This window comes from Megascapheus bottae, chromosome 14 (assembly GCF_031878675.1).
Source record: "Megascapheus bottae isolate mThoBot1 chromosome 14, mThoBot2.hap1, whole genome shotgun sequence".
Taxonomy (NCBI): Eukaryota; Metazoa; Chordata; class Mammalia; order Rodentia; family Geomyidae; genus Megascapheus; species Megascapheus bottae.
In genome coordinates, this window is record NC_143522.1 from 45,020,352 (window position 1) to 45,081,437 (window position 61,086).

Below are 61,086 nucleotides of genomic sequence, written 5' to 3' on the forward strand. Positions count from 1 at the left end.
GGCTCAAGGGAGGATGGTAGCCTTGAGCTGAAGAGTTTAGGGACAGCACCAAGGCCGAGTTCAAGCCCCATGACCCACACACACACAAAAAGTTCTGGGGGGGGGAGGGAAGGCAATTTGACTTGGGGCTTATATTCTTAACCTAAGAAATCTTGCTAGTAAGGGAGGAAAAAAAAACAGTTCTTGTCTTACAGAGATAACATATTTTGGACACTGATTTTATATTTTTCTCCTGAAATGACTTGGTTTTTCTTGTTTAATTTCAGAAAGCATACAAAAGGGATTGAGGAAGAAGTCTCTGAGTACAGAACTTTCTATTAAAAAACTTTATTAGGGTAAAAACAGTACGAGATGGATTTTTTTCATTGAGGGGCTAGTTGTTTTCTTTTTTATGTTCGTTCGTGTGTTGTAGAGCTCTGAGCCCTCCTACGGGCCCTGCGGAAGTCAGGATGAAAAGGCACAAGAGGAGTTGCTGAACGTTAAGATACGTGCTTATTCAAACTAAAGGAAATGAGACAAGCTTTGCTGAGGCCACATTTGTTCAGGGGGCAGAGAGAGAACCAGGTCCCATGCTGAACACACAGAAGAAGGGAGGCTGCTTCTGGGGGGGACAGTAAGGGTCATGGGAGGGAGAGTGACAGGGTAAGCAAAGATGAACAAGTACATGCAAAACCCCCATCAAGGTGGCCATATTTGCCTTCCATTTGCCCTATTTCTTTATAGAAATATTTTTAACCATCCTCTGTCTAAATTTGTATTATTTTGCAATGCTGGAAACTGAATCCAGGGCTTCCTAGACAAGTACTCCCAATCTGGCTGAATAAAGATCAGGTGAAAAAAATAAAAGGGAAATGAAAAATAGACAAATTGATATTTATTGTGGAATTAAGAGTAGACTTATTACAGGCATTTGCTTGCTGATTCATTCATTCAGAAAAAATAATCGTTTAAACACACACACACACACACACACACACACACACACACACACACACAATAGCTGGGCACCAGTGGATTATGCCTGTAATCCTAGCTACTGAGAAGGCTGGTATCTGAGGATCAGGTTCAAGCCCAGCCTGAGCAGAAAAGTCCTCATGAACCTTTCATCTCCAATTAACCACTCAAAAACCAGAAGTGGCACTGTGGCTCAAGTAGTAAAGTGTTAGCCTTGAGCACAAAGTGGTTCAGGGACAGCACCCAGGTCCCGAGTTCAAGCCCCACAATCAACAAAATTAATTAATTAAACAGACAAAATTTCTATCTAAGCCAAGCACTGATGGCTCACACCTGCAATCCTAGCTACTCAGGAGGCTGAGATTTAAGGAATACAGTTTAAAGCCAACTCAGGCAGGAAAGTCCACGGGACACTTATCTCCAACTAAGCACCAAAAAAGTCAGCAGTGGGGCTGTGACTTAAGTAATAGAGCACTACCCTTGAGGAAAAAAACCCTCAGGGATAGCACCCAGACCCTGAGTTCAAGCCTCAAGACTGTCACACACACAAAAATTCTGCCTCATACAGCACCATGCTAGGGCTCTTCATATATACCAAGATAGTCTGGTTTGAATTTCCTAAAATCCTTTTTTTAACCAGAATCTATTGTTGTACAAGTATTAAGTGGCAGACTCTTGGTGCCAAAGTTAAAGAATGATCCAGCTAAGTTTGAACAAGCCAGTTAATACTGGGTCATTCAAATAAACCTGGGAGTACTTTCTAAATAAAGCATGCCATTACTCAATCTGGAATATGGCCAGGCATCATGATTTAACATTCTCTGAAAGAATTGGTGTTTTCTAATCATCCATCTGGCAGCTTCTGCATGAATATGATTTTTGATTAAGGCACTAGGTTCAAAGCTACTTCTAGACTAAGCAGCAGACAGATGCTATAAATTCAAAATGAGGTCCACCAAGTGTTTGCGCTGGAAGCTGAAAGGTGCATGGGGATGTGGCCATAGCCTTTGTCATCAAGTTTCAGGCTAAATGGATTTAAAAGACAGAATTATAGCAAGGATTTGGCTACCTTTGGAAAGAGTATTCAACAGCACCTTCCAGACTGAAAGCCACTCAGTCATGGATTGTCATTCAGGCATTTGGCAGGCTGGTTGATACTAGCAGCCAAGTACATAATTGCCAGGAACTGGCTACCTCCACAGGGACACCAGTTACTTCTGAATGCTGAAAAATGTTTGTAATATACTGAAATACAAATAAGCCTGACTGATCTAATCAGATCTGACTCCCAAACTGGAGATCTTAACATGGGAGGAAGATGTTTGCTGAAATATTCCTTTTCTCTCTGCCATCTCCTAATCTGAATGGCCTCATCCATTTGTGTTTTTTATGTTAGGTCATTCATAGGGATGCTTTTGAACATCCACGTTCCCAACTCTGAATTCATTTCAATCTGGAAATGATGAAATCATGCGCTTTTTTTGTCTTCTTTTTTGGAATGTGTTTAAAGTGAACTAAGTGTTTCTGAAAGAGATTTGAGTATCAGATTCTTTTCCCTTCTTGGTAGATTCCACTACCTCTTTCCCCAAAGCTAGTGAAAGGAGATGGAGTACAATGTCAGTCACATTCCTCTATGAAAAATGGTCTGATCTCAGTGGAGCATAGAGAAATGTCTGTTCTGCCATAAGAGCTGGCCAATCTTCCTACTAAAATAAAATGGGAAAATTTCCTGATCTCAGAAATCTATACACATAATTCAAGTAATAATTCCATTTTGTGTACTATAGACAGGATGACTATAATTCACATCAAACCACACACACATACACACATATACATACATACACACACACACACACACACACACACACACACACACACCAATACTGAAGATTGAACTCATGTCTGGGCACTTGGTTTTTTTGCTCAAGGTGGATGCTCTAACACTGGAGCCATAGCTCCACCTCTGGCTTTTTGGTGGCTAATTGAAGATAAGAGTCTTCTTGAATGCACTCATTATCTGACTTGTGTAACTATAACCCCCCTGCCCATCACCTTTACAATATTTTTGTTGTTGGTGGTGGTCATGGAGCTTGAACTCAGGGCTTGGGTGCTGTCCCTGAGCTTTTCTGCTCAAGACTAGTGCTCTACCACTTTGAGCTACAGCTCCATCAGGTTTTAGTGGTTGACTAGAGATAAGAGTCTCTTTTTATTTCATAAATTAGTATGTTTCTATGAGATACAAACCCTTAGCCTAATTTTGATTAAGTTCTAAATACTAAGTCCCAGTGATTGTAAATAGAGATTCCCTTCTTGAACACTTGTTTGTTAAACTTGTCATTTAAAATATGATGTAAAAATCAAAGTTAATAAATTCTTTAATAAAAGAAGAGTCTCTTGGATCTTTCTGCTTGGGCTAGCTTTGAACTGTGACCCTCAGATCTCAGCCTCCTGGATAGCTAAGATTACAGGCAGGCTTCTGTGAGATTCTATTTTTAAGATTATTGCTCATGAATATCAAAAGCCCATGAATGTCCAAAGCCCATGAATGTCCAAAAATTTTTAAGGGCCGGGAGTTTGGCCTAGTGGTTAAAGTGCTTGCCTAGCATGCATGAAGACCCGGGTTCGATTCCTCGGTACCACATACACAGAAAAAAAAAGCCGGAAGTGGTGCTGAGGCTCAAGTGGTAGAACTCTAGCCTTGAGAAAGTCCAAGGACAGTGCTCAGGCCCTGAGCTCAAGCCCAGGACTGGCAAAAAAAAAAAAATTTAAAAAGAGTCTCACAGACCTCAGCCTCCTGAGTAGCCATCAGTGCCTGGTTGCCTCTTTCTTCTTTCTTTTTTTCTTGAGGGATTTTATAAGTGAGATAATCTCCTCTTTCATATCTTTTTATTTTATTTTATTTTTTATTGTCGGGGTAATGTATAGAGGGGTTACAGTTACATTCACCAGATAATAGGTGCATTACTTCTCACACACTGATACCTCTTCTCATGGTTTTGTCCCCAATTCCCTCCCCTCTTGTTTCCCCCCCCTTCCCTTGCCTATTTCAAATAAACAAATAAACATATATACAATATACCAGGTAACAAAGTCAAATATAGTAACAATATGAGATTAACTATAAGGGCAAAAAAAGAGAAATATTATAGTACATTAAGAACAACAATCACTCAAAATAAAGTTCTTGTTTCCAAAGGATCCTAGAGATCCTTTCATTTAGTCTCATCCTATATGACCTCATGTACTTAGGTTTTGAGCTATTGTAATCCTCTGCTAGGAGAATCCTAGATGTGTACTAATTATCACAAATGAGGGAAACCATTGAGCCTATGTTCCTTTGAGTCTAGCTTACTTCACTTAATATGATTTTTCCAAGTCTTCCCATTTCCTTACAAATGAGGTGACCTCTTTATTCTTTGTACATCTATCTTCCTACTTTATCCTGTTTCACAAATTAATTCTTTGCTTAATTTCTACTTGTAAGATTTCCTTCCCCCACCTTGGGAAACTCCTTCTCATTGTGGGTTTAAGTTCCTATGACTTGACTTGCATGGAAATTGTGAAGATGAGTTTTGAGTTTTCCCCTCTTCTCCTTTTCAGGAGATTCTCCTCATCCCTTTCCTTGTTCCAGTAACAAATCCCCGTCTTATTCCCAAGTCCTCATCTTTTCTGCTAAGTCCCCATCTTCTCCCTGGAGTACCGACAAGCAATTGTACCAAGAAATTCCCACAGTGTAGACGGAAAGGATCACAGGACAGGCACTCGGGGCTGCAGACTACATGAGGACAGCTACAGTGGATACCAGGAGCCATTTGCCCTGGAACCAGAGCCAAGCCCAGGTGCAGGGAGACCAGGCACTGAGCACATGGGAGAGATCGATCACCAGAGCCCCTTGCAGAACCAGGGTACAAGTGACTTAAGAACGTTGCGCTCCTCTGGAGCACAGAGGAAGCTACGTGGGCAAAACTAGGCAGACGTGAGTGATAGGTGAGCCCAGAACCTCAATTATATCTGCTTACACTGGAGCCTTCCCATTGCCTCTGCAGAAAGGAAGAAAGTATCAGACCAGAGCAGAAGCAAGCCTGCAGGTGGAGCTCAGGAGCTGCCAGTCAAAGGGCCGAATGCTGGGCACAGCTCACAGCTAGGACCAGCCCCAAGGCTAGCATTGTGCTCTGCACAGTGTATTTCTGGACTATTTTAATAGGGTTCTTGATTCTGTTTCCAGAACATCTTCCTAAACATGGCTTAAAAGACAGTAACCATCCATAATTCATCACCCAAATGCTTTTAAGACCAAAAAGAATTACTGAGGGGAAAAAAGGATTAAGAGCAGAAATCTCTTAATAATTAAGTACGTCATTATGTGGACATACTGTCCCCCTTAGCTAGAAACCAAGTACTGAAAACTACTTGGGCATGCTCAGGCACAGCAGGTGGAAGGTAAAGTACTCTCCCTAGGGCCAGACAGGGACTCCTGGCAAGTAGCTCATCCTAAGGGAAGAGAAAAGCCTCAAAGCACACAAATGGAGTTATATGGCAATACAAGGTCAGAAGGTCGTGAAGATTCTTGGTGCAACCCTCTGCCGGCTGCACCCAACATCCTTTGTTCCACATTTTGTGGATCTTGAAAAACAGTGAAAGTAAAAAGATGTAATTCCAGATGAACCTTGAAGGTGCAATAGTTAATATATATATATATATATATATATATCAGTGATATCTGAAATGACGGAGAAGGTGGGTGAAACCTCAGCGAGAAGCTGTAATATAGAATCAGCATAGCTGCAGGTTCAGGCAGTGATGAAGTGACAAAGACATCCCATCAAAAGAGAGCAAGTGAGCTGGGACAGAGCTTACTCTTGGATATCAGTGATCCACTGTCCTTGAAGATTCTTTAAACTAGAGAGAGAGAGAGAGGAATTGTACTTTTGTGACAACCAGAATAGAGGGGAGAAGCAGATAAATGTTTTATAAAAGATTATTGTAAGTCAGATGCTGGTGGCTCATGCTTGTAAATCCTAGCTACTCAGGAGGCTCAGATCTGAAGATCATGGGTCAAAGCCAGCTAGGGCACAAAAACCCACGAGATTCTTATCGCCAATTAACCACCAGAAAAGTGAAGTGGTGCTGTGGCTCACAGTGATAGAGTGCTAGCCTTGAGCTGAAGAGCTCGGGGACAGCACCCAGGCCCACAACTGACACACACACAAAAGATGACCGTACAAGCTCAGTAGAATGCAACTGTCCAGGTTAAAAAAAATTAAGGTAGATATTAAATTCTTCTCCCAAAGCTAGTGGCACGATGTAAGTCATATTTCCTCAGAAACCTTGAGTGATCCTCACTGAAGTCATATTCTAATCTTGAAACTTTAATTTCAGACCACTTAGTTCATATCAGTAGTTGATGTTTCACAAAGTAAGGACACATCCCTAAAATATGCACCACAATGATACTACACTTATACAATAATTCAGAAAAAAAATGTTTATACCTGGTAATTAGCATTTAGAAACATGTTTCTAAAAAGGCATACACGTTATGAATTTTGCTACCTTTTTAATAATAGCAGCTATTGATTCTTTCTGATGTTCAACTGGGTAGTGTTAGTCTTTCCATAATTTTAAATTAATTGCTACTTTAGAATACATGACTCATTTGCCCAGCAGTTAAAATGAAGACACAGGCACAATCAGGTTTGGGCAAACACAGTGCCAATTAGAGTTTAAATTGGTGTGATCTCTTTGGAAAAGTGTGTGTCCAAAGCCAGGTATAGTCATGCATTCCTGTAATTCCAGCACTTGCAAAGCTGAAGCAGGGGAATCATCTCTTTGAAGGCATCCTGAGCTATCAAGTGATTTCCAGGCCAGCCTGGGCCACAGGGTGACAAAACCTCAAAGAATGAAAGGTGTCAACAGTGACTGTAAGACACGAATATACACTTTCACTTCTGTCACACGTCTGACAGTGTTGTATATGTCACATCAGCAAAGGACATGGACAAGAATAGTTACAGCAGTGTAACTCATAATAACCCAAACTGGAAATTACCCATGGGTGGCTTGAGTAGAAAAATTACACTCTGCGTATACAATGGAAAACCTCCATGAGAGCAACAAGCATAACCATACACAATGGGCATGAATCTCAGAGACATAAGTTGAGAAGCCAGAGACACAAAAGATTCCATTTCTATAAAATTCACAAACAAACTTAACCCACAGCATGGGAAGGACAAATTGAAGGGTGAGCAAATGGCAGTTATAAGCAATGTACATAACATAAAAATTGAGCTACATAACTTGAAGGAATAGGAGAGAAGAACATGGGGAGAATGATGGAAGGGGTGGCACTACTGGTCACATAACCTCATTTCTGGAATTGAAACCCCTTTGAACAACTACCTAGTTTTAAAAAAAAATCAACAAAAACCAGGCAAGGTGGCTCATGCCTGTAATCCTAGCTACTCAGGAGGCTGAGATCTGAGAATTGTAGTTCAAAGCCAGCCCAGGCACTAAAGACCATGAGACTCTTATCTCCAATTATCCACTAGAAAACCAGAAGTAGTGCTGAGGCTCAAGGGGTAGGGTGGTAGCCTTGAGCTGAAGAGCTCAGAGACAGCACTCAGGCCCAGAATTCAAGTCCTACAACCAACACACACACACACACACACACACACACACGTATCAACAAAAATGGATATTGTTTGGGCAGGACTAGGAAACAGAGACACAAAAGGGACTTGGGGGGGGTACAGATGTTTATTTCTTTATTGGAGTCTAGGTGGAACAAGTATTTGTCCTTTCTGTTTCATCTTACTAATCAAATTCGTCTGGAAGATAGCCTGTATTAGAGGAGAGTTTTCCACCCCACATCTTGGGGGGAATGTCCATCTCATTGTAGAAGATCATGTGGGCTCTGTGACATTTTCATAGAAAATGCAATGTTTAATCATAAAATTCAATATCATTTGAATTCCTTTTTTTTTTTTTTTGCCAGTCCTGGGCTTGAGCTCAGGGCCTGAGCACTGTCCTTGGACTTTCTCAAGGCTAGAGCTCTACCACTTGAGCCTCAGCACCACTTCCAGCTTTTTTTTTTGTATGTATGTGGTACCAAGGAATCGAACCCAGGTCTTTTCGCATGCTAGGCAAGCACTTTAACCACTAGGCCAAACTCCCGGCCCCCATTTGAATTTCTTAAGTAATATTTAAAATATATTTTACAAGGGCTTGGAATGTGTCTTAGTGGTATAGAGTGCTAGTCTGGCATGCATGAAGCCCTGAGTTTGATTTCTCAGTATCACATACACAGAAAAAGCTGGAAGTGGTACTGTGGCTCAAGAGGTAGAGTGTTATGCTAGCTAGCCTTGAGCAAAAGAAGCCTAAGAACAGTGCCCAGGCTCTGAGTTCAAGCCCCAGGACTGGAGAAAAAAAATGACCAGAACAGTAGATGTCTGCTTTACCATTCTTATTGTATGGATGATCATCACAAGAGAATTTTTCAGTCCTGGTGTGGCAAGAGTGAGGAAGTCACTCCCTCCATAGTGCAGTGACTGGTCCAGGTGCATGTACCCAGCTAGTTGTCAAACATACATGTAAGTACAACTGCTGAGAATAGTCCTGTCTCATTTCTCTTGGAGCATTTCTCAAAATACTCATGGGCTAGGAACATGTGGTAACACTTTTCCCTGTGGTAGTTGAAAAAAAACTCTGCCACATTGTTTTGATCACACATTTTTCTGTTAACAGCTGCGAGTCACATGCTGAAAAAATTAACTAGACCACAGGTGTGAAGGCACCTGCTCCTCCTCTCAGGGGAGATTCTTGAAGTTGGAGAGAAACCAGGTGGCTACGAAGCCATCTAATCAGATGGCACGGCAAGAGACCTCATCATTTTATATGGTTCCCTCTGTATGGAAGGGATGATGCCAAGAGAAGAATGTCTCAGTCTCTAAGTCCAGGGTTAATATTTTTCAAGCAATAGACTTAAAATCGTGTTATCACAATAGGATAGATTTTTCTCAGGCCAAGAGTGGACAATTTTTTGTCAGTCATGGGATTTGAACTCTGGGCCTGAGTGCTGTCCCTGAGCTCTTCGGCTCAAGGCTACTGCCCTACTCCTTGAGCCACAGCGCCACTTCTGGCTTTCTGGTAGTTAATTGGAGATAAGAGTTTCACGGGCTGGCTTTGAACCACCATCCACAGATCTCAGCCTCCTGAGTAGCTAGGATGGCAGGAGTGAGCCCCTGCACCTGGCAACAAATTCTTCTCGATAAAGGGTTACTAACAAGTTATGTTTGGCTTTGTAGGCTTTGTTGCTCAGGTCTTTTGCTGCTGTAACTAATACCTGAGATGACTAACTTAAAAGGAGGAAAGGTTCTTTGGGTTCATTGTTTTGGAGGTTTCACTCCATTATCACTCGTCCTGTTCTCTGGAGCCTTGGTGATGGAGTAAAGCATAGAAATGTGTAGCAAAGGGCCAGGAGTTTGGCCCAGTGGTGGAGTGCTTGCCTAGCATGCACAAAAGACCCGGGTTCGATTCCTTGGCACCACATACATAGAAAAAGGCCAGAAGTGGTGCTGAGATTCAAGTGGTAGAGCTCTAGCCTTGAGAAAGTTCAAGGACAGTGCTCAGGCCCTGAGTTCAAGTCCAGGACTGGCAAAAAAAAAGTGTGTAGCAGAGGGAACGGTTCACCTTGTGGTCAGGAAGAAGTTGGAAAGAAGGGGAGTCAGGGGCTCAAAATCCAGCTCAAGGGTACAACTCCAATAATCTAACGTCCACTGCCTGGATCCCTGTAGTACCAGTAGGGCCATATGGTGGGCATAGAACCTCTAGCACATGGATCTTGAATGCTCCACAAAGATCCATGTGTGTAGGGTATTCAAGAGCCAAACTATAGTACAAGCCATACAGGCTTGGAACTATCAGCTCTAAAAATGGCCACAGGAAAACCTAAATGAATTATAGCATGGTGTTCCAATGAAGTCCTACAAAAGCAAGCCTGTGGGATCTGACCTCTAGGCCATAGTTTGTCAATTCCTGGGAAGGAGAGGGAAAAGAGAACCTTGGCAAAGCCTTGTCTGTGGGGAGATGAAATGGAAACTGAAATCATATCACTAGTTCACCCTTGCCCTCCCCGCCTTCCTGGAATGGGACCTAAAGCTTGACTTCTCTCTGCAGACTCCGCAGGAATTAAGTCAGACACCTTCTCAGGCTAGAGGTGGCAGAATTCGCACCCTAAGGACCTGGACTTTGCTTGTCCCTAGGAGGTGGTGAGAAGCAGGGTGTTCTGAGGAAGTGGGTAGGGTATCTGATGCTGGGAAAAAAAGGGAGAGAGGGATAGAGCACTGGTGGCTGTAATATCCCAGCCATTTTGGAGGTCCTGGAACACCCCCAGCTATAGAATCACCAGCACACAGTGAGCCAAGTAGGAGTCATTTTAATAGCAACACAGCAGGTACTCTGTACCTTTCGTGGGGAGAGCTCCACAAGCACTACACAAGGTGTATGATACCACCTTACGATGCCCACAGTCAGTAAGCACAAAGATGAATCCACAGGCAGGTGGTCATAGCCACACATATGTGGAAGAGCAAGTTAAGCATTTTTATAAAAACAAAAAGGCAGCTAAACTTGCCAGGTTTTTACAGTGGCTCTCACCTCTTATCCAGGAAGCTGAGATCTGACCATCCAGTTAGAAACCAGTCCAGGCAGGAAAGGCCATGAAACTCTTTTCTCCAATGAAACACCCAAAAACTGGAGGTGGGCTGTGGCATGAAGTGGTAGAATGCTAGCCTAGAACAAAAGAGCTGATGGATAGTGGCCAGGCCCTGAGTTCAAGCCCTATCACCAACAAAAACAAACAAAAAGGTGATCTGCAGGACAACTCTGGGAAAACTGAAGGGAGAGTTCTAGAGAACTGTACATTTGCTTACCTGTATCTTCTTCTGAACCCTTTAGAAAGAGGTTTTCATCTTGTTATTGTTGCCTCTTATAGGGTTTTCTTTTTGTTTTTAGTCCAGCCTAGGTATTGACAAATTGTGGTTCTGAAACTTCCCACAAAGCCCTGCTTCATTTCCTGCCCTCTCAGCCTCACTTTAATTAGCTCCTCCACAGCAGCTGTTTCTTAAACATCTATCATATTCCTCCCGCGTGGCCTTGGCACGGCCTTACTCTTTTTTATATTATTTTTATTGTAATTAATAGAGGGTTACATTATATTCGCCAGATAGAAGTGCACTGTCTTACTCTTAAAATGGAAAACCTCTTTCCATAAATATTTCAGGTGTTTCGATCTCTGTTTCACTAGGTGCTTTACAGATAACATCTTAAAAAATGTCTTCTCTCACTTCCAACTGGAATCACCGATTCTTTTCCTTGTTTCAGTTTTCCTTCATTATACACAAGGGCATATCGGCCCCATCAGGGCAGGGAATTTATCTGTGTGGCTCACTCCAGCAGCTTCAGCACGTGAATAACAGCTAGTTTACAGATAGTGTTCTATCAATATTTACAGACCAAGTGGATGAATCAAAGTCCAACATATGTGATGGTTAATTTTATGTGTCAACTTGGCCATAACATGGAACCTAAATATTTGTTCCAGCCCTCTCCTAGATATTACTGTGAAGGTGTTTCGAATGAGATTTACATAGAAATCAGTGGATTTTGAGTTAAGCAATTTACCTTCTGCAGTGTGGGCGAGCCTTATCCTAGCAGTTGGAGGCATGAATAGAAGAAAGGATTTACTTCCCTTAAGCACAAGGAAATACTGCAGCAAACAGTGTTTGGATTTGCATGGTTGCATCAAACTCATTTGGGTCTTCACCCTACTATCCCACCCCACAGGTTTTAGACTGTCTTCTCTCCATAGTAATATGAGCCAGTGTCTTAAAATGAATGTGCACGGGGCTGGGAAAGTGGCTTGGTGGTAGAGTGTTTGCCTAGCATGCATGAAGCCCTGGGCTCGATTCCTCAGTACCACATACACAGAAAAAGCCAGATGTGGTGATGTGGCTCAAGTGGTAGAGTGCTAGCCTTGAGCAGAAGAAGCTCAGGGACATGCCCAGGCTGAGTTCAAGTACCAGGACCACCAAAAGAGAAAAGGAATGTTTGCAAGGCTGGTCCTTGGATGGTATCTGGGAACTTGGACTTTGGAAGTGTTCCTTCCATTCTTTTTTCTTCTTCTTTCAGTGCCAGTCCTGGGCTTGAACTCAGGGCTTAAGTGCTGTCCATGAGGCCTGAACTCAGGGCTTGGATATTATCCCCAAGCCACACCTCCACTTTTGGCTTTTTTGGTAGTTCATGGATGATGAATCTGACAAAGTTTTTTGCTGGCACAAGCTTTGAACCATGATCCTCAGATCCCAGTCTGATGAGTGGCTAGGATTACAAGTGTCAGTCACCAGCCCTGCAAAGTTCCTTCCATTCTTTAAGGCCCAAAGAAGTGTTTATTATACCTAATTTTTTTGTGTGAACAATATGTACGTGGTAAAAATATCTGCTTTCATTGTGCAAGGAAGCCTGGAATGAGGCAGTAGAATGGATTAATAAGTTGCATAGTTCAATGGATTAGTTAGGACCTAGGACTTCTAGAGAACATCTTGCAGTGGAAGGAATTTCAGGCTTGGCCAAGGAAAATCCACTTCAGAAAAATCAAGGTTGTTTTTTTTTAAAAAAAAAAAAAAAATCCCAGCCACAGAAAAATGTCCAACCTCCATCCTTCTTAGTCTTGAGAACTAATTTCAGATCTGCAGTTCCACAATGACTCTTCTGATTGGTCATTTGTCTTATACCTCATTTGCATATCAAAGCATAGAGCAATCAGAGCACAGCCCGAGGAATAAACTCCTAGACTATCACTTGAAGACACAGCAGTAGCAACCTTCCACTACTACACTCCTCTGCTGAATAAGGTTCACATTTGCTAGGTACTGGTGTCCCACCTCTGTAATCCTAGCTACTCAGGAGGCTGAGATCTGAGGATGATGGTTCAAAACCAACAGACTCCAATCTCCAATCAGCCACCAGAAAACCAGAAGTGATGCTATGGCTCCAAGTGGTAAAGAGCTACCTTTAAGCAAAAAAAGAACTCAAAGATAGTGCCCAGGCCCTGAGATCAAGCCCCAAATGCAACAAAATGCTCACCCTTTGTCATCCATGGACTTCATTTGAACCCAAAAAGGTGATGGTGGCAGCAACAAACCCAAGAACAGCACTCTTAGGGGGTATCTGCTGCTGAGCTGTTGTAACACTAATATATGTTGCCTGTTTAAGGCTACAACCCTAGCAGGTAGCAGCAGAATCACTTGAATAGACTGCCCCGTTTGAACAGGAAAAGAAAACCATCAACACACATCCCCTGGAATTGTGCTTCTGATACCTGGGCTCTATGAAGGTGTTGGCTTTGCCCGGGAAGGATATTGATTTCTGGCTAGAATTGTGCTAACCTGTATAGAGGCCTTGGGCCAGGATGATAAAGTTCACACAAAAATTTAAGGAGGAAATCATCTGGCTTTCTAAGACAGACTTCCATGGTTAATGGGATTTGTTTTAAGTGGGTAAGCCAAAGAACTATAATGGGAATAACTGCAATTACATTCTCCCCTACTACATGAGGTCCTGCTGATAAGTTTTCTGTACATCTTTGGAACCCACTATCCCAGCGCATTGTTGGAAGTGGTAGGTGTGTCCTATACAACTCTCCTGGAAGAAGATTCTGGGATGCTTGAGCCTGGCTCCTTAAGGACTATCCCATGTACCTTTCTCTTGGCTGGCTTTGCTTTACCTTTCCTCTATAATAAATGATAGCTGTAAAGACAACTATATGTTATTCCTTTGAGTCCTCGCCAACAAAATCACTGAGCCTTCCTTCCAACATTCCATGACCTAAAGCAAGTCAAAGTGGCTGAATCGAAGTTGTTTTCCTAGTCTTCTGTTACTTTACCAACTTTTCTGAACCAAGCCGTCTTTTCCAGTTACCCCTGGTTTGAGGTGGTTCCATCCCGAACTGCAGCCTCATCTATTTTCCATCCAGGGGTACTAAATTTCCCTTCACAATTAAATGCAAACCTTTGTGTACTTTATCATCTTATATGCAAACACCCACCCACTTCCTGGTCTTGACAGCTCTCAGTGGCCTTGGAGCAAAGCAAAGTACAACAGATGTTTCCAGCACTCTTTTCCTTCAACCTCCCTACCCAGTCTTCTTTAATCTCTGAGAGTTGTCAGAGAAAAACTATAGAGATCTCAAACACTAATAGCTACCCTTTGATTTACAACTTCATCAAGGTCAGCCTGATTTACTTTCAATATATGCAAATGCATATATCAGTTGAAGGTCTGAGTGGAAAAGGCTGACTTCCCCTGAGGAATGGGACTTCTTGGTCAGATGGATGTCAGGGTTCATTGTAATGGGGTTCTTCCTGATCTTACAACATATTGCCTTTGACTCAAAGAAAGACCATTCTGTCCTGAGTCTCTCTCACTCAACCCACTGGCATTTCCCATCAGATTCTGGACCCTCCAAAACAAGTCTCTTCCTGTATGTATCTACACACATCCATTTGTTCTGTTTCTATGGAGAACCCTGACAAATGCAGTTTCTGTAAGTATTCGGTTGTTGTGGGGTTCCCCCGCCCAATTATCCTTTAGTTATACAAAGAGGTTTCAGTTTCACATGTTAATTATGAATACAATGCATCTTGGTCAATGCTACCCCTTCCATGTCTCTCCCTAGTCTCTCCCAACCCTACCTAACCCTTCAATTCACCTAGTTCCATTTTCATAAAGTCCACTAAACATGACTACACTTGCCCACCCTTCTCTCTATAAGGAATTCTTTCCGGTAGCTCTCTATCTATTGGCTTTCAGGTGCGAGCCACAGAACTGAAACTTCTGCAGGAATTTCTCAGATCTTCAGGAAACATTACTCCAACTGACTGTCTTTTCCACAGCCTGCTAAGTAAGGGCTGGAGAATGGAGGAGAGAATAATCATTGATTTCAGAAAAAGATTACAGTTGATCGTGTGGAAACAGTGGCACTGTGGACCCATCTAGTATTGTTTTGCATCCTTTTCACACATTGCTTACAACATATTTGGTGAACAGGAATCATGTGCCTTCTAGAATAGTAAAGAACATAAAATATTAAGCATATGAAATATGTTTATACTCTGGATTTTTGTCTTTTTTTTAGTATATATAACTAGATAATATTTGTAACTATAAAATCTACTCCACAACCACTATACCTTAAAAGAACTTTTGATGGAACAAAAATCTTATCTTGGCACCATTCAAATATCCTCTCCTGGCAAAAAAAAAAAACTGGCAAAAAAAAAATTGCCAAAGCCTAAATCTGGTGGGGTTGGTGAAAGAAAGCTTTGTCCCGCCCTCTTAGCCCTCCTCCTGGTTCCCAACTGGCCGAAGGAGAGTGCACTCTAACCAATCAACGTTCCACAAGGGCTACCTCCCGCGCGTCTTTCAAAGGCTTCCTAGGAACCAATAAGCGGATGGAGATTGAACTCGAGCACCCAGAGGCGGGGTAAGAAGCAGAGAGACAGTCTGATTGGTTGCTGGAAGACGCTTCGCCCCACCCCCAATTAGGATGCACCAATGAATTGAGAGAAGGGGCGAGCTCAGCGCGGGGCTGCAGCCGCTAGCTACCGCGGTGGAGACGGCAGCCGTAGTGTGGACACAGCTACTGGAGGCAACGCCGCTGGAGTGTTCCGCAAGCCAGCGATGAAGCCGGTGAGTCCGACGGGCGGGCGGAGTTTGTAGGAGCAATGCTGCATGAACGAGAGCGGACCCAACAGCCTGCTCTTAGAATGGGCGGGCCGCCGGTGCCCTGTCGCCGCCGGAGTCGCCGCAGCAACCGCCCGAGGGATGGCAGAGGCGGTGCTTGGCTGCGGAGTGACCTCCGGGAAGGAGCGGCACCCCTCGGGGAGGGGAGAGGACAAGTGGGGCGCCTCCTGCGGGCTGTCACCTGTTTACTGTGGGACGGATCCCAAGCCAAAGCCGACAGACCTCCGTTTTACCTGGGAAACTGAGGCACGGGGAGACGTTAACGTGATACCCCGCGCAGGGCGACACCCGTCGAGAAGGATCCATTCAGCACTAATGCTGTATTGGCTGTGGGCCACATCACTGCTGTCAAAGCCACCCAGCGCCAAGACCCTGCCCTAAGCTTCCCCGTCCCTGGAACTTGGGGAAAGCAGGAGCGACCTGCTTATTCAGATTTCTACACACCTGGCTGGGGGTGGGGGTGAGGTTGGCAAGAGAAATTTTAAATCTTATTTCATAGAAATTGCTAGAAAACAAAATTAGGGAGGGGGACAGAGCGTTGGCCAGAAGCTGAAATCCATTCTAACCCCCTGCCTCCAAGGTTGGCTCTCCTTCTTGAGGATTCTCTTGATTGAAATCCATGGCTTAAACTGGCTTCTGCCAGATAACCCACAGTACCCCCATAGAACACAGCTTCCCAGCTAGGCAGGGCATTTGGTGGCTACACTCGCTAATCCCTGTTTCAAGTGGAAAGAAGTCAGCTGTCTTTCACTTCTGGCCTCCTTCTCCACTTGTCATGGCCCTGAGGGGAAGAATGAGTTATCTGATCTCCAAGTGTGGGAGAAACTGAACTTAGCTCCGTCTTATCTTTCCTTAAGAGAAGTACCAGAAAGTGCTCTTCTGATCTAGTCTCTATGACTCGAGAGCCCCGCGTTGTTGTTCACTATCTGTAACTGGGCAGATCATTCTGTCTGATTTCATAGCACAGGCAAGCTCTGTGAACTATAATCTTGAGCTATAGTTGAAACTTTGAGCTGCATTTGAAACTCAATAAAACCAACTTTTACATATATTCCAAAGTCTAATTTCTGTTTCTAACAACAGAGAATATGTTTATTTTTTAATCCATTAAAATTCCAACAGGGAGCTAAGTGTTGCTGGCTTATACCTGTCATTCTGCTTACTCAGGAGGCTGTGATCTGAGGATCGAGAGTCAAAGCCATTCCAGGCAGAAATGTCTGTGATACTCCACTTGGAGTATCAAAAAGTTGGAAATGGTAGAACACCAGCCTTGAGCAAAGAAGCAAAGGGAGAGCATCTAAACCCTGAGCTCAAGCCCAAGTACTGGCACACAAAACAATATTAATTTACCCCAACAAGGAGTATGGAAATCTTCCATAGAATTGCCACCTCCAGAATTCAGTTCTGCTTTAAACAGCCTACAAAAGCCATCTCCATTTTTTTCTGTTTTTCTAGTTCAGGAATTCATATCACCAAGCTGCTATGCTCCATGGGGGTTGTCTTTTGAGAGACAGAATGAGTAAAACTACACTTCCTGATGTCCAAGACATCACAGTTCCTGAATTCATAAGCCTTTTTGTCCGAATTTGCTTAATGGTCTTCCCCTTTGCCTAGAGATACCCTGCTCTTCTTTCTAACCAGTTTAACCATCCCTGTGAAACCTGCAGCACCCTAAGTGGTCATTCCTTTCCTTCTGGGCTCCACAACACATGGTTTCTGTTTCAGTTTAGTACTTAAACCTTTCGCCCATCTATGCACGTCTTCTCCCTCCAAACTGCCCTGGAGGCAGGTTGTGTATTCTTATGGATGGTTGCAGTTCCAGGGTTTGGCAAATGAAAGTGTTCAAGAAAAGTTTGTGAATGAATCAATGAATTTTTTCCCTTCATACCTGAGGAAAACTGAGATCCAGGATTAACTGAAGTATTCCAGAGTCAGGACTAGGAGCCACATTTCTTGGTTCCCAGACCAACTCTCTTTCCATTATGCAGAGCTATGATTATTAATAGGCTAGTAAATACGGTGTCACTTATTGACATTATTGATCTAGTACTCAAGACCGATGCCAAATAAATTGGAAATATGAAATAAATGGGTCATTAAGCAAAGACTGCCTATGCTAAAATAGTATAAGCATTATTTACAGTTATTTAACATAACTTCTTCTTTTGAAGCCTATTTCAATACAAGCAAGTGAATTTGACTCCTCAGATGAAGAGCCTGGTGAAGATGAACAGACTCCAATTCAGATTTCTTGGTATGTTAGCACTTTTTTTTTTCCCCAGTCCTGGGGCTTGAACTCAGGGCCTAAGCACTGTCCTGGAGCTTTCTCAAGGATAGTGTTCTACCACTTGAGCAACAGCACCACTTCCGGCTTTTTCTGTATATGTAGTACCAAGGAATTGAACCCAGGGCTTTAGGCATGCTAAGCAAGCACTCTACCACCAAGCCACATTCCCAGCCCTGTAAGCCCTTTTGATCAACAAAAAGCTAAAATATTTGGTGTCACATAATAATTGTGCACTGTAGTGAACATAGTTAAAAATATTAAGTGCTACTCCTCTGATAATACAATTTTAATCTTTAAAGGATTTCCTCAGATTTATTTACTATATATGATATAGAATAAACCCTTTTTAAAATTCTCCTTTGGACATTGAGAAAAACTTTAGTAAAAGCAAGTAATGTGTAGACGGTAGGACTTTGAAATGATCTCCTACCAAAATGTACATATCCTTTTAAGACAAAAAAAATAGCATATCATTTATCCTTAAGTTAAATCCTAGCTAATACTTGGAATTATATGTCATAGAAATGCATCTTTTGGCAGACTGTTTAAGATAAAAAAAATCTACATTGATACAATAATCAAAATGCATCTACAGAAGATCAGCTGCCAAGTCAGAGCAATTGGCTTATGGTTTTACCAGATGCTCTACAACTAGCATTCAAATAATCTTTCCTCAGGAAAGCACTATCCCCTACTGAAAGAGAAAAGGAGTACTATGTATTGGTCTCTGATGTTCCTTTATCTTGTTATTGAATATAATTACCATTCTTTTTCCCCTTGAAGCCACCATTATTTCTTTTGCCCAGTTATGGGGCTTGAACTCAGGGCCTAGTCCCTGAGCTCTTTTCAGTCAATGCTAGCACTCTGCCACTTTGAACCACAGGTTCACTTCCAATTTTCTGGGCATGTGTTAGAGATAAGAATTTCACAGACTTTCCTGCTCTGGCTTTGAACCTTAATCCTCCCATCTCAACTTTCTGAATAGATAGGATTACAGGCCTCTGCCATCAGCTTGAAGCTACCTTTTAAGCTCAGAAACACAACTAATTTTTGCCAGATGGTAGTTGTATGATGTCTCTTGTTTCTTCTAATTCATCTCTTGGCTTGCCAACAAGGTGAACCTCTGTCCCTCAAATCTGCATGCTGGGATTGTGACTTGGAATTATTTCATTTGACCAAAATCAATTATAAGAAGAAATTAATAAACTAGGAGCCAGTGGCTCATACCTATAATCCTAGCGACTCAGGAGACTGAGATCGGAGGATCACAATTCAAAGCCAGCCCAGTCTGTAAGACTTTTATCTCCAATTAACCACCAGAAAACCGGAATTGGTGCTGTGGTTCAAGGGCCTAGAGTGGTAGCCTTGAGCTGAAGTGCTCAGAGGACAGCGCCCAAACCCAGAGTTAAGTCCCATGACCGACAAAAAAAAAAGAAAGAAATGGATAGCCTATGTTTTTTTATTATATAAAATTATATCTGCTAAGGTACTGATACAAAAAAATCTTACAATAGTAATATAAAAATACACTAAAAAATCCAAAACGTCTTAGAGCATTTTGGATTTTGGATACTCGGATTAAGGAGGTTCAAGTGGTAAATTCTATGCAAATATTCCAAAATCTAAAACTTCTGAAATCTGAGAGTAAATCTGATCCTGGAGCTTTTCAGGAAAGAGTCACTCAGCTGCCTGCAATACACAATAGCTCAGTATACAAAATACTGCAAGGTAAGAGGTATACTGGATATACTACTGGAAGTCTAGACATTTCTATCCTTAAGGTGAATTTAAATTAATCTGCCATTTTAATCGAGTAAGTAAGTTCCTGTTTGAAAACCTCTAATTGTTCTAGTCCACTTTTGTGACACACCTTTTGATAGTGAACTCTGTTTTTGTTTTGTGGCTTCTCTAAAACATGTATTTAAAACCTACCTATCCAAAAATAAATAAATAAAACATGCCTATCCAGTGGAAAGTCCTCATATGGATTAAGTTGAATTTCCATTTATGACTTTTAAAAAACTAAACTAAACATCATAAACTTTTCTTTTCAGGCTACCTCTATCACAAATAAATTGTTCTCAGTTTCTCGGTTTATGTGCTCTTCCAGGTAAGTAACACTACAACTGGCTTTCTAATAATATATTTAGGACAACTTGAGGGACTTTTCTTTTTGCCTGCTAACCCATGCTAACCCATCATTCTGTACAATAAGCAATAAGAGGCTTTCATAGACCAGCATTGGGAAGTGATTTTTAGAAGCCTTCACAAAGGATCATAGAACCACTCTTCTAGATCTATAGTATTCATAGCTCCATACTTCTAATTTCCCTGTATTAATAGAAACTCTATATTAAACTCTGGAAGAAAAATGAAGCTGAGGACTCCAGCCAGTTACCTGCTACAGAAATATACAGAACAAATAAATTTAGGGGCCAGGAGCATGCCACAGCACCACTTCGAGTTTTCTAGTAGTTAACTGGAGAGAAGTCTCATGACTTTAGTGCCAACTAGCTTTGAACTGTGATCCTTAGATCTCAGCCTCCTGAGTAACTAGGATTACAGGCGTGAGCCACTGCACCTGGCTTGGAATGGTTTTCTAAAATAGCTATTTGCATTCATATGACCAAAAACTGACTTTTTTGCTTGCCTCATTACTGATTATAGGTTGTAAATTTAAAGATGTTAGAAGAAATGTTCACAAAGATACAGGTAAGTGAAATATGACATAATCTTAATAATATGTTAAAGCTAAAATCCTTGTCAAAAAGGAATGAATTGTGGTATTTTCTCAAGCAAAGTAAGTATTCAGTCCTTTGTGACATTTTAAGCTTTCAACTTGTTGTAACCTATGGAGAGGTATATGTGAAGGTCAGAGAACTGGTCATGTATCTAAACATGACTTTGCTCTTCGCTGACTATTGTAGTTACGTGAAGAAACTGCATTTGAGATTAGAATATGTTAGAGGTAGAAAGTATTAGAGAACTGACACATTGTGTCGTGCAGCTCTTTGCACATCTTTACACATTTTAACTGCAGTAGTCAAGGAATTCGGGTAGGTAGGAAATTTAGGCTGGGCAGAATGAAATTGTTCCTGATTGACAGAAAATGTAGAAAGCTAGCAGCCGTGTCAGGATGTTCCTAACACAGCAGCTTTAAGATTCATAATCTAAGACTGGGAATGTGACTTAGTGGTAGAATACTTGCCTAGCATACATGAAGCGCTGGGTTCAATTCCTCAGTACCACATAAAGAAAAAATTGGAAATAGAGCTGTGGCTCAAGTGGTAGAGTGCTAGCCTTGAGCAAAAAAGCTCAGGGACAGTGCCTAGACCCTGTGTTCAAGCCCTAGGACTGGCAAAAAAGAAAAAGAAGAGTCATAATCTGTCACAATGGGCAATTTATACAGTATGTAATATTACCAAATGTGAACTTTCAAACTATTCCGAATGCTTTGGAATATCTCAGTTGTACTTATCACCACCATCATTATCATAGAGAAAATTAAAATGTATATATTGCTGGATTCTGATCAGTATGGATTTTTTTAAATCTTAACTTTTTTCTGGTTGTTTCAAAATATCAGTTTGCTAGTACTTTATTTTGATTCCTTCCCCTAAAAATCTAAAGCAGGCTAATACCTGAGTTGACCATTGCTATTTTATTCTGCTGGGGGAACAGCGTGAGTTTCACACTAGTGCTAGCTCTGCTGGCACTCTAGCCCTTGAGCCACTTCTCCTGTCCAGAGTTTTGATGGTTATTTTGAAGATGGGTTCTCATGGACTTTTCTGCTTGAGCTGGCTTTGAACTGCCATTGTCCAGGTCTCAAAATGTTTTATACCTTACAGTCCATTTAAGACCTTGAAAAAAAAAACTTTTTCTTTTCTCAATGAGCAACTTCTTTCATAGAAGATACTAAATAGGCAGTATTAGAAATAGCTCAGGATGTTGCTATGTCACATAATAAGGACACCAACTGGAGAGGAACTCGCGGCAAGGTGAAGTTTACTTCTGCAGAAGGGTGTGTCATCAGCCAGTAATCTGGCAAACAAGCACATAGAGCAGACAGGCTATTCCCTTTTAATCCCTAGTCCAGCAGGCCCCACCCCCCTTCTTACATTGGCTGAATTTAGATTCACAGTTTGCAGAAGGACTGTGGCTGAATTAACAGGATGTAATTAAAATTCAAGGAGCTTCTAATAGGAATTCTTAGTTATAGTACAGGGGGAAAGGCATGTACCTAATTAACAGGGCCAAGCCACTTAGCCAAAATGGAAACTTAAAAAAAAAAAAAAAGCAATTCCCTCAAGATTAACAAGATTAATAGGAAGAAAACTACTTTGATGGAAGACATTTTTCTCAGAGTAGCCATTCCAAAATGTACAAAATTGGTCTTGAAAAAAATTATTCAAATTATATTTACTCCAAATGGAAATGTTCTGTCATGCTGAATGTGTATAAGGCAGCAAAGGCACCGCACCAAAACCTAGGCTGGAGGCATGGCTCAACTGGTACAGTGCTAGCAGAGCAAACAAGCTGAACAAGCATGAGACTCCTAAATTCAAACAAGAGGGAGGGAAGAAGAGGGAAGGGGAAGGAAAAGCTGTCCTAAATGTCCTTGAATGGAGTTTCAAGATCGGCCTGCATTATTTGTTCTGACCCATATACTTCAGGGAAAATACTGCCACAAGGAAGTTCTAGAGTATAGATTCCTGTAGCATATTTCATAGCTCATATGGTTGCAAACAAAAATAACTAACCCAAGGAAATTTAATAGAATTAATGCTTCATTGTTGAGAGCCCTAGTCCATACAATTAAATTCCCAGTGGTGTGGCAGCATGCATCTACATGAAAGAGCCTTAGCTGGAGACGTGTCATTCCTTCTCAACAGCTTATTTATAATGTGTTTTAAAAGTTTATTTTAAAGCAGCATCTATTGCCTTTTTATGCAAGAACAGAAATGTAATTGACTTGAAATTCAGTAGAAAGCATTTGACTTATAAATCAGTGTGTTTTAATTCTAATCATCTATTGGTTCAGATGTCCTCAATAGGCATTTCAAATATACAAATTATCACTTGTTCTTAGTGTGGCTGAAGAATGTCATTCCCTATTAGCTACTTGCTCATGTTTACATTTATCCTATCTGATGCTGGATGTCTGCATGTATCTTGTTCTGTTGACAGAAGAACTAAGGAGCTATGGTATACAGGACATATTTGTTTTCTGCACCAGAGGGGAACTGTCAAAATATAGAGTCCCAAACCTTCTGGACCTCTACCAGCAGTATGGAATTATCACTCACCACCATCCGATCCCAGATGGAGGGACGCCTGACATAGACAGGTGCTGGGAAATAATGGAGGAGCTTGCAATCTGCCTCAAAAACAACCGCAAAACCTTAATACAGTATGTTCTCCTTTTCTCCGTATGCTACCCAAGAGGTGTCTCCTTGCTCAGAAACTTCCCACCCCTCTTTCTGTCAAAAGGATTAGAAGGGCATAATGCGCCCTGATAAAGGGACAGCACTCATTTAACTACTGTGGTTGTCAAGAGGAAGGATAGAAAAGCAGTAGACTGGGAATTTTTAGAAGTAAAATAATGAGCTTGTTAGTGGCCTTTTGGGGAAACACCCCGAGCCCCACAGACAAGCACTGCCACCAACAGGGTGGAGCCTTATTCTTGTTATATATTGTCTTAGTTGCTAATATGTGTTAGCCTATCACTTGCTTATTTTTATTAGCAAAGTCAATTGTTTTAAAAACACATAAGGTGAAAATACCTTTAAGTAATAAGCAATCTTGAAAATCTATGATTTGAAATTTACATCTAATATCTAAATTTTCTACCAGAATGAAATAAAAATCTCATTAATTGTCAGTGGCTACAAAAATACAAGTTGCTGATCGGAGTGTTTACAATCAACTAAAATAAGTTAAGGCTTGGAGGACATAGGAGTGGCCATGGACAGTAAATTCGAGCATCACAAAAATGAGCATAATTAATAAGTGCTGTGCCAGAAGGCAGACATGCAGAGCGAGTGTCTGTCTTTCACTACTGATGTTGTTCACTTTGTATCCCTATAAGCCATTTATTCTTTGGAATAAGGGGCAGGTACCACTACTACTAATACCTAAGGAGCCACTGTTTTGTAGTAGATTTTATAGTAAATATATACAAACTATGCAAGTAACCACCATAGGGTTTCTTTTGTTGTTGTTTTTTGTCAGTCGTGGGACTTGAACTCTGGGCCTTGGCATTGTCCCTGAGATATTCAGCTCAAGGCTACCGCCGTACTCCTTGAGCCACAGCACCACTTCCAGTTTTCTGGTGGTTAATTGGGGATAAATCTCACGTTCATTAGTGCTTGGGCTGGCTTTGAACCGCAATCCTCAAATCTCAGCCTCCTGAGAAGCTAGGATTATAGGTGAGAGCCACCATGCCTGGCATCCACCTTAGTTTTACAGCACTTAGTTCGAGTAATTTCAGCCAACATCTCTCTTAAATTTTACTCTAGCAGGTTCCAACATAAATCTTAAACTTTACTCTAGCAGGTTCTAGCAAGTTAGATGCCCCAATGTTTGAAGAGAATACAAACAATATAGCCAGATAGGTGATCTTCCCTAACTAGACTGCTTCAGCTCCCATTTTTAAAAGGCCAGGAGAAATCTGATGATCGGATCTATCTTGTTTTAGAGTTTTCAAAGTTGTCTTACAATTACTAGTTTGTATGGCCATAAATGGATTTTCTACACATATACTACCAGTGCTCACTAGTTTTGCCAGGACTTTCCTACCCTTTATAAAAGGGTAGTTTACCTACTGTATTACATTATTTCCTTGTCTCTTAAACACAGGAGGACAAAGTAGATGGCTTATAAACACAGAAAGTGATTCTCCTCCACTTCTGGAGACTAGAAGTTCAAAATCAAGGTGTCAACAGAACCACGATCTCTCTGAGATTGTGTAGAATCCTTCTTTTCCTCTTCCTGGCTTTTAGTAATGTGTATTTACCCTATCATTCCTTGGCACAAGTTGTATCACTCCAGTCTGCTGCTGTCATCATGGCACTCACCCCAAGTGTCTTTATCTTCATTAGTGTGTTTGTCTTAACAATGACACTAAATGCATCAGGTTAGCACCCATCTGATTACATATGCAAAGATCTAATTTGAATAAGGTCACAGTCCCAGGTACCTGGGATAAGGATCTCAGCCTGTCTTTTGACCTCCAGGTCTTCCCCCAGGCCTCAGCATATTCTTTCAAGGAACATGCGGAACCTAAATCACCTACAAACGGTGAAACTACAAGGAATCCAAAGCTAACAGCACTAAACACAAGTGAAATAAAACCACACCACACAGGACAGTGACAGTTCGGTAGAAACATAGACATTTCAGAAAATGACATTTGAGCTGGGTTTGGAAGATGAGTAGGATGTAATCAAATGGATGATGAAAAGGTATAAAGTAGTATTAATCTTGAGGAAACCTACTAAAGTGATGGGCATTTCTCTGCATGTATATGGTAGATCCTGATCTCTCTGAAACAAGCTTACATTTGGGCCACTTTGCAATTCTGAGGTCTGTGCCTGTTTGGCCTTTTAGCTGACACACTCTAGTAGACATATCTAGATTTACCTGGAATATAATACGGTGATTGAGTTCATGGTAAGTCATCAGTACTAAGTTTGGATACTCTAAGTCAAGAAAGGATTCTTGAAAATGATGTAAATGAATGATTTTGAAACTTTGAGGCTAGAACTTCATCTTTCTAAAACCCCAATTTTGTTCATTTCTTCACAATGCTACATAAAAGCAGCCAACATTCATTTCTTCATCTGTGCCCTTCACTGTACAGGTTTTTGAAATAAGTGAAAGGACTATTGTGTGAAGACTACTTACTCTGTAATTGGTAAGGTTTTGTTTACAAACACAGGAAAATGAAGTAGGTAGTAAGTAAAGTCTAATTCCTATGATTAATAGCATGTTTCATTCTTCACTATGGATCTTGAGCATAGAGGACAAAAAAAGGCTTTTCCTACCATGCCCATTAAGAGGTACTCATAATACCTCCCCACAAATTAATAAGCACCTCTGGCTTTTGGTTACTTAAACAGTCTCTGTAAGTGAGGCGCTATGCTGAACATTAGAAATATCTAGCAGGAAGAGCAAGTGACTGTAACTTAGAATGGAAAGAAAACGTATGAACTTGAAAACTGTATTTCCTTTTCAGCTGTTATGGAGGCCTTGGGAGATCCTGTCTTGGTAAGAACTGTTTTTTCATTATTCATTTAACCTCCAAGTAGGCAAACCCCTGGCAATAAGCTCATTTTATACTGAAATGAGACAAAGGACAGTATGTCTGCCAAGACATAAAGGATTGCTTAAGGCCCTGAACATCACGGTGGCAGCAAGAGGTATTTTCAGCTTTGTTTTGCAGGATTCTATATAACACCACTTAAAGGTCTTAGCACCTGCGTTTTTGCTAATACTCTCCCTGGGGAGGTAATGGATAACGTAAGTGCCAAGGTTCTTTACCAAAAGTTAACTTAAAAAACTTTTTCAAAAAATGTGCTATGAAAAAAAAAAAACTGATAACATGTCTCACTGGAGGAAGTTACTCCTTTCATTGCGAAACAGGATTCAAATGAACTTGTGCATCTCAAAGGACACTATTAAAATGAAAAGACTGCTTACAAAACAAAACCATGTATTTGATAAAGGACTTGATCTGGATTACATACAGTACCTAAATAACTCATTAGAAAAAGGCAGCTTCTTTCTTTCTTTTATGGTTCAGGCTGGTGCTCTTCCTCTTGAGCCTCAGTGCCACTCGCAGCCTTTTCTGTGTATGTGGTACTGAGGAATTAAACTCAAGGCTTCATGCATGCTAGGCAAGCATTGTACCAGTAAGCCACATCTCCAGCCTCAAGTTTTTTTAATTGAGCAAAGGATCTAAGTAAACATTTCTTCCCCCCCCAAAAAAAAATGGCCAGTAGGCACATAAGAGGTGCTCAACACCCTTAGCCACCAGAGAAATGCAAATCAAAAATACATAGTAGATACTACTTGATACCCTTTAGGATGGCTGTGACTTTAAAAAAAAATAAGCTGGGCATGGTGGCTCACGCCTGACCTAGCTACTTAGGAGGCCGAGATGTGAGGATCACGGTTCAAGGCCAGCCCAGTCCGTGAGACTCTAATCTCCAAATAACCACCAGAAAACTGGAAGTGGTGCAGTGGCTCAAGGGGTAGGGTTGCAGCCATGAGTTACAGAGCTCAGGAACAGTGCCCAGGCCCAGAGTTCAAGTCCCGCAACCAACAAAAAATAAAAAATAAATAAATAAAAATTGAAGCCAGATACCCATGGCTCATGCCTGCCTGTAATCCTAGCTAGTTAGGAGGATGAAAACAGAAGGACCATGGTGCAAGGCTAGCACAAAGAGAAAAGTCAGTAAGATTTAAGATTCTCCTCTTAACCAATATTTGGGTGCAGTGGCACTTGGCTGTTATCAAAAATTACACAGGCAGCTGGGTGTGGGAAGATGAGAGCAGAGGGCCGGCCTGGACACACAGGTTTGTGAGATCCCTTCTCTGCAGATGGAAGCTGGACCTGGTAGGCAGCATACACCTGTGATCCCAGTGATGACAGGAAGCCTAACGTAAGTAGATCAGCTCAGGTGTCCCATCCAGGCGGATCCCAAAAATCACCAGTGAAAAGCAGGATCCTGGCATGCTTAGCAGCATCAACAGCTTGGCAAGTTAAGCTCACATCTTAGTACTGGCAGGGAAAAAAAAAATATATATATATATATCATAATATATGCGTTAGGATGCAAAGAAACTGGAACCCTCACCACTGGTGGAATTATGAGGCTATTTTCAAACACTGCAACAATTATCTAACTACTCAGAAATTCTACTCATAGGAACATAGACCAAAAAAAGTGAAATATAAAACCTATAAACAGCTAAGCACAATGGCATTTGTAATCCTAGCACTCAGAAGCCAATGACAAAGACTATGAGTTGAGGCCAGCCTGAACTACATAGTGAGACCCTCACAAGACAGAACTTGAAGCATTTATAGCAGCATTAATCAAATTTAAAAAAATTAACATTCTAAGTTGTCCATCCACTGATGCATACACATAATATGGTAGATCCATATTGTAGATTTTTTAGACATAAAAATAAAATGAAATGGATCATGACACAATGTGAACCTTGAACAAGTAAAAAAAAAGGTCACAAAAGGCCACAAATTGTTTGATTCCATTTATATGCAGAATCCCCAAAAGTTATTATCTATAGAGCCAAGAAGTTGACCAGTGGTTGCTTGACGCAGAGGCTGACGTCTGATAGGATGAGATGTTAGTAGAATGGTATAGTGCCTTTTGTTTTTGCTTTTTTGAGAAAGGTGTTGCTATGTACCTGGCAATCCTACCAGTGACTCCCAAGTGCTGGAACTACAAGTAGGGACCACCACACTAAGCGGGAACTTCTTCATAAACTTCTAAAATTTATGAACTTCTAAAATTCATGATAATGATCGTACATTGTTTGAAAATATACTAAAATGCACTTAAGTGTAACTGGAAGTGTTTAGTATATGAATTATGCCTACTAAAGCAGTCAGCAGGGGCCATCATGTTGAACTTCAGATCAGCCAGTCACTTAAAATATCAGAAGCACAAATTAAAAAAGCACCCAATCGGGTGATTCGTTTGGAATAGTTACACTAACTAAACTGACAAGCCTGAACATCAAATGCCTTACTCTTTCACTGGTGTCTTTTCGTAACAATTGTTTTTATGTCCTATTCTCTTAGTAGCCGCTTGTCTCCTCTTGTACCTGTCTGACACAGTCTCACCGCAGCAAGCAATAGACAGCCTGCGAGATGTAAGAGGATCTGGAGCCATCCAGACCATTAAAGTAAGGAGCTCAGCAGTTCCTGACTGCTTAGTAGGGTAGCATAATGGCGGCCAGACTACCACAGCGAAAACTTCAGACCTAGCTGTTTTTTTAATTTGCATTTAAACAGAACCTACAAATCTGCAAAAGCCCACAGTGTTTTAAAAAGCAAAATAATGAAAAATGTTAAACTTCCCACCTTCCTCTTCCAGGATGTACTACTGCTTAGTTTTTGTCCCTGTCAGTTCTGGAACTAGATCCTCTCAGTTGGAACGGGCTGGATGATTGCTATAAACTTGGTACTTTCTTGGGTAGGTGTTTTTTTCGGAAAGATCTAAAGATCCTACTATGCCACTGAGTTGCTTAACAAAGATAAAGTCACAGTTGTTTTGTTTTTTTTTTTCTTATGTGGATAACTAAAGTGGCATCTTCTACATAGGGACAGAAACTTTTTTTTTTTCCTGCCAAAGACCATTTGGACATTTATAACCTCATTATGGGCCAGCCAGAATTATCAGTACAGGCAGGTAACTGTGGACAGCAAGTGGAACCATGTCTGTCCCCCAATGTGTCAAATGACTTCACTGGCTCACAAAGCTGACTCCTGCAAACACATCAGAAACTGCATGGAGCAATGCCAAGTATATTATTGTAGACTGTTACCAACACAGCTCTTCCGTTTCACTTGATTTCTAGACCTATAAAGCTAGTATGGCCTTCCTTCCCCAATAACCCTGTCTAGCTTTCCACTAGATACACAGAAGAGTAGGTGTTAAAAGAATCATAGCCCTTAGGCAGAGATTAAGAGCCCATCTTCCCAGGAATGTATTATCCAGTAAATCATTACAATTACTGCTAAAATCAAGTAACATGATTGTCAAGGCTATTTAAGACAGGTCATTCACAAAACATTCCATATAAGAACCACTTTAACTGTTGAGTTATTAAAAGGACAAACTCTTTATGTTAAAATCAAATGATGCTTCAAATTTGTTTATTTGAAACACATGGTCAAATACATGTATGAGCTGGGCACCAGAGGCTCTCACTTTATAAACCCAGCTACTCGGGAGGCTGAGATCTGAGGATTTCAGATCAAAGCCAGCCTGGGCAGACTCTTTATCTCCAAATAACCATTCAAAAACTGGAAGGCCAAGTTCAAGCCCTACAACCAACCAACAACAAAAAAGTATGAATACGCATGTTTTATACTGTTAATGCTGGAAAAAATGAAGCATGCACTCATATGGGCTTCAGCCCATTACCCTGGACATTCTACAACCAACAGGTTTTAACCTGTTGCTAAGAGGTTAACAGTATGTGGCCTGCATTAGGATTGCTATGAAATAACTGGCAGCAAAATTACCCTTTGGGAATATTCAAATATTTTACTTTGCCTACCTGCTAAGATTAATATTTTCTTTAATGCCTATGAAAATTTTCCCAAGTAGACTGTGTGATCACAAAAAGCACACCAGGGCTTCTATAAACTGAAAAATAGATTTTGCTGAACATGTCACTGTTAATTACTACTGAAAATAATCTCTCCTCCCTATTCTGTAGGTGGAAAATGCTATTAAAAATAATGTCCTTATTTACTTGGTGTAAATTTGCTTTTAATCATATTTGACCCTGCCAGCAGAAAGGATGCTATAGAACTATAAAATTTTCATCCAAATTTTATGCTACCTTCAGATATCTTTCAAGATATCTTAAAATCAAGCAAGGCACACTGGCTCATACCTGTAATCCTAGTTACTCAGGAAGTAAAGATCTGAGGTTTGCAGTTCAAAGCCAGACTGGGCACTAAAGACTGCGAGACTCTTATCTACAATTAATCACCAGAAAACTGCAAGTGGCACTGTGGCTCAAGAGGTAGGGCGGTAGCCTTGAGCTGAAGAGCTCAGGGACAGCGCCAGACCCAGTTCAAGCTGCACAACGAACTTAAAAAAAAAAAAATTAAAATCAATGGTTGTTCAAATGTAGACAACTTTATTTCAGGATAAAACTTGCCTAGGTTGCAAATGCTTCTTACCAAAGATGTAAAATATTAGCAATGTGTGTATGTATATATAATTTGCTACATCTATATTCCTGATACTTATTATGGGAACTCGTTTTCTACACTATACTTCAATGTCCCTTTACTTTTTTTCAGCAATATAACTATCTTCATGAGTTCCGGGACAAATTGGCCTCTTATCTATCATCAAGAGATTCACTGTCAAGATCTGTGTCAAGATGACGAACTTCAAATACATTACATATGACCATGTCTGAAATTTAAAATCCCTCTAGCATAATCTGTACAGAAATAAGACAACTTGTGCTATCTCCTTGAATGTAAATGTGTATGTGCAGATATTCCTAAAGGTTTTATTGACAAAATTCACTGTGTTGATTCCATCTCTCAAAGAAGTTTTCCTTCTAGAAATGCACTGCCCTGTTGTGATTTATGCCTGTAATCATAGCTGCTCAGGAGGCTGAGATCTGGAGTTGTGGTTCAAAATCAGCTACAGCAGTAAAAAGTCCATGAGACTCTTATCTCCAGTTAACTAAAAAAAAAAAGCCAGATGTGGAACTGGGGCTCAAGTGGTAGTGCCAGCCTTGAACACAGAAGCTGTAGGGACAGTGCCTGAACCCAAAGTTCAAGCCCCAAAACAGGCACCCCCCCAAAAAAAAGCTACTACCCAGAAGTAATGCTGAAAAAAGATGGGAAATACTTTCATATTTTTATCATTACGACATTCTGCTTCATTCTGGTAGGCATATGACATAATAAGTACAAAGGTTTTGTATAATCACTTTCCCCACAGCCACTTATTTTAGCAGATCCCACTGGTCTATCACATACAATTGTCTCAGCTACTAGTACTGACAAGAGTGTACCAGTGGTCACCTGGATATTATCACCAGGTTATAGAGTCATAGGTACTTCAGGTACTCATAAGATGATTAAAAGCCTTCCTTTGCTCTACTTCTTGCTGAAGAACCACTTGAATTTTTTTTCCCCCCAGTCCTGGGGACTGAACTCAGGGCCTGAGCACCATCCTTGGGCTTTCCTCAAGGTTAGTGCTCTACCACTTGAGCCACAGCACCACTTCCAGCTTTTTTCTATGTATGTGGTACCAAGGAATCAAACCTGGGTCTTCATGCATGTTAGGCAAGCACTCTACCACTAGGCCAAACTCCCGGCCCTTCCACTTGAATTTCTTTAGAGAATTCTCCAATTACTTGTGCTATTTGGGGCCTTCTAGATCCAAAACATTTCACTAAATAGTTAATATCAAGTACATAGGAAAACATCAGTAATTCCATATCAGAGAACACTAGGGTATTACCGCTGAAATAAACTTGTTGTTACATTTAATAACATGTAATTCTATGAAATGTACTTCCTCTGCTTACCTGTGACATCTAACAGTGGGGCTGGGCCTGGGGCTGGCAGAAAGAAAATCTAGAGCCTGGTCATATACCAGCCAGAGTTAGCTGCATTTGAAATCAACACAGTGATTGAACCATTACCATAAACTACACAAGGAAATACTTGAGATTATTTTTATTAAATATACAAACAGCAAAATAAGCAAGCTCTAAGAAATAAGGACTACTTAAATGCATCTTCTTTGGACAGTTGAACAGCACCATCAAGCTTAGATTTTAACAAACCACGGGCAAAGATAGCAAACTGCGTTTTACGTTTCTCTTAGCAGTGTTGGATTTACTTAGCCATTAGTCCATATTTCTTCTCCAGTATACATTAACATGATAACCAAAGAAACTGAAATACTTAGGAAAAGCATTATACAACACAAAATGGGCATATCAAATGCAAGTATCAAGACGCTAGATCTTCTCCAACGTGTGTTAAGATGGTTGCAGAACAAAACACTCTCCAACCCCAGACCGAGCACCCTACATGGTTGGTACTATTTCCCAATGCAAACCAAACGAGCGGCACTTATTCATTTTAGACACTTAGCTTTAGAACTCTGAACGTGAGTCAATTTAAAATTGTTTCAAGAAAGCTGGTCAACATTGACACTTTCCTCTTAGCCTCACTCTGGAGTCTTCAGAACTGTTTCCTAAGCTACAGTACTAGAGGCAGACACAACAGCTGCTGGTCCAACTGTAGATCAATGACTGGTTTGAGCAAAACAGCTAAATAGTGTTGGAGATTAACGTAGTTTCAAATGCTAGTCAAGGGATTGTTATTTTTCCATTCCCTCTAAAATGAGTTCTATTTTAGAATATTTTTGTCATCAAAATTTCTGACCAACAGTTACACATTGACTGAGAGATGTGTATATGCGGATACATGACAAGTAATGGAATGTGTACTTTTTTTTTTTTTTTTTTGCCAGTCCTGGGCTTGAGCTCAGGGCCTGAGCACTGTCCTTGGACTTTCTCAAGGCTAGAGCTCTACCACTTGAGCCTCAGCACCACTTCTAGCTTTTTTCTATGTATGTGGTACCGAGGAATCGAACCTAGGTCTTCGTGCATGCTAGGCAAGCACTCTACCACTAGGCCAAACTCCCGGCCCCTGGAATGTGTACTTTTTAATACTGACCATTATTTGGTTTGCTAGAATATTATACATTCACAACTCAAATCAAAAGTTGATCCCTAAAGTGGAGAAGAGATACACAAAAATCATCGGTTGCTCCATGGCAAAAGCATTCCACGAACACATAATTGGAGATAAGTTATATCAAGGAAAACATTTTGCCGGCCTTTTTTAGGGGAAGGGGAGGGATAGAACTCAGGGCCTACTCTTACCACTTGCACCATTCCCGGAGACCTTCTCAAGTTTCAAAGTAGTTTTATTTATGCATTAGACATATCTTCAAAATATATAGATGTGAGGAATACAGAAGAGCTGTATGACAGCTATACATCGGATCATTCCCAGGCATCTGAAACTGATTGACGGACTTAGCTCTTCCAGGTGTACTGGATGAAGCTTTGCTTACTAATCCTCATATAAGACAAAGATGATCTAGTCATCTCCTATTACTTCTCCTTCCCATGAAAAAGAGTTCAAATTTCAAAGGAATTAGCTACTTGTCGGTAGTCCAGGACTAAACTCTCCCTTAATCTAGGATGAGAAGTAAGGAGTACCAGTTAACTACTACGAAAACCATCAGGTGTCATTTCAGAACAGCACTTAATGGTTTCTACTCCTCCATCTCATAGGTACTCAAAGGACTCACTGCCATGATATCATTAGTCAATAACTACTAAGCAGGCATTATTATCTAAGATTTTAATTCAGGAGTCTCTATAGTTGTCAGTATAGACAAAACTGCAGAGTTATACCAGATAAAGTAGCACAAAATGGAGAAATGGTTTTTGAGATCTAGAAAACAGGTAGATAAAATTAAGTACATAATATCAAAAGTATTATAAAAAGGAAAAAAATAAAAATGTGCTTAAACAGCTATCCACTGTGCAATGTGAGTATGTGACATAAACTGAAAAAGTTGACTGTGGCTAACCAAGCTAACTATGCCTCAGCTTAACTTTCAGGAGTAACAAAACACTAGGGTCACACCAAATACACTAATGTAGGGAACAGGTTAAATTCACTATGGCATATTGTCACATGAAAGTTTTCTGCTTTATTTTGGTAACTTACCTAATTTCACAGAGCACTGAAAAGGCAAAATGAATCGGAATGAACATATTTAGCTACTCAATCTAATAACATAACTAGGAGCTAATAATCTACAAGTGAGATGGATGTACATCACTGTCAATCTGGGAGGAATGAGCTGAGGACTACATCCAATTTTGGAAACATGAGAGTGTGGCTTCCAATCCATAAACTTGGCACTAAACCTGGGGGAAATTCTAGAATACATTAGTAAAATGGCTGTTGAAAATCAGAGTCTGTCTTCTATGAGAGAACAGTAATACAAAAACAACAGCCCTAGGAAATCAATCTGGACTGCAGGCATGACCAGGTCTGTCATGATCAACAGTGGTAGTGATGCTAAGAGATAGGATAGAAACCGACTGCCTAGCAAATGCTCAATAAATAATTTACTGCCTAATCTGAAGAACAGTCAGTTCTCTATAGGTGTCCCCAGACTATAAATTACAGGTCTTCCTTGTGAAATGCCTCAGCTATTCCTCCTCCTTGGGTTCTATAATTTCCTCTTAAATATATTCATCCTAGTTACCAAATACCTAGAGTAACCTTTCGCCCTGCTAATGTATGGAAACATCATCCCAAAGCATTTTTTCACTAGTAGAGAAGTAATACAAGAACTTCTTAGAGCAAGACCCCTACAAATGCATCTATAAATTCCCTTGAATCACTACATGAATTTATATTGGTTTTCTTCTTTGTTAAAGAAACATCTAGCAAGTTAGGCTTTCAATTGCCTTGAATTCCTCATCTAAATAACGCACAAGAACACTTACAAAACACACAAGCCATAATTTGACTGCCTCACAAACAACAGTAGAAACTCAAATTACCAGTCACTTTACCTTAATCAAAAAGAAAAAGCTGAAAACATTTCCAGTGCCACAATCACCTTTGATATAAGAGAAATGCTGCTGTACCAACAGTAAAAATTCTTCTCATTCGGTAACACAGATTATAGATGGCCACTTCAGATCCTATCAGGGTACTTTTAAACAAAAATTATAAGAGACTTTTTGTTTGTTTTCTGGTCATGGGGTTTGAACTCTGGGCCTGGGCGCTGTGACTGAGCTCTCCAGTGCAAGGCTATCGCCCTACCCCTAGGCCTGGGTGTTTCCCAAAGCTCTTCAGCTCAATGCTACCACCCTACTCTTGAGCCACAGCCCCACTTTCCGTTTTCTGGTTATCAATTGGAGATAAGAGTCTCATGGTCTTTAGTGCCCAGGCTGGCTTTGAACCTGGATCCTCAGAGCTCAACCTCCTGAGTAGCTAGGATTGCAGGTGTGAGCCACCATGACCAGCTAAGACTCTACTTTTAAAAGGACAGTAATATGTTTTTTGTTATTGGATAAGCAAGTAAGAAATAGCAATGTGTAATCTTTGAAACAATGCACTGAAAATGAATCATAATTTCTGAGTGTTTTATTGTATTGCACTAAAGGAACAGCAAGATGGTTATACAATTCTCTTTCATTCACTTTGAAAACCTAAAGTACTTGCAAATTCTTAAGAATACCTTTACCACCATTAGAACAGTAAGTATAATATAACCAGTATCTTAACAAGTAATCTTACAAATAAAAACACATTTAAAATAGCTTTAAATGCATTCTTCACAAGTAATTCATATGTATTTCTATATCATGTTCACTTATGCTTAAGAATTAAAGCAAGTATAGTATTCTGGTGAAAATATGGAAAATCTCTCATTCATGCAATATACAGGGATAATATTCAAGTCAAAGGGGAAAAAAAACCCAATTCTTATTTTTGTAAATGTATCCATATGAAATCATCTACACGATAATGAGGAAAACTATATAGTTTTCCACAAGTCAGATACACCTTTTCAGCTCATCAGAAGCACCTGATATCTACAGCTAATTTATTATCAGATGGCATCTCAATAAAACCAAATAAGCCCTACAAGTTCCTATAAACGAAAGGTTCCAATAGACTAAGGACCATCAGTAATTAATGCAATCATTTGGAGGATTGTGGCTGTTCCTTAAGAAGTGCAAGTTCAAACCTGTCAATACCAGAGGTAATCATTTTATATTAATTTATACGTAATTCCATTTAAATTCTTTATCCAAGTATAACATATGAAAACAGTCTTTCCACAAGCAAAAAATGTGGAAACATTTAAAAAATAAGGAGTCACTTTTTAAAGAAACATCACTTCCATAGGCTACTCTTGGAAACAGGATCTTGCTGGGTAGAATCCCTTCGTTTGGTGGCTTTTTGCATGCACTTAACTGGACCATTTCTTCTGTGTGTTGTTCTAAGAGCTCACCAAAACATAGATCATGCTGAAAAGAAAAGAGAAGCTGTTAATTCAAACATTCCTAATTATAAAAACAAAGAGCACAAAAAGTTGAGCCTTCTGAATATGGCAAACTAGTATATGTGGTAATATAGCATCAACGAAAATACGAGTGACAAGTTCACAGAGAGACTTTACATTTGCATTTATGGACTTTTGCCCAACACCAGACTTGGCTTAGTGCATGGGCTAAAGTTGTCTTCTATTTCCTTTCCAATTTTAGCAAGTAGAACAGCACAGCTGAAAGCTTAATAGGGACCCAGAGCTTAGAGAAGCAATCTAAAACACCACTCTCGAGCTGTATCTAATAATAGAGAGAACTTCTCTGGAGAACTCACTTTGTGCCAGGCCCTTGGGTCCTTCACCTGCATTACCACATTTAATCCTCCTAGCAGGCAGTCCTAGGAGGCAGGTATTGTCATTCCCATTTCTTAGAAGGGGATGATCAACTGAAGAATGGTTTCATTCTCCTACTTAGAACTTTTCCCTTTCAAGAACAGGCTAAAAACTGTACAAACAGGCTAGGAATATGGCTTTGTGGTAGAGTGCTTGCCTAGAATGCATGAAGCTCTGTGTTCAGTTCCTCAGTACCACAAAACAGAAAAGCCTCAAGTGGCACTGTGGCTCAAGTGATAGAGTGCTAGGCTTGAGCACTTGAGCAAAACAAGTTCAGGGACAGCGCCCATGCCCTGAGTTTAAACCCTAGGACTGGCAAAAAAAAAAAAGCCAGCATTTGATTTAGGCCTACAGATACTGAGGGAAACCACACACAAACAGTGGTGTGGGAAAGGCCTATATCTATATCTCTAAATGGAAATAGAAAGCCTCATAATAGCAAATGTCTCCATTTTACCATACCTGTTAAATATCTCCACACTTCCAACTTTACATTCGTTTGCCCTTTTTCCCCCCAATATGTTTTAACTATCTATTATATGCCAGCATTATTGTAGATATTTGTTTAAAAACTTCAAAAGTGAAAACCAACAGGAATTAGAATGATACATGGAATTTCACCATACAGAAACTATGTAGTCCCTTATAGTACCTATTTCACTTAAACCCTCTAAAAAAATGTTTAACAGAAGTTGAATTACTTCAATGATTCCATCTTATACAGCTTTCCTTTTAAAAATATTTTAAAATGAAGAAAAACTCTTGCCAGTAAAATTCTAGCTCCACACTTAACAAGTGTCCTTTTATTTGACTGTGTTTAGTAGGGATCTACACCAGTGCTTCTCAATGACAGAACTTTTGCCCGACAGGGGGCATCTGACAACATCTAAAAATAAATGTGGCACAACTGGGGATAGAGAATATGAGAAGTAAAGGGTAGAGTGCTTCTCAATGTCTGGCAAGCTACACAACAGTCACATAGTAAAGAATGTCAACAGCACCAAATCTAAAAAAAAACCAATCTAGAACAATGAGAGAAGTCCATCAGTACTGAAAGATCTGTAACTCTACCACACTTGTAATATCAACCAGCTCTCCATATTATCACATTCAGAACAAGCAAACCAGAAAAGAAAAGGTTTAAAAAGCACAGTAAGGAAAACCTTAAATAAAACCTCTGGACAGACTCTGAAGATAAACACAAACATGGTTTGCAAACTCACACAGACTTAATATCACTGCCATGGAGAAAAACTGAGTAGGTCTGCAAACTCAGGAAGTAACACCCTCTATCCAAACAACTGATAGTATGCCAGGTACTGCCTGAGTGCACAGTGCCACAACTCAAAACACTAAGTAATTCTTCTTGTGGACTTAAAGGTGTTAAGACCATGAGGCCTAATGCCTCAGGCAGCAAAGTGAAAGCACATTTTTGCTTTATTTTTTAACTTACCCATATAGGTAGTAAAAAAATGCTAGAAGGTAGAAAGCTAATTTGCACCATCCTTCTTTCTGACAGTATGCTAGAATATCTGCATTCATGATGGTTGTAGGGTCATAAAGTCCTGGTCCACTCATCACTGGTCTACTCATGTATCTGGAACAAACATAGTCTGTTAGCTATTAAAGAATACAGCAAATCTTTATGACAGAAAGAGGGTTTTTCCTTCTCAAACATTTGGTACAATGAGATGATTCAGATAGGGATGCAAACTTACTTTTTATTACCATTAGTGGGGGGGGGCCCGGAAGGGGACTATATTGCAACATTTCCACATGCATATAGTATATTCCAATCAACCTCATCTCTATCACTCTTTCTCCCTTCCTTAAAACAATTTTAACAGGGCCGGGAGTTTGGCCTAGTGGTAGAGTGCTTGCCTAGCATGCATGAAGACCCAGGTTCAATTTCTCAGTACCACATACATAGAAAAAAACTAAAAATGGTGCTATGGCTCAAGCAGTAGAGCTCTAGCCTTGAGAAAGCCCAAAGGACAGCGCTCAGGCCCTGAGTTCGGTCCCCAGGACTGGCAAAAAAAAAAAAAAAATTAACAAGTTTCATTGTTCTAGTTCATACATGCAAAAAAACTACATCTAACACATTCATACTCATTCATACATACATTTATTTATTTACAGGTAGAATTCTTTCCTTTTATCCTATTAATTTTAGAACCTGAAACCCTCAAAACTAATATAGCTATACATCACATTTGGTTCCTGCATTTTCTGAAATCTAAGAAAAACAGTAACTAAAAAGGCAATCAGGGGCCGAGAGTTTGGCCTAGTGGTGGAGTGCTTGTCTAGCATGCACGAAGACCCAAGTTCGATTCCTCAGTACCACATACATAGAAAAGCCAGAAGTGTTGCTGTGGCTCAAGTGGTAGAGCTCTAGCCTTGAGAAAAGCCCAAGGACAGTGCTCAGGCCCTGAGTTCAGTCCCCTGGACTGGCAAAAAAAAAAAAAAGGAAATTGGGCAAGGCACTAGGTGGTACTCGTAATCTACCTACTGTAATCCTGGGTACTAAGGAGACTGAGATCTGAGGATTTAAAACCAGCCCAGGCAGAAAAGTCAATGAGACTTTTATCTCCAATTAATCATTAATAAACTGGAAATGGAATATGACTCAAGTGGTTGAATGCCAGCTTTGAGCACAAAAGGTCAAGGACAGCGTCTAGGCCCAGAGTTCAAGCCCCAGGATAGGCCAAAAAGAAAAAGGAAGGGGAAAAAAAAAAAGGAAATTAAAGAAATCAGGTGTTTCCTTTATTTATTTTCTTTTCTGCCAGTCCTTGGGCTTAAAATAAGGGCCTGAACACTGTCCTTGGGCTTTCTCAAGGCTAGAGCTCTACCACTAGAGCACAGCACCACTTCTGGCTTTTTCTAGTATGTGGTACCAAAGAATGGAACCAAAGGCTTTTGCACATGCTAGGTAAGCACTCTAAAACTAGATCACACTCCTGGCCCAAAGATCAAACTATCTTCAAACTGGAAAGTCCATGACACTTTTTTCATATATTTTTTATTGTAATTAATAGAAGGGTTACATTATATTCACCAGACAGAAGGTGCATTACTTCACAAACATTGATACCCTTTCTCATGTTTTGGTCCCCATTTCCCTTCCCCCACCCCGCCCCTCATCTGTTTTCCCCCCTTCCCTATCTGATTTCAAATAACCAAATAAGCATATATATATATACAATATATCAGATAACAAGGTAAAATACTGTAACAATATGAGATAACCAAGGAACAGCAAAAGAGATGAGAGATAGCATAGTACATTAAGGACAAAAATCAGTCATTATATGGCTTTTATTTCTATATCATGTAGGTCCTTTCATCTAGCGTCATACTATGTAGCCTTATGCATATAGGTTTTGCTCTATTGTAAATCTCTACTAGGAGAGCCCAAGGTTTCTACTGATTATGACAAATGAGGGAAACCATTTAGCCTATATTCCTTTGAATCTGGCTTACTTCACTTAATATGATTTTTTTTAAGTCTTTCCATTTCCTTACAAATGGGGTGACACTAGCATAGAATTCCATTGTGTACAAATACCACATCTTGTTGATCCATTCATGAGACTCTTATCTCTAGTTAACAACAACAACAACAACAACAACAAAAACAGAAGCAGAGCTATGGCTCATATAGGAAAGGGGGAATTTTTTTTGTGTCAGTTGTAGGGGTTGAACTCTGGGCCTGGGCGCTGTCCCTAAGCTCTTCAGCTCAAGGCTACCACCCTATCCCTTGAGCCAAACCCTACTTCCTGTTTTCTAAAGGTTAATTGGAGATAAGAGTCTCAGGTCCTTTTGTGCCCAGTGTGGCTTTGAACCTGGATCCTCAGATCTCAGCCTCCCCAAAAGCTAGGATTATAGGCATGAGCAACAGCACCCCGTGAAACTTTTTTTTATGTATATAATAAACATAGAGGCCAGGAGCATAGCCTAGTGGTAGAATGCTCACCTAGCATGAATGGAGCCCTGGGTTTGTCTCTTCAGTATCACATACTCAAAAAAGCCAGAAGTAGTTCTGTGACTCAAGTGGCAGGGCACTAGCCTTGAGCAAAAGGTGTCCAAGAACAGTGCCCAGGCCCTGAGTTCAAGCCCCAGGACTGGCAAATTAATTAATTAATTATGGAGATAATACATAAACATGGAGACAATACATATGCACAAAATTAAGCTATTTGAGATAAGGCCACAAGAGAAGTTTTTAGGGGCTGAAATGCTATGTATCTTGACCTTTGTGATGATTTTACAAGTATACACATATATAAAAATCCATTAAGTTGTAAAATTTAGAATTTCACATGTTATTGTGAAATTGTATCTTTTTAAAAAAAATCTCTTTTAAGAAATAAAGCTTCAAAGAGTTTACTGAGAGTTATTTGTTCATCTCCTGAGTTTTTAAAAGTAAATGCTAACAAACTGGCAATCTTCATTAAGGTGAGTACCATAAGATAACCATGTTAAAATAGTAAAATTAAAATATTTATTTTTTTATGTATCAATATTACCTCCAAATATGATAGGCCAAGAGAGGCATATTGAGACCCAGTGTGAGCCACTCTGCTGCACAAAGAAACATGACACAGAAGAAAGCATGGATGAGGTACTCTGGAAGTACAAGCTGGAAGAAAAATACAAGCACATTATTGAAAAGTCTTAGCAGGAAAGTCAACTGCTCACTTGGTTTTCTTAGAAATGAAAGATGCTACAAAGCTTTACTTTCATATTCAGCTTTTTACCAAAATCAATATTACAAGTACATTGAATAAAAAGGCTATAGCTTGCACTAAAAAAAGAGGACTTAACATTTAAAATTCAATTTCTTAAAGCAATAATTTAAATTATACAAAGTTACCATCAAAATTATACAGTTCCTTATTAATCAGTTGGAATACTTTTATTTACACTCTCCAATAATACAGTAACAATGACATACTTTATCACATGCAACATGGTAAAAGAAAAACACACAGAAATAAACTCCTGTTTTGAAGCTTATACATTCGTGTCTTTAAACTTTTAACAAAAATCAGAAATGCTACACAGATACAATATTTAGCAAATCACATCACATTATCACAACAGTAACTTTTCAATGGAAGCCATCCAGCCAATAATCTCAGCACAGCTAAGGGAAGAACACTAGTCTACCAAAGGCAGATGATGTGCTTTCTGCAGTGTAAGAGGGAAAAGACTGAGTTCTTAATCATAAACTAAGAATTTCCCAGGTTCCTGAGTTCTCATTCTCACATAGTTTATCCATTCTTTTACATCTCCTTGTCAATGAAAGTCAAAAAGATGAACAAAACTTCTGAACCCAAAAAGAAAACAAACTTTGATGGTAATAGGAAGTAAAAAAATTTAACTCAAGTAAAATGCATTTTACAAAATGAAGATGATTTAGTACAGTGTTTTTACATCCTCTTCCTCCCAAATATTTCAGCCTAATGGTTTCATTAATTAAAACAGCAAGCCAGGCACTGGTGGCTCACATCTGTACTCCTAGCCACTCAGGAAAGTCTATGAGACTCTTATCTCCAATTAACAACCAGAAAACTGGAAGTGATGCTATGGCACAAGAAAAAGAGCTTAGGGGCAGTGTCCAGGCCCTTAGTTTAAACCCCACAACTGAAAAGAATAAAATAAAATAGCAAATAAAAAAATCAAAACCTTTTGTTACAAGTTCTAGCCCCAGGCCAGTAGTGGTGGAGTGCTTGCCTAGCATGCATGAAGACCAGGGTCCTTGGTACCACATACATACAAAAAGCCAGAAGTGATGCTATGGCTCAAGGGGTAGGGTTCTAGCCTTGAGAAAAACCCAACGACAGTGCCCAGGCCCTGAATTCAAGCCCTAGGACTGGGAGAGGAAAAAAAAAAAAAACCCACAAGTTCTAGCTGCAAACCTTCTAATTTAAGCTGCAAAGCCCAAATGGTTTTATAACAAAATCAATGTTATCATACCTTTCCTCAAAGGAATCCACAGCTATGGAAGTAATATAATTATGCTCCACACTGAATGAAGCAAAGTTTTATGATTTCTGAATTCTTTCCCAATTGAAAGCCATGGAGTGATTTTTCCCCCTCCAAGAAACAGAATCCAAGCTGGGTACAGTGGCTCACACCTGTAATCCTAGCTACTCAGGAGGCTGAGATCTGAGGTTGAGGTTCAAAGCCAACCAGGGCACTAGAGACATGAGACTCTTATCTCCAATTAAACCAGGAGTGGTGCTGTGGCTCAAGTGATAGGGTGGGTATCCTTGAGCTGAAGAGCTCAGGGACAGCATCTAGGCCCAGAGTTCAAGCCCCATGACTGACAGAAAAAGAAGAAAGAAGAAAGAAGAAAGAGAGAGAGAGAGAGAGAGGGAGGGAAGGGGGAGGGGGGAGGGAAGAAGGAAGGGGAAGGGAAGGGAAGGGAAGGGAAGGGAAGGAAGGAAAGGAAGAAAGGGGGAGGGAGGAAGGAAGGAAACGAAACAGAATCCAAAACAGACAAAGCAAGCAAACACTCTATTACTGCAATACACCTCTAGCCCTAGACTCAATTTTTCAATGAATACTATTTCAAATTAAATCCCCGAAAAACCAACCAGTACTCAATGCTACAAACCAGGTATTTTTGGCAAATAGAATGAGTAACAAAGATAGAATTCTGAATTAGGTATGTAAACTTGTAAACTTGTAAGTAAATAAAAGCTTAAGCCAGAATCTATTTAAGATCAAAATTCTTTCAAAAAGAAACTGTCTACAAGACATCTTTGAAACTCAATGATTACCACAAGAACACATCAAGAAAAACATACCTGAGTTTTCAACCGGAATTGCTCTTGTATTCTTGTATTCAAATGCCAATGCTCTTGTATTCATGCCTGTAATCCTAGCTACTCAGGAGGCTGAGATATGAGGATTCCTGGCTTGAAGCCAGTCCAAGCAGAAAGGTCCATAAAATACATCTTCAATTAATCACCAAAAGCCAGAAGTGTAGCAAAGCTGGCCAGCTTTGACCAAAAACAGCTTTGCCCTTTGGTTAATCTCATATTGCTACTGTATCTGACTTTGTTACCTGGTATATTGTATCTATGTTTATTTGATTATTTGAAACAGGAAAGGAAAAGGGGGAAAACAAGAGGATTGGGAGGGGGACAAAACATGAGGGGAAATGGGGACAAAACATGAGGAGGGCTATCAATGTATGAGAAGTAATGTACTTACTATCTGGCAAATGTAACTGTAACCCCTTTATACATTACCCCAATAATTTTTAAATAAATTTGTTTAAATACTAAGAGACAGTGTTTAGGTACCAAAAATAAATAAATGAATCAATGAATGAATTGCTTTTGCAATATTAATTTAATTAGAAAATATTTCTTTTAAATCCAGACTTTTTTCAGCCCTTTACAAATTAAATTTTCTTGCAGACTGAGATGATTCAAAAATTAACATAACCCCATAACTCTTACCCAATATTCTTTAATACCAGTGTTCATTTAAAGATAGCCTTCAACTCTCCCAACTCTAATATAAACAAATTTCACTCACACTCCCTGCCTTCTCCTCAATCAGTCCAGAAATACCATAATGTATCTCTCATAAACTCAGTCCTTTTCAATCATTCTTCATTGATGAAATTTCACCATAAGTAAAAAAATAACAACAGAAACCGAAGATCACATACAAACTAGTATCCAGAAACAAAATATCGCATGCAAATATGGCAGGAATGATAATACTTACACATGCAAAATAATATTATTGTTATAGTTCACAATTTGAAACATTATTTGTCTTCCCCCATACTTTGGCAGAATTGTCAAAACAAATTTCTATAGGGAAAACTGTCAGATGCACTGCTGTTCAGCCAATTCTTGGCATCCTATCCTAAATGTAACTTGTACTACTATTAAAAAACAAACAAACAAAAACCCTCCTTTCAACCTACTATAGCATCAAGATGTCCCAAGCACATGCCTTTTCTTGGTGACAAAATCTTCCCCAAAGTCACTACATTAAAATGGAGTTAGTCTCTCTTAAGTTACCGTAAATTAGTAAAACACATGTGCTTAAGCTTCAGCAACCAGGCTGTCTAGGACAAAATTCCCCTCTCTAACTTCAAAGTGCTTCAGCCTTACAATGTAACTCATTTAACTGCTGCATCCTAGAGAATAATAATATACCTACCATAAGAAGTGAAGGAAAAGATCCAGGGAAAGGTCTTTGTAGGCCAGAGCCTGGCACAGAAAATTGCTCATCTAATTTCAATTATTTCTCTCATCAGCATTTGATTACTTAAGTGGAAAGTCAAAGAGCATAAATACTATTAATAAAAACGAGTTGAAATTTCATCATGATTTCTTGGTAAAAATGTCAATTACTAAAGATGTTTTTACAGTTATAACTTTCTAACCAGAAGACAGGTCTATCTTCTCATGTTTTGTTTCCTAGTATCAGGGAAACAGCTAACAAATTAAAATTTTTAACTCTATTTATATTGTCTTACTTTAACAAGTCTCCAAACACAAAAAAAATCTATTCCATCATTCTTCACATTTAAGGAAACAATGACCAAGTAAAAAACTGACTTTATAGATGCTTTACAAAGTAAGATTCACTAGCATGTAAGTGAATTACTTTTACAAAACTCTCTAAACAAATTCTATTCCTTGTTAAATGATGTTTAAAGATTAATTAGTCTTCTATCACTTGGATGCATACTCACTACTTTCTTACAAATTGTTGTCTACAAATAACTGCATTACTGTAAGTGCTATTTGACAGCCCAAGAACAGATCTATCTACCTAAAAGATTCTGCTAAACATCAGCTGAAAAGACTGAACTAATTTCTTCCAGAACACACATAACCAGATAATACTAGGTGGGATAGCAGTGAGTTTATACTACAGATTCTATTTGCAAACTGCCTCATGATTCTATTTGCACCAGCCCCCAAAATAATCTCACCCTCTATTAAAATAATTATTTATTCACCAAATAAGAGGAACGTGCCTACGGCTATAACATTAAAAAACTGCAAAAGCATTTAACAGCTTTCCCTACTTGACTGGGTCAGCAAGCAAACAATTGCAAAAAATATGAAGTTTTATGAAACCATAAACCTCAACAGGCATGAGCGAGCAGACTGAACAGAACAGTACAAATACAAATGCCCTAACCCTCCCCATGAAATGAACAAAGCATTAAAACATTAAACTAAAATGCAGTACACACCTTTAGTGCAATTTTGACTCTTTTAATCTTTTTGACCTTTTCAACTGTCTTTGGCCCGACAATGTAAAAAGCAGATTGGAAGAATGTTAGTATGACAGCTGACAAGATCACCAGTAGATTAATAACAGTCAGAATAGTCAAGCATGACAAGAAAAAATATTTTTAAAAAATTCTGCCTACTTCAAAGGATAGATATATCATAGTACTGAGAAAAGTGGCCATTTCAAATTAAAAGCATATACATGTTAAAATCTAAAGGTAAATCCTATATTGTAACTTACAGGATTCAGGGTATTACACTGGTCTATAGGATTCTTGTAATCAGTCTTCAGTTCATCAAACGCTATAATCTAAAATAAAAGTAACACAGTTTAGTACCATTCACCTTAACTCAAAACAGCAACAAATTTGCCTCAGTGTCAAAGTGAATAAAGTAAAATGTTCTAAGCATTACAAGTACCAAAAACTCAAATATGCTAAATAGGAAAAGTGGCAGAAATCAGGTTTAAAGAACTGAACATATTTTTATGTCATTACTAAAATGACGATACCACTGCATTTTTTTTCATTATCAATATCTTCAATGCATCTATTCAAGTTTATTTTCTCTACTTGAAATGAGCTTTTGCTCACCTACACAATATTGATCCAACTTTCTCCTTATCCTAACACCCCTCTTCCTATGCTGACTCCTCTGTTTGATTTCACTCCTTTGGGCACAAACAGGAGTACATTCTTGTCTACATATCCATGCTCATAACCCTGCCAACATGGCAATTCCACAATGGACTACAATATTTATGCACAGGTTTGCCTACCTCATTGGACTCTGTAGGTTTCACAAAGCAAGACCACTTTTTTTTTTTTTTTTTTTTTTTTTTTGCCAGTCCTGGGCTTAAGCTCAGCGCCTGAGGACTATCCTTGGATTTTTCCCAAGGCTAGAACCACTTGAGCCTCAGCACCACTTCTGGCTTTTTCTAAGTATATGGTACCAAGGAATCAAACCCGGGTCTTTGTGCATGATAGGCAAGCACTCTACCACTAGGCCAAACTCCTGGCCCAGCAAGACCACTTTTAATGATCTCCATATGCCCCTATGCTGAGGATATCAAGTAAACTCAATTCAGTTTCTTCCCATTTGTTTCCCAAATAATTTCTAAGGATGGTTTTGACCATGCTCTAGAAGAATATGATTTTGACATAAAGGATCTTCATAACCCTATACAAAACTGCCAAGTCAAAATTTAGTAAATGAAAAAGGACTACACATCACTGTTTTATTAACTGCAGGTTTATGGGAGAGCTGTTTTAATTACTGCCACTGGTCATCCAGAAATACAGAACCTAACCTGCCTTTCCCAGGTGGATTAAGGCATGTCTTTAAATCTGACACAGTGTTACTCAATTTTATCAGTGATCAGTAGAATCTAGTATTTTTGGCTTTAATATTTCCCTGTTAAAGCTTTTAGTTTCATAGAGACAAGCTTTTAATTTTTGGAGTTTTATAAAATTCATCAATGTGGGGCCAGGAATGTGGCCCACGGGTAGAGTGCTTGCCTAACATGCATGAAGCCCTGGGTTCGATTCCTGGGTACCACATACACAGAAAAAGTCAAAAGTGGTACTGTGGCTCAAGTGGTAGAGCATGCTAACCTTGAGAAAGCCCAAGGACAGTACCTGGACCTGAGGTCAAGCCTCAGGATTGGCCAAAAAAAAAAAAAAAAGATTGCATTAAAAAAAATAATCAATGTAATATATTAATCAAACAAATAAAATGAAAATGTCTCCAAAACAGCAAAGATTTTTCACTGTATATACTACACACAACTTGGTGTGAAATGAAAGGGGGGCTAGGAGTTTGGCCTAGTGGTAGAGTGCTTGCCTAGCATGCACGAAGACCCGGGTTCGATTACTCAGTACCATACATAGGAAAAAGCTGGAAGTGGTGCTGTGGCTCAAGTGTTAGAGCACTAGCCTTGAGGAAAGTCCAAGGACAATGCTCGGGCCCTGAGTTCAAGCCCACAACTGGCAAAAAAAAAAAAAAAAAAAAAAAAAAGAATGAAAGGGGATAAAAAAGTAAAAGAAAAATTACACACTAGGCTACTTATTTTTTTAAAGAATTTATTAACATTGATTTTTAAATCATATTTCAAATGTCATGTTTAACAAATAAGTATTCAAGAAGGGAATCTCTATATACAATCACTGGCACTTAGGTTTTAAAACATAATTAAAATTAAACAGGATTTTTATGTCATAGATATCTATGTAATAAAAAATTATGTCTATAGAGTATATAACCCATCATAGATTTTTATGTCTATGTAGTTATGTTTATATCTCCAAGACTATGTCTATAACACTGGGTACCCAAATGTTCAGTCATTGTTCTTGTACTGTTTGGATCTAACATCCACATATTAAGGATACCATGCGCCTTTTGTTCCTTTGGTCTTGACTTATCTCACTCAACATGATTCACTCTAGATTCATCCACTTACCAGCGAACGCTATTATTTTATCTAGTCTGTTGGCTTTGCAGAATTCCATATACATATACATATATGTCTCACATTTTTTGTATCCATTCATCTTCAGTAGGGCATCTGGGTTGTTTCCATCACTTGGCTACTGTGAATAGTGCAGATGAAAATAGCTCAGCAGGTGTCCTTATCATATCCTGGGTTATGATACCCAGGGTAGATGCCCAGGAGTGGTATGGCAGGATCGTAGGGAAGGTCTATTTTCCAGAGTGGTTGAACTTGTTTCCATTCTCACCAGCAGTGCAGCAGGGTTCCTCTTTCTCCACAAACCAGCCAGCATCTGTCATTGTCTTTGTTCAGAATATTGGCCATTCTAATTGGAGTAATATGGTATCTTAGTTGTTTTTATTTGCATTTCCTTTATGACCATGAGTGATGAGCACTTTCTCAGGTTTTTCTGCCATTTTAACTTCTTTTGATGTCTCTCTTTAGTTCCCTTGCCCATTTAGTGATTGCTTTGTTGGATTTGGGGGGGGGGATTAGTTTCTTGAGTTCCCTGCAGATACTGGATATTAAGCAGTTGTCTGATGTATGATTGGTAAATATCTTTTCCCAGTTGGTTGGCTGTCTTTCTACTTTAGTAGCTATGCTTTTATCTGTGCAGAAACTTCATTTTTGGGTAGTCCCATTTGTTGAGTCTCTCTCCAATCTGCTGTGACTCTGGGATTCAGTTCAGGAAGTTTTTGCCTGTGCCTATGAGTTCCAGTGTCTCTCCAACTCTATCATGTAACAATTTCAAGGTTTTAAGTCTGATATTGAGATCTTTGATCCATCTTGAGTTAATGCTTGTGCATGGTGAAAGGCTAGGATCAATTTTTAGTTTTGTGCATGTGACTGCCTAGTTTTGCCAGCACCAATAATTGAATAGGCTGTGTTTGTTCAACTGTATATCTTTGGCTCCTTTGTTAAATACAAGTTGACTATAGTTATGTGGCTTTATTTCTGGATCTTCTATTCTGTTCCATTGATCTTCTGGTCTATTTTGGTGCCAATACCATGCTGTTTTGTTATTATGGCTCTATAGTAGAGTTTGAAGTCTGGTATTGTCATACTGCCCGCGTTGCTCTTTTTGACTACAATTGTTTTGGCTATTCTAGGTCTTTTGTTCCATATGAATCTTTGGATTACATCTTCTATTTCAGTAAAGAATGTCCTTGGGATCTTGATAAGGATTGCATTGAATTTGTATATCAATTTTGGCAATATGGCCATTTTCACTATATTGGTTCTCCGCACCCATGAGCATGGGATGTCTTTCAATTTCCTGGCATCCTCTTCAATTTCTTTCATTAGGCTTCTATAATTCCTTGACATTTTTGGTTAATTCCTAAATATTTTATTCTTTTGGGGCTCTTGCAAATGGGATCATTTTCTTGATTTCGCCTTCAGTTTGCGTATTGTTGGCATGCAGAAAGGCTACTGATTTTTGCAGGTTAATTTTGTATCCTGCCACTTTGTTAAAGTGGTTTATTATTTCTAGGATTTGGGAGTGGAGTTTATTGGGCCGTTCAGATACAGGATCAGGATCATGTTATCTGCGAATAGGGATAGTTTAATTTCTTCTTTCCCTATGTGGATCCCTTTGATGTCCTTCTCTTGCCTTATTGCTCTGGCTAAGGGTTCCAACACTATACTGAAGAGAAGTGGAGAGAGTGGGCAGCCCTGTCTAGTTCCTCATTTTAAGGTAAATGGTTCTAGTTGTTCTCCATTTAGTATACTGGCTGTAATTTTGTCATACACGGCTTTAATTATTTTAAGGAAGGCACTTCCTATACCTATTTTTTCTAGTGCTTCAACATGAATGGATGTTGTATTTTGTCAAATGCCTTCTCGGCATCCAGAAAAATTATCATATGATTCTTATCCTTAGCTCTGTTGATATGATGTATTACATAATTGATTTGCAAATGTTAAACCAGGCCTACTTGACTGTACTGTATAATTTTTAAAATTTGTTTCTGGATTCTGTTGGCTAGTATTTTATTGAGGAGCTTTGCGTCTGTGTTCAGTAGAGATAGGTCTGTAGTTCTATTTTTTGTTGGGTCTTTCCCTGGTTTGGAGATAAGTCTAACATTAGCTTCATAAAATGAGTTTGGTATGGCTCCTTCTGCTTCTATTTCTCAGAAGAGTTTCAAGAGCATAGGTATTAATTCATCTTTAAAAGTCTTGTAGAATTCTTAAAAAGCAGTTTAATTATTCAAATGGATTTTTCTTTGCCAATGACTTCTAATACAAATGATAATGGTATAAATATGTAATTAAAAGAAAATAATTTCTGGTTAGTCACAAATATCATTAGTCAGATGTGACCTTCACTGTGTATTTTAGTAATAAAAGTTTAAGATCAACGCTACTAAATAAGGAAATGGAAAGACTTGGGGAAAAAAATTATATTAAGTGAAGTGAGCCAGACCCAAAGGAACATAGGTTCAGTGGTTTCCCTCATTTGTAATAATTAGTACACATCTAAGACTCTCCTAGCAGAGGACCACAATAGCTGAAACAGGTAGGTCACATAGGATGAGACTAAATGAAATGAACTCCAGGATATAGAAACAAGAGCTTTATCTTGTGTGATTGTTATTCTTAATATATTATGTATTTCTCTCCTCTTTTTTTGCCCTTATGGTTAATCTCATATTATTACTATACCTGACTTTGTTACCAGGTATATTGTATATACGTTTATTTGAAATAGGAAAGGGAACAGGGGGAAAACCAAGATGATTGGGAGGGCAGGGGGAGGAAACTGGGAACAAAAACCTGACAGGGGGTACCAATGTGTGAGAAGTAATGCATCTACTATCTGGCAAATGTAACTGTAACCCCTCTATACATTATCCTGACAATAAAAATAAATAAATAAATAGGACAAAAGAATAAACAACAGGGCCTGGAGTTTGGCCTAGTGGTTAAAGTGCTTGCCTAGCATGCATGAAGACCCAGGTTCGATTCCTTGGTACCACATACATACAAAAAAGCCAGAAGTGGTGCTGAGGCTCAAGTGGTAGAGCTCTAGCCTTGAGAAAATCCAAGGACAGCGCTCAGGCCCTGAGCTCAAGCCCAAGGCTGGCAAAAAAAAAAAAAAAAAAAAAAAAAAGAATAAACAACATAAAAAGGTTAAGATCCAGACCCAAACTCTTCTAAATATAATTACTTGATTATAAGATGTCTCAACACAACAGCAAAATGAAAACAAAACTTCTTTAAAACTGACTTTTGGGATTAGATGACTTCTTTCAAGAAGCTTCAAAGGGACTTTTCAGAAAGTTGCTGAATGTGTTTCTATTGGAGTGTTCCAAGCTAGAGTCTTCAAAACTCTTCTGAGAAAGTTCTTACTTTTCTTCATCTCTGTACAGCTGAACATAACCTTTCACAAAACTCTCCACAGAAATGTGCAAACAGTAACACAGACATCCCTAAGACTCACAGAATTCGTGATCCTCCCAAATTCAATAAAAGCCTTAAAGGAACAACTTCTGCATTTTTAGTTTTGCTTCCAACTCTGCTTTGCCCAGAGTATTCACTGCATGGTTAACACTAAATTGACAGTTAACACCATCACCGATGAAAAGCACAATATAACAACATACAAACAGCATTTGAAGAATTTGTAACTTAAAATTTTTAAATCAGCCTTGTGAAAGACCTATCAACTATAGAAAATTACATGTTTACACTTTTTCCAAAGGATGCAATAACTTTTTTTTTTTTTTTTTTGCCAGTCCTAGGGCTTGAACTCAGGGTCTGAGCACTATGGCTGGGCTTTCTCAAGGCTAGAGTTCTACCACTTGAGCCACAGGACCACTTCTGGCTTTTTCTATGTATATGGTACAGAGGAATCGAACCAGGATCTTCGTGCATGCTAGGCAAGCACTCTACCACTAAGCCAAACTCCTGGCTCTGAAGAAACTTTCTGAATTAAGATATTCCAATAGGAGCACAGACGTTCTCAATTCCTAGGAGTGGAGGGGTGGCTTAAGCTGTAGAGCATCAGCCTTGAGTGAGTAAGTTAATGAAAGCAAGACCCTGAAGTCAAGCCCCACTACTGGCACAAAATTTTTTTTTTTGCCAGTCCTGGGCTTGAACTCAGGGCCTGAGCATTGTCCTTGGACTTTCTCAAGGCTAGAGCTCTTCCACTTGAGCCTTAGCACCACTTCTGGCTTTTTTTTTTTCTATGTATGTGGTACCGAGGAATCGAACCTGGGTCCTCGTGCATGCTAGGCAAGCACTTTAACCACTAGGCCAAACTCCCGGCCCCTACAAAATAATTTTTAAAAGATGAAAATTCCATCCAGGGATGTGCCTTTCAAAGCTGAAACTAAATTATATGTTTTTTTAAAGTGCAAGGCAAGTATTCCTTACTTCAAATATATGGTTTAAGGTGTAAAATGTGAAAAGAAATCCACCCCACAACTCTCTCCTAGGATTTTCTAGCACCCACAAAGAAAGAACATCATCCACCAAGCAGAAATAGACTTACAGCCAACCTACAGAAAGGAACAAGACATATGCATTGCATTAGAGCTTAAGAGGTAAAGCTAGTCTACATCCCACATTCTCTTTTTTATTATTCTCCCACCAAAGTGCCTAAGATGTTCTTCAAGATTTTGGTTCCTACTAATAAGTATTTTGAGGCAGCAGTTATTTCTGATGCAGTGAACAGCCTACACTGAGCCTTCTTCACTTTTCAAACTTGTAGATTCTAAAATAAGTATAAAAATAAATAAAACAAAATATGTACAAACATTCTGTATTCAACAAAAGGGACTGGATTTGTGACTGCACTCTACTTTTGACACTTTCTTTTGCAAATGATACTGCTGCCATTTAATCATTTCTAAGTCTCACAGGTACCAGTGGTGGAAGTAATGGTGCACACCTGTAATCTCAGCATTCAGAGAAGAGGCAGGGATCACAAGCTGGAAACCAGTTTGGGCTACATAGTGTTAAGGGCAGCTTGGTCCATGTAATGATCGTCTGTCATTTTAAAAAAGGAAAAAAGGCAACTACTTAATGAAATCCTTTCACGTTACAAATACACGTTAAGAAGAAAAGGCAGAGGGCCAGAGTTTGGCCTAGTGGTAGAGGCTTGCCTAGCATGCACGAAGACCTGGGTTTGATTCCTTGGTACCACATACACAGAAAAAGCTGGAAGTGGTGCTGTGGCTCAAGTGGTAGGGGTTTAACCTTGAGAAAGTCCAAGGACAGTGCTCAGGCTCTGCGCTTAAGCCCAGATTTGGCAAAAAAAAAAAAAAAAAAAAAAAAGAAGGAGGAGGAGGAGGAGGAGGAAGGGAGGGAGGGAGGGGGGAGGGAGGGGAGGAGGGGGAAGAGGAAGAGAAGGAGGAGGGAGGGAGGAGGGAGGGAGGAGGGAGGGAGGAGGAGGGAGGGAGGAGGAGGGAGAGAGGAGGAGGAAGAGGAGGGAGGGAGGAGGAGGAGGGAGGAGGAGGAGGAAGAGGAAGAAGAGGAAGAAGGAGGAGGAAGAAGAAGGAGGAGGAGGAAGGAAGGAAGGAAGGAAGGAAGGAAGGAAGGAAGGAAGGAAGGAGGGAAGGAGAAACAGCAGAAATAGAAATCAGTTATGGTCATAATAAAATCTGACTTAAATTCACACCAGAGGGCCAGGAGTTTGGCCTAGTGGTAGAGTGCTTGCCTAGCATGCACTAAGACCTGGTTTCGATTCCTCGGTACTACATACATAGAAAAAAGCTGGAAGTGGTGCTGAGGCTCAAGTGATAGGGCTCTAGCCCTGAGAAAGTCCAAGGACAGTGCTCAGGCCCTGAGCTCAAACCCCAGGAGGATTGGCAAAAAATAAAAATAAAAAAAATCGCACCAGAGCAAACATCAAGATTCCCTAAGGTACTGAAAAAGGGGAAGTCAGCTGCAAACACGAGATAAATTTTGTACGAACACTGATTTCCGGAGGGAGCGGCTTCTTACTTTGGACTAGAGAAACAGAAAACTTTTTGTTAAAAAAAAAAAAAACAAAAACAAAAAAACAAAAAAACCCAACTCCCTCTTGCAGAAATAACCCCCACGGGGAACTCACGACTTGGTCCTCACAGGGCTCGTGAAAGTAAGGATGTGGATGTGCTCCAATCCTCCGCGGAAATCCAACTGCCCTAAGGTTTCTAGGAATTTTCAAAAAGCAAATTAACCCCCCCGTGTTAACTGCATGCAGACTGCAGAGGTGTCTCGGCCTGACCTGCCTCTTGGGAAACTCCCACCGCGGTCAGGCCATGGTGCTGGGGGAGTGAACTCAAAAGGGAGGCGGCCAACCCGGTAAGTCATCGACCCAACCTGCACCAAAGTTCACCAGGAAGACAGGAATCTCGAGAGGGGGGAAGCAAAACGGTGCCTCTACTTGAAAAGCACCCCCGCTACTGAGAGAGAGCCGGAGATCCACCCGACACGGGTGTTCTAACTTCATGTCCACGGGAGCCAGCTCGGTACAGACCTGCCAGGTCCATCAGCAGTGAGTTAAAACAAAATCCGGGCACTTCACGCTGAGGACGTCGCCCCGCTCGGTCCAGTCCCCGGATGCGGGGCGGCCGAGGGTCCGCGCGGGCCCAGCGCCGCGCCAGCAGGGCCTGTCCATCTCCGGCCTGCGAGGGGGACGCGTCGGCGCCCCCACCCCGTGGGCTTCCCGACGGCCGGCACCGCCCTCCGCCATCCGGGGCCGCGCGGCCCACGTACCCTCCGCGGCCCGCACCGCCCCGCCGCATCCCCCGGCTCGCCGACCTCCGGGGCCCTCGCGCGGCGCTGACCGCGGCCCGGGAGCCACTAGAACGCTGCGCCGCCGCCTCGCCCTCCTCCCGGCCTCCGCTACTCACGTGCCAGATGGCGAAGAAGATGAGCGCCGCGGTGAGCAGCAGCGCCAGCATGTAACAGAAGGCCGCGAACGTGAACGCCATGGCCAGGGAGGAGCTGGCAGGCGCGCCGGTGCCAGCGGAGAAAGGCGCCGCGCGGCCCTCTGGGTAAGACCATTCACTTCCCTCGGCCGCCGCCGCCGCCGCCGCGGTGGCGCCCGCGCCCTCCCGGCGCGCCTGCGCACCAGTGCAGCCGCGCGAGCGCCCTCTGCCGACCAGAGGCTGCGTTGATCTTATGTTGCCTGCAAGGGTTGATTGATTTGTCTTTCACTATCTCTCCTTGGTTCTTTGGACACACATTTTTTTTTGAATGCGTACCTTTTTTTTCCTCCCAGATACCGTGGTCTGCCTTGAGATACAATAGTAAAAAAAAAAAAATACTATCGTTGGAAGAACTTAGGGTAGTGCAAGAAATGAACAACTAAATAATTGATGGTATTAGAACCCAGTAAACGGACTTCTGTGAGATGTTATGAAGGTAAAAAAAAAAAAGAGAGGATTCATTCAGGGCAGGATTCTTGGAGTAGAAGTTTCCTGACGCCGGGCTTAAGTGAACAGTAATCATCCAGGCAAAGAAAAGATGGAATCTACACACACAAATGGTTCCAAATGAGCAAAGACACAAGAGATGATAAAAGAAAAAGAGATGGTGTTTTAAGTGACATTCGCGGCAGCAATTCTGTATCAGAGGAGCCCTGAGAGAAAGCTAAGAGGGCATAGTCAGAGATCAGTGTAGAGAAGACTATCTTCCTACATAAGGACCTCAGATTCAAATTACATAAGCCCAAGTTTAAAAAAAAAATGCTCTCTCACACAATTAGATTATTTTTCTTTTCAATCCATCATAAAGACATCAAATTATAGTTATACGGAAGTGAACAGTAAGTGGAAATTTCATAAAGAAGACTAAAGATCCATAAGTACTTCTCTAATAAAGATGATTTTGATATTTTATTTAGTTTTGAATGCTCGTCACAACCTACAAAATTGTTTCACCATCTCCTAACTGCTATTCATAGAATTGGAAATTACTTAAGACTTTTGCAAATCTGTAGAATGGTTTAGAGGAAAAGCTCTATCCAATGCTGGCCAATACAATCTTCTGAAATGGTGGGAAATCGCTATTATTGGCATTATCCAGTACAGTAGCAACTTGCTATAAGCACTTACAATGTCAGTAGGATGACTGAAATTTAAATAACCACAGTACAAGACGACAGTGCCAAGGTTGTGCATCATCTTTGTGCAAAGTGCAAAGGCTCTTTGTACAGATGCACAGAGGTCCACCCTAGAGAATAAGAATTGGCTAGGCAGCTTGTGTGAAGTAGAAGAACTATCCATCCAATTGTGAACAAGGACCTTTGTGAGTGTGGGGATTGACTGGAAATGGTCCTGCTGCAGTGGTCCACATAAAACTGTTGTGAATCAGAACTGTAGCAGTAGACGCTGTGACAAAAAGTATAATATTTGAGAGAGAAGCTAAGCTGGACTTGATTTATAGGATATGTGTTGGTGAGAGAAAGGAGACAATAATGACATAGTATTTCACACTGCAGAAGCAAAGCAAAATACCACTTGTACAATATTTGTGCAGTGTTCACTATCTGATGAAGGGCAGATGCCATTTCCTGGGCTCAGAGGAAAGAGAGTTGTCAGGAAATTACTTGTGCCATATCCCTTCTACGTGAGTCCTACCTTAGTCCGTGATGTTTCATCATCAGACATCTGAAGATACTACCTTTTGCCAACAAGCTTTTCCTCGCTTTCACTAGGAATGTATCTTCCCTTTGCCTGGAAATTATGATTAGTACCTTGTTTTAAAGAATAAAATTGTCTCCCAGGTCCTATCCTTCACTTAAAGAAGATGCTCATATTTTACCAGAGAAGGTAGACAGATTTGTAAGGGAAATTTCTAATCTCATTACTGCTGCTACATTAAAACATCATGTTCCTTTTCTTGTCTCAAGGGTATTACTTTAGATATTTCAACAAACATTTATTCCATGCCAGGTGAAATGCTGCTTCACACAAACAAGTATGTTATTACAAAGCCACCTTCCCATATTACCAGAGCACACAGGTCAGTCAATTTTAAATATGTGCTATCTAATATAGGGGCAAACTAGACATGTGTGGCTGTCTAAATAAATTCAAAGACTCAATTCCTCATGATAGTAGTTATTTCAAGTATTCAGTGTCCTCATGTGACTCATAGCTGATATATTAGTGTAAATATAGGATATTTCATCATAACAAATAAAGAGAGCACCAGAGAGCACTGTATTAGGCAATATTATACAGCCATAAGGAGATACACATTTGGATAAGGGCAAAGAGACAATTATATCAACCAATCATAAAAAAGGAGCAATAGTCTACAGCTGTAAACCATTGGAGGTTACATCTATTTGAATGAGGGCAAAGAGTCAATTAAATCAACCAACCATACACAATAGTTAATAAGGAAAATAATGGGTTTGCTTGACATTTTGGAGGACCATTACAAACCACAAGCAACCTATACCCTCCATGTCCTAAGAATTTCTATATGATTTACAATTTGCATTAACTTTTTCAGTCCCTAAGATTCCTTTTACAATATAAACTGAATTAAGTTTCTGCTTCTGTTTACACATACAGATGGGGCTGAATAGTATTGCAAAGCAGCACTAAATTTAGGCATTCACTCTCTTTTGCACCTTTTCTCTCCTCTCTTTCTTATTCCTCTTTTGCCTCTAAATTGCTTTGTTTAAACTGTATTTCTACCCACTCGCCTCTTTTTTACCTGTTGACCATGCTTCCAATCCAGACAGCTATGCCCAAGTCAGGGACTGGAGGCCTGGAATACAAAGCCCATCAATACAAAGCACTCAGGCTGAGAAAAAGATCAAAAGCCACTTGATTAGATAACACAAATATTGAAGAAGAAGGAAGGGAAGTGCTAAGTAGTTAGGATCCTGAGTGTTGTGCTTTAAAAAGTTGTAGGCTTTGGGCCAGGAGTTTGGCCTAGTGGTAGAGTGCCTGCCTAGCATGCATGAAGACCCAGGTTCAATTCCTCAGTACCACATACATAGAAAGGGGCTGGAAGTGCTGCTGTGGCTCAAGTGGCAGAGCTCTTTTCTTGAGAAAAGTCCAAGGACAGTGCTCAGGCCCTGAGCTCAAGCCCAGGACTGACTGGCAAAAAAAAAAAGTCGTAGGCTTAGCAGGCCCCAATGGCTCATGCCTGCAATCCTAGCTACTCAGGAGGGTGGATCTGAGGATCATGGTTTGAAACTATGCCAGGCAAGAAATTCTGTGAGACTCTTATCTCCAATAAACTACTCAAAAAAGCCAGAAGTGGCACTGGAACCACACACACACACACACACACACACACACACACACACACACATGCACTCACTCACACAAAGTTGCAGTCCTCTGTAGGAACGAGCAGTGTTTTGCCAAACTCCAAGGAGTCATTGGCAGCGCATCTTGGTTTGCCTTCTGGTTTTCTTCTTGTCACCAGTGTCTCTGGGGGACTGTTGATTGACAGCAGGGTACCCTTCAGCCATAGAGGATCCAGGTGAGAGTCATCCTTAGCACCCACTAGGCACCCAGCGCAGTGCACACCAAGGAGACCAACCTTGTTCTTTTGCCCAGGCAGCTCATGAGTGACACCCACTCCATGGGGAGGGTGGAGTAGGATATTAAGATGGAGTGGTAGCATGCCATCCCCGTTATTCATAGCTGATGGAGCCCACATGCTTTGGAAGGCTATGGACTTGGCTTGAATAAAGCACATCGAAGATGGAAGACTCTGGGGGAGAAAGACTCCTAAAGACATGTAGGCCAACAATTCTCAATCTTGCAGAAGGGGTTTGTATATGGGGGATGAATCAATCCAGTGGAGAATTATGGGTGACTAAGAGTGGGATATGGGAAGTAGCCATGTGTCCAAGACAGAAACCAGGTGAAAAGTACCTGCAAAAGTGAGAAAGAGTGTAACAAAAAAGGTGAAATGCTTTGAAAACCATCCTTGTATGCTCAGAGCAGATTTTCCTGGCCAAACCTCTTGTGAAAAGACAGCACACATCCCTCCAGAGCCAAGTCTAACTCTCATTTGATTTCTGTGTGGCAGAGGTGACTATTTTGTTGTTATTTCTGCTCATTGTATTCATGTCTAAACTATCAGGCTCAAGCTGCATGCAAATGGGAAGTATTGGATTATCTAGCCGATGTGGTTTCTCAGTGTCAAGTGGCTATGTCATCCACATTGCCCTTTGCCCTAGGAGTGCCAGTTACTCAATTATAAAAGGAATTAGGGTTCAGAAATGACTCAGGCAACAATCATGCTGGCAAAAATACAAGTCTTTTCATTGTTCTTACATTTATATCCTTTTACATAAAGTTTTCATGATGTTTAAAGGTGATTCAGGTATAGATCTTACTAATTCAAGGAATTTCAAGCATCCAGCTGAAATTTATTTTTTTTGTAGCTAATTGATTTTGTTTTTCTTTTGGGCTCAATGTTATTTTCTTTTTCCTTTAAGAGTTCTCCACATTGCTAAAGATCAGAGTAGTTTACTGAATCTTATAATCAACTTCAAGCTGATGACCCATGCCTATAATCCTAGCTGTTCAGGAGGATGAACTCTGAGGATCAAAGCTGAAAGCTTTGATAAACTATACAAAAAAGCCAGAAGTGGCACCTCAAGTGTATCTTAAGCAAAAGCATCTCAGGCTCAGTGCCATGTTCAGAGTTCAAGGCCCAGGACTGGCACCACCACCAACAAAATCAACTTCATGAAGGAATGATTTATGTGAAATATACCAATTTATGTTAAGATTATAATCTGTTATAATCAGTTTACATAAAACCATACACTCAGGTAATCAATCAAAATATTCAACATTTAAATATCCTAATGGAGTTCCACAGGTATCTTTCCCAATGTATAAGGTAATCTCTGATGTATTCCCTGTCATTAGATTTATCCTTTCTAGAATACCTGGCTCGATTTTTTTATATATTTTTTATTGTAATTAATAGAAGGGTTACATGATATTTGCCAGATAGAAGGTGCATTAATTCACATACATTGATACCCTTTCACAT

The 61,086-nt window shown here is 40.1% G+C and overlaps 2 protein-coding genes across 5 annotated transcripts; one reads left to right on the plus strand and one right to left on the minus strand.

The window, feature by feature from the left end:
• The first annotated feature begins 15,597 nt into the window (after nucleotides 1–15,597).
• Cdkn3 (cyclin dependent kinase inhibitor 3) lies at nucleotides 15,598–31,351 on the plus strand. 2 transcript variants are annotated; one of them, XM_090345458.1, is made up of 8 exons: nucleotides 15,598–15,705; nucleotides 17,931–18,013; nucleotides 20,101–20,156; nucleotides 20,714–20,758; nucleotides 23,234–23,456; nucleotides 26,283–26,314; nucleotides 28,881–28,984; nucleotides 31,122–31,351. In XM_090345458.1, the coding sequence occupies exons 1-8, from the start codon at nucleotides 15,697–15,699 to the stop codon at nucleotides 31,206–31,208; spliced, it is 639 nt and encodes a 212-aa protein (XP_090201584.1). In that variant the 5' UTR covers nucleotides 15,598–15,696; the 3' UTR covers nucleotides 31,209–31,351. The 2 variants fall into 2 exon arrangements, with proteins under 2 accessions (XP_090201584.1, XP_090201585.1); XM_090345459.1 differs by having other exon boundaries at nucleotides 23,234–23,393.
• A 4,672-nt stretch (nucleotides 31,352–36,023) lies between these two features.
• Cnih1 (cornichon family member 1) lies at nucleotides 36,024–56,117 on the minus strand. Of its 3 annotated transcripts, none has more exons than XM_090345117.1 (6): nucleotides 55,953–56,117; nucleotides 46,861–46,929; nucleotides 46,580–46,627; nucleotides 41,865–41,977; nucleotides 38,792–38,935; nucleotides 36,024–36,928 (listed from the first exon to the last, which is right to left on the minus strand). In XM_090345117.1, the coding sequence occupies exons 1-6, from the start codon at nucleotides 56,031–56,033 to the stop codon at nucleotides 36,901–36,903; spliced, it is 483 nt and encodes a 160-aa protein (XP_090201243.1). In that variant the 5' UTR covers nucleotides 56,034–56,117; the 3' UTR covers nucleotides 36,024–36,900. The 3 variants fall into 3 exon arrangements, with proteins under 3 accessions (XP_090201243.1, XP_090201245.1, XP_090201244.1); XM_090345119.1 differs by lacking the exon at nucleotides 55,953–56,117 and adding an exon at nucleotides 54,005–54,094; XM_090345118.1 differs by lacking the exon at nucleotides 46,580–46,627 and having other exon boundaries at nucleotides 55,953–56,113.
• Nucleotides 56,118–61,086: the final 4,969 nt, after the last annotated feature.

What these genes read in the sequence shown, in the direction of transcription:
- Cdkn3 (XM_090345458.1), top strand. An exon ending in CGGTTTATGTGCTCTTCCAG is followed by an intron (nt 20,157 to 20,713) that starts GTAAGTAACACT and finishes TACTGATTATAG; the next exon opens with GTTGTAAATTTAAAGATGTT. An exon ending in AAATGTTCACAAAGATACAG is followed by an intron (nt 20,759 to 23,233) that starts GTAAGTGAAATA and finishes TTCTGTTGACAG; the next exon opens with AAGAACTAAGGAGCTATGGT.
- Cnih1 (XM_090345117.1), bottom strand. Translation starts at nt 56,033, where the DNA reads ATGGCGTTCACGTTCGCGGCCTTCTGTTACATGCTGGCGCTGCTGCTC. An exon ending in GAGTCAAAATTGCACTAAAG is followed by an intron (nt 41,978 to 46,579) that starts GTGTGTACTGCA and finishes TTTTTCTTCCAG; the next exon opens with CTTGTACTTCCAGAGTACCT. An exon ending in TTGGCCTATCATATTTGGAG is followed by an intron (nt 38,936 to 41,864) that starts GTAATATTGATA and finishes TGTTTGTTCCAG; the next exon opens with ATACATGAGTAGACCAGTGA.